Genomic DNA, 72,089 nt, shown 5'->3' on the forward strand with positions numbered 1-72,089 from the left:
AGATGATCAAATAACAAAAGAGGAGCAATTTCCTTTGTAACTAATAAAATAAGATTAATAGAATTATATCACCACTTAAAAACTCCTAATAAATTCGTTGATATAAGCATTACTCATCAGTGACTGCTAACATTACAAATAGAAAAAGACAAGAACACATTTGTGTATTGCCTAATGGAAAAGTGTACAGCCACCTATGAAGTAATCTTGCCCTACATCAGACTTGAATCTGATAAAACATCTAGATCACACTACTGATTCCCACAAAAGTAAGGGGGGGGAGGGAACCTGTTATATGTATCAAATGTCAAATTTTACATTGTGGCAAAAAACACAGTACGGTTGGTTACATCCAAAAGAGGCAAATAAAATAGAGACCTTAAATGTGTATCAATCAGGCACAGTATAACTCAACAAACTGGAAAAATAGTATTTGTGACTATGGATAAACAAAAAGCAGCTAGGTTAGTGGTTGCTCAGGACTATAGAGCTGAGGTAGAGAAAGTAATAGCTAATAGGTCTGGATTTCCTTTCAGGTGATGAGAAAGTCTAAAAATTGACTATGGTGGTAGCTGTACAACTTTGTAAAGTATTAAGAATCTCTGAATAGTACATCTTAAATGTGTGGATTATGTGGTATGTAAGTTATATTTTAATAAAATTGGTACACATAGATTATGTATGTTATATATACAGTATCTAGAGTATGTATTATTATTACCTGGTGTGGTCTGAAGATGGTAAACAATAGCTGGGCTTTCAGTTTTGAATATGCGAGTTTAGTAAGTATATAGCACACAATTGCAAGTAGCAGATAGAAACCAAAACATCATCCAATCAGGCACTCAACACATCCAGCAGAAACAGACTGGGAAAGCCCCATCAAGTCTGCCAGCTAGAGGTCCTAACTGAGAAAGTAAAGTGTCCCTTCAGGTGGAGTTCCCCGGTAAAAGAACAGAGAGCAGCAGAAAGGTAACATCGTCAACTTGGACTTTAACACCATCTGGCTGAAACCACCTGGCCGAGCTGAAGCAGTCAGCTGAACTTCCCTTTTCCTATTCCCACCACAGGCATTTTAATGCCATGGGGTAGACAATAGTAACCTCTGTTAGAAATGGTTTACCTTAGAGCTGTTTTCAAAGTCATGGTGCTTTCACTCTTGGGTTGTTATGCTGTTTTCTTCTCCTGGTGTTACAGAGGTATGTATGTGTGCTAGGGTGGCAATCCATCCACAGACAAAGGGCCTTGGAGGATACTATGAGAAAAGCATGCCTGCATCTTAAAAGGGGGATGGCGAGGCAACCCCATTTCCAGAGCCAGCTTCTCAATGAGCCCAAATACCATATGACAATTTACACATATTATGTACAATATAGTTTATGTCTCAAATAATTTTATATTATTCAAAGTGTAACATAATAGAGCTATCAAAATATTAAATCATCAAACTTTCAAATATGTAAAAGAATAGATCTGAAGATGTAAAAAAAAAAAAAACAAAGAATGGAATACTATTCAGAGGAAATAATGTTATTCAAGAAAGACCATCACATTTTATAGGTGAAAAAATAAGTCTGCAACTGCCATGTTTCTTGAAAGAGACATGGAAGGGTCCAGATGGTAGCTGAACGAAAGCCATGGTAAGAGCTTGGGATTTTACCTGAGAACAACAGAAATTGTTGGCTGTTGAATGACATGGTTGCTAAGCATTACAATTCTAGCTTCCACTTGGACAGTGACGAGAAGGGGGAACCAGGTAAGAATTATTACAACTAGGTACCATCTGTTATATTTTAGGATGGTGGCAGTGGGAATGAGCATTTTTTTACAGGAATAGTTCAATTGGGTTGGTTTGCAGTAGGGTAGGAAAGCAGCAAAGTTGACCCACCTAACTAAGGGGAACATTAGAGACTGGCACATTTCATGGTAAGGAAAAGAGATTGGTTTTTGTTTATACAGTTGGAAGGAGCTAATGAAGAAGTAAGGCTAAATTGTAATGGGCTCTCATTGAAATAATTCCAGTCAGACTAGAACCCTTTCTGATAAGGATAAAGCATTCTTCCTCTGAAATATGGTCTGGTCTAAATAACTGTTTCCATTCAGCAGTTAAGGGTCTACCATGAGAAAGTACCATTTTTGTCAGAAATGAGTTTCCCAAACAGCTCATGGATAAAATAATCCCTTCCGGAATTTGAATTCCTCAGAATCATCTACACTGGGTTAATAATTAAGAGTTCCTCATACTGTCTAGTTTGTTTGTTTCACCTGTGTACAGGATTCTGATTTCACAAAATCCTCCCAGCAGAATTATTCAACCCGGTGTCAAAGAAAGGTCTACGTATTCTAGCAACCCAAGGGCAAGTCTCTACTAGCTCGGGAAGAAAAAGGTGGGAGGCTAAGAGGCCACAGAAACTGATCCTGCCCAAAACCAAAATACAGAAGAGGGTTCCAGCAATAGCTAAGCTTTGCATTTTCTCTCACACCCTCTCCAAGCATCTAGAACTTTGCCTTTAAGCCACCTGTTGCTTAATAAATTCTTCAGACTTAGGATGGGAATGGGCTAGAAGGATAACATTTTTAGAGACAAAATGAGAAATAGAGCTTAAGAGAAAAAAGGAGAGGAGACAAGAGAATGAAAGCTCCTCCCGCCCCCGAGTTCTGCCTGTCCTATGAACATTAACCGCCATTTCTGTCCCTTGAGTCACAATTAGAAATGTCCAATTGAATGCTCTTTTGACTGTCCTATTAAGTAGACTAAGAAACAGGCTTTATTTGTCTACTTTATTCCTTATTCCCACTAGATTCCTCTTCAATTGTTTCCATGACATATATTTTCAGGCACCTGCCTAGTTAGAAAGATTCTTCAAATCTCAGTGTAAAGCCAGGCCTAATTTGTTTTCTGATTTTGCTCATCACTGGAATGGAATGATAAAAATATGATAGAATAATATTAAGAAACCTGTAGATTAGGTTGTCAAAGATTAAATACCTTCTAATACTTGAAAAATTGTTGGACTTTGATTCTGGTGCCTTTATTTTGAAAGATTTTATTGCTTAGGGTACTCTGGCGCTTGGTAGAGGATGGTTTAAGTCAGAGGCGGCCAAATGTCTAATGCAGCTGGGAGGTCAACCTACCTTGCACAAAGAAGTGTTTCAGTTTAAAAGCTAGAGGTGCAGATACACAGCATGCATATGCAAATGCCCAGCACCCAAACTGCAGCAGATTTGACTGGCATCCTGCCCTCCTCCTCTTTTGGGGCACAATACCATTTTCCTCCAGGAGTACCCCTTCTGCCCCCAATAGCCAGGTCTGACTCCCTGAAGTCGGAGAAAGCCACACCTTAGGGTGTTTAAATATCCTAAAGGCTGATTTTGCAGCGACCGAAACTCGGATAGTAACTCTCTACCCTCTAGACAGCAACAGTCAATTTTCGGTGATCCGCACTTTCCCTTCTCCAAGGGCAGCGAAGAGACTGTGTACTAGAACGGGGTTCATAGTTAGAGAAGAAGGAATAGTTCACAGTTGCTTTAGGTTTTAGAAGCCAGTCTGTGTTGGGGAAAGAAGAAAGACATGGGAGCCAATTTTTTTTCTGGTCATCGCAGAACTGCACTTCCTGCCATGGTAATCAGAAAAATGCTATGGCAATCTCAAAGTGCTACGAGGATGCTGAACGTGCCAAGACGCTCTGTAGTAACCCTTGCGAGGGACCGCTGCCCATCGGGGAGAAAGCAGGGGAGCTCTCCAGGTTCTCAGAGGCCCTCGTGGCCACGCCCTGACAGGCCTCAGTTTCCACGTGTGAAAAATGGCCACACCACCAAGATTCGTTTCCGGACAGAGAAAGGCTGGGGTGCTCCGCGGCTACAGAAACCACCAGAAAAAAAAAAGAAAGAAAGAAAGAAAGAAAGAATAGTTTCTTTCGGTTTTTAGCTCCAAGAAAAGCAAATCGTCCTAACGCTTGCTTCCTTCGGCTCAGGATCAGACAGCTACAGGAGGACAAACTGGACAGACCTCACGGCGCTTGGGCACATGAAGCACACAGACAAGTGCACAGACTGACTGGGTCAAGGCCCGCTGGGCTTCAGTGTCTGGCTTGCACCACCGGCTAAGGACAGCTCGCACTACGCTTGCGCAATAGCCGCGCACCGCCTTCAGCCCGGCCCCGCCCCTCCCTTCCCGGGGCCGGCCGTCCGCGCGGAGCATTGTGGGACACAAACAAAGTGCCCCCCAAACAGGCTGGAGTGAAACGAGCGGCTACGGCGGCGCCGGCCCGCACGCGCGCTGCGGCGGCTCCCTCCCAGCCTCCCCTCCTCTCCCCTCAGTCCCTTTCCCCTTCCCCACCCCGCCCCGCCGGGCCAGCGCGAGCCGTCGCCCGCCCTCGACCAACGGCCCCCAACGGCCGCCGGTGTGCCGCGGGGCTGGGCCCCTCGCTCCTCCCCTCAGGCCCACGGGCGCCGGGCGCTCTCCTCGCGCCTCGCACTCTCGCACCTCGCGGCCACGCGGGTGAGCGGCGCCGCCATGCGCGCCCAGTCCCAGGCTGCACACTGGCCTAGGCGCGGCGGCCCGAGATAGGGTCCCCTGAGCCTCCCGGGGGAGGAGAGGAGCCAGTCGCGCGCTCCGCCCCTTCTCCCCCGGGTTGCCGCCGCCACCGCCGCCGCCGCCGCCACCTCGCCGCCCCAGCCTGGCGGGGAAGAGGAGGAGCATTTGCAGGCCTCCGGGCCCCCTCACCGCCGCCCGCAGGTAACGGGAGGGGAGGGCCAGTGGGGAGACGGCGGGCCAGCCCGGGGACTGACACCACTTGTCACCCACCTGGACGCGGGAGGGAAAGGAAACCTGGTTTGTCACCCTGATTCGTGCCGGGAGGCACCCACAGGGTCCCCCTCCTTGGCAATTAATCCTTGGAGGGGGACTGGCCTTGGTCCCAGCGGACCTGAAGCGGTCACCCAGATCTTCCAGGGGAGCATATCTGCAAGAAAATCCGCCCAACAACAAATGCTATGCTGGTGGGGTGTTTATGACCCGCTCACCTGGTTTACGCGCGAGCCCTAGACCTGTTTATTCCTTCCTCTCCCGGGCTGGCCCACTACCTGGTATTGGAATGGGACTTTTCTTAAAAAGAAATGAGGAAGAGAATGCAAACACTTCTTCCCCTTCCCACCTACCTGAGGATCACTCTGTATCTGGTCTTTTTACTGCCGACCTAAAAAAAGCAAGGGGTTACCTGCAAGTGAAATGACAACTAAGTTATAACTGATCAGAGGAAATTGCATCTGTTTGGTTTTTGTAAACCTCTACTAGAATCTATTGAAAACCCCGATGTTCATATACTTTCACGGAACTTACAGAAATTAAGACCAAAACTACTTTTTTTAAGCATATAAGCATACTAATCTGTTGAATGTGGGATTTTTTTTGGAAAAATTCTCAGCTTCCGCTTATTAGCATTTTTTGCAGAGATAATACCAAAAGCGAGCTATACAATATAATAGATAACAGAGGCTGGTTAAGGATTCAATATTTCCTTTTGCCTTTTGGTAATTCTTGATTTAAAAAATTACTACATAGCTCTTGATTTTTTTGTTGTTGTTGTTCCTTCCTATTTGATTTCCAGTTGATTTATAGTGTTCATTTATGTCTTTGTAGTTCTCCCCGTGGAGTGTAAAAAGGAGTGTTTTCTTAATCTATTTGTATTTTATGATGATTTGTATTTATTAATTACAAAAACCAGGTTTACTTACTTTGTGCAACAGTGCTTTGCTAGCTCTGTAATCTTATTCTTAGAACCTGATGATGTAGCTACTTTTGAATTTTATAGAATTGACAGAAACTTAGTAATATTTATTGTCACTTGCCCTAGGTTACCCAAGTAGTGTCTTGACAATTGAAACCAGAGACAGTTCCTGGGTAAAGTGCCTTCTGCTGTACTTCTCAGTAGTAATATAATTTCTTTTATGGCCTGGAAGTTTTCAGTTTCACAGAAATTGTCAGAGAAAATATAGTGAACATGGTACCAGATGAGTGGTCAGCCTTTTTGTCCATATTGTTGCCAGTTTTTGTTGTTGTTGCTACTGATGGTGTTGAGACAGTCTGCCTCTTCCTCCTAAATGCTGGATGGGATTAGATTTTTTTTCCACTGTGTTGTTTGTTTTGTTTTGTTTTTCAAAACAGGATTTCTCTGTGTTGCCCTGGCTGGCTTGGAACTCATTCTGTAGACTGGCTAACCTTGAACTCAGAGAACCCACCTGCCTCTGCCTCCCAAGCACTGGGAATAAAGGCATGAGCAGTGGCCACCACCTCCACCACCAGGCTCCATGTTTGATTCTTTTTGTTTGTTTGTTTGTTTGTTTTGTTTTTTTCGAGACAGGGTTTCTCTGTGTAGCCCTGGCTGTCCTGGAGCTCACTCTGTAGACCAGGCTGGCCTCGAACTCAGAGATCCGCCTGCCTCTGCCTCCCAAGTGCTGGGATCACCACGCCCAGCTCCATGTTTGATTCTTATATTTCCTAAAAATGCCAAGTCAAATTAACAATGTCCATTAAAATTTGTGTATTCAAATTTACTCAGAAGTCCCTAAGAGTCTCCACAGCTGTAGTCAATCAATATTCTTGTGTTGCAAGTGGTGATTGAGTATACTTAGTCATACCTTTTGTTATAAAGGGTGGTACCCAGACCACTTCTCCATTTTCCAGGCACTTAGCTGACCAATTGTTCTGTAGAATATGGCTACATATTTGAACCTTGTCCTCTGAGTGTCAGTTCATTTACTGCTCTTGTAAAGTAAAAGTTTGGTTCTAGACCTGTCCAACTGCTAGTCAATGGATATAGCCCAACACAAAGTTGTAAACTGAAAATACTAGTTTGTGTGTGTGTGTTCATAACTTCATCGATTACACTATTTCTTTGAAAACTTTGTAGATGTATCTTGTCAAAAGATTGGACATCCCTGAAACAAACATTTCATTGGTTTAAGTGAAACCTTATTTGACAAGAATATTTAAATGGATGATACCCTGTAATCATATTGTATATATTAGAAGGTTTATAGTGTTGGGACACCACACAGTTGATAATGTTAAATATGCCTGCTTGGTTAAAGTAGTGACTACAAGGTCTTTTGTGAAGGTGTGGTTTGAGAGTTTGATTATATGTGGCTTTACGGTAGTAACTCTGATGAGAAGCAAGTAACTTGTTTCTGACTATACTTTGCTTAGTGATTTTTAGCTCTTAGTCAGTTACTTTATTGAAGTTCCCTGAAATATTTTTTATTAGGTATTATGATGATGATGATGTATCTGTATTAGAACTTTAGTTGTAAAGTTCTTCGTAAAGTTCTTCCTAAAAATGCAGATTAAATGCTTGACCAGTTTAACTATTGATTTTTAAAGAGATGGGGAAATTGTTATCCTATTGAACAAATTCATTTTAGGGAGATTATGATTGCCATTATGAATGTGAGATTTGAGGTGATAGTACTACCAGGGAGTTTTAATTTATTCATTTTATAACCAAGTAGGATCCTTTTTGAGGACCACATTGGTTCCCAGTTTGGAGGTGGGAATCCTTTTTTTTTTTTTTTAAGATTTTATTTCTTTATTTTACATATATGATATGTACACTGTAACTGTCTTCAGACATACATACGAAAAGAGGGCATCAGATCTCATCTATAGATGGTTGTGAGCCACCATGTGGTTGCTGGGAATTGAACTCAGGACCTCTGGCAGAACAGTCGGTGCTCTTAACCACTGAGCCTTGTCTCCAGCCCGATGGGAATCCTTTCAAACTGGCTGCGGTGTCTTTTGACACTTGGACAGATTATCCACTATCCGGAGCACTTTCTGGTCCAGGGTATCCTAGGCTGCTTTTGCTGTGGAAAGGGCTGTTTATCCGGGGAGTCTTGGTTATTCCAGTGAAAAATGGCTATATACAACGAAGATCTGAAAGTTTGACATGATCATTTCTACCAGAGTATTACTGTTTCTTGAAAGGCTAGAACTAAGAATTTATTTACTTAGAGTCTCACTATAGCCCTGGCTGCTCTGGAACTCACAGAAATCCTACTGCTGCCTTTCCAATACTGGGATTAAAGTTGTGGGCCACCACACCCAGCCACTTTGCATTTGTTTAATCATGAGCTCATAGTGTGATAGATACATCTAATTAAAATTAGCTAGACAGACTTTTTCACCTTTGATTATTTTGTCAAAAAATGAAGATCTTGCTGGACAGTGGTGGCGCACACCTTTAATCCCAGCACTTGGAGGCAGAGGCAGGTGGATCTCTGAGTTTGAGGCCAGCCTGGTCTACACAGTGAGTTCCAGGACAGCCAAGGCTACACAGAGAAACCCTGTCTCGAAAAACCAAAAAAAACAAAACAAACAAACAAAAAAAAATGAAGATCTTTCTAACAAGAGTATGTTTATTTGCATTCTACTCTATTAAATCATTTTTAAAAATTGCAGTACCAATACTACAGATTTTTATTAAAGTTGGAGATTTATTTAAGGAGTTCTTTGTAAGATTTAAAAATTTATATGTGTATAGATGTTTTGCCTGCACGTGTCTGTGTGCCACATGTGGACCTAGTGCCCTCAGAGTACAGCAAAGTGTGTTTGAATCCCTGGAACTAAAGTTACAGTTTGTTGGTGAGCTCCCATATGGGTTACTGGGTCCTCTGCATGGATGGTAAGTACTCTTTGTTGCTAAGCCATCTCTCTACCCCCAGAGTTTTAGTTTTGAATATATAAAATACATACATAGTTCAAAATAATGTTACAAAATATGCCTTTAAAGACTTTACACAAGGGCTAGAGAGATGGCTTAGCAGTTAAGAGCACTAACTGCTCTTCCAGAGGCCTTGTGTTCAATTCCCAACAACCACATGGTGACTCACAACCATCTGTAATAGGATCTGATGCCCTCTTCTGGTGTGTCTGAAGACAGTTAAAGTGTACTCATATACATAAAATAAATAAATCTTTAAAAACAAATGAAAAATCTCTACTCAAGAAATTTCACTCAAGGGCCTAAGTTGAGGCCCAATACTATCCAAAATATATATATTGGCCCAAGTGCCAGAGGGTTGCAGCAGAGTAGGCTGAAGCCACATAGTAGTACTTTTAAGTATTACAGTTACATCCAGAATCCTTTGGCTAATCTTTGAAAAATTTTCAGAGAAGTGCTTTTGAAACTTGCTTTTAGAGATGTCATAATTTAAGTAACAATTTATGAAAGAAACACTGCAACTCTTAGTTGAAAAAAATCCTGTTTTATGGGATGGATATCGGCTTCCTGGCAAACTACCTGCTGTAGCAAGCATGCGAACCTGGGTTCAGATCCCTAGCACCAGTGTGCATGGAGGGGTGGGAGCCCTGGATTTGGTGCATTGGTAAAGGGAGCAGGATTCCTGAGACTTGGTAGACAGCCAGTCTAGCCAATAGATGGTCTCCAGGAAAGTGATAATGGTAGACCGGAAACTTTGACTTTCCTTACATCCCACCCAATCATCTTTAAAGCTGAATGTAATTGGTAGAGGTTTTATGAATATTTGCTTTAATACTACACAATAAAACTGGCATTTATATGCTGTCTGTGGATATAAAGGCCTCTTGGACATGTGATTAGTGAAGAAAGTACATTTTATTTGGATTAGACAATTTAGTAAAAATCCATAATTATATGATCTGAAATACTGTGCTCAAGTAGTTTTTAGAGAGCTCAGTGACTGTCTAAAGTAGGTCTATGTAGCCAGGCAGCGACTACAGCCTGTTGTGGTATGTTGTGTGGGCTAAGAAGAGGATTGTCAGTGCTAGCGTTTGTTGTACCCTTCCTGTATACCAGCTGCAGCTGCATTAAACATTTTGTGAATCATCTTAATTAAAAGCTCATTGTAACACTTAGATTTTATTTTGCAAGTAAGAAAACTGATATTCTAGATATTCTCTTCTAGAGAATTAAATGGTATGTCTTAGATGTCAGAGCTAGTGAGTGGCATACTCAGGTTTTAAATTCAAGTGTTCTTACCTACTTTCTATATCTCACAACTGAGTATAACAAGCCATGACAGTGAGCTTATTTTCAGTCACTATATATATAAAGAACTATATGACTCACATTATACTATAGGAACACTGAAATTGTATTCCAGAAGTCACAAGTACTCATCATATCTATTATAAATCCTTAGATTTCCCCTTCTAAGAAATGTGGGAGGCCTCACCCTGTATCAGGATTTACCTGTGGTGTAAGACTTTTTTAAAAGGTACCAGAAATCAAGATGGATTGATAGATAGATTCATGAAGGAAAAAAAAATGTATATTACAGAGTGTTGATGATAGAGTCTAGCTAGGCATGGATGGCTATTTAGATAATCAGCTATAAAGGTTTTAAATTTTTTTCTCTATATTTGAAATTTTTCACAGTAATATGTGAGAGGGGATGATTAAATAGCTATTAATTAAAAACCAGTATTGCAGGGGTTGTAGCTCAGTGGAGAAGAGTACTTTCCCAGCATGTGAGATCATTGCACTGTGTAATTGAGGTAGTGACAGGCATGAACCTGTAACGTCAGCACTCTAGAGTTGGAAGCAAGAGGAATAGGTCATCCTAGACTTAAGCCCGTTTTGGCCACCCTGGGTTATTGCATGAGGTCCTGTCTCAAAACTTCGATAATGTTTGAGTCCTTCAAAACAACCACATCCACTAATCCAGTGTTACGGTAGTTAACAGAGTCCCTCACACAGTCATTGTGCAGAGAATAAGAGATGTAAAGTATTAACCGTAAATGAGAGGTATGTATTTTTACCTCTCAAAGCTTGGGATCTTCTATGAAGAGGGTGCAGAAAAATTGTAAGAGCCAGCCAAAGATGGTGGCTTACTTCAAGGAAATAGTACTTTCCGGACACAACAGGACTGCTATTCATGTAAACTCAATGGTTGTGACAGCATGACCAAGATCTGCACAAGATTAAACCAGGCAAAATCCCACTACTACCTGAGGAGTTGTGTGATATTTGACAGCTGTTGGGTGGATTTTTAATGTTAAGACTCTTGGTAGGTTGACCACACTACAGGGCAGGTCTCATTTCTGAGAGTAAGTTGGGCAACATAAACTGGACTCATGGAAAAAGGAGGAGAAAAAGAAAACTGAAAGTTGGGTGGGTAGGGAGATGAGGGTGGATATGGGAGAAGTTAGGGTGAATGCAATCAAAATATATGAAATTCTTGAAGAATTAAAAGTATTGACAACTGATTAAAAACCAATAAATTGTATTGTCTTTGTGTACAATAATCCTCTGAAACTTGTAATTCATCTTTCTAGGATTTTTTAAGTTTTTTAAAAAATTATATTGGGGAAGGGCATATGAGCATGTGAATGAATATATTTACAACTGGTTGTGAGCCACCTGCCATGGTGGTAGGAATTAAACTCAGGTTCTCAAGCAGCAGGGCTTAAGAGGGCTCCTAACCATTGACTCTCTCTCTAGCCCCTCCTAGACTTGTAAAGGGAGTTTTCCTCATTTTTTAGGAGACTCTTAATTAAGCTCCTAAAGATAATTGTCTTGGAGAAGTTGTTTGCTGTTGTTCTTTATATTAGAAATACTTCATTTTACATCATGAGCTGAAAATCTTTAGTCTTAGTCATGGGTAGGTTGTTGGTATTAATTGGATTTCATTGTGTAGTATATATAGACTATTTTGGAATTCACTATGTAGCCACAAACTCCTGGCAGTCTTTCTACCTCAGTTTTCCCAGTGTTGAGATTGCAGGTGTTATACCACTGCTTGCTTAGTTTAGTCAATAGTGACTGCACGTATGTTTGCCTTTAAAAATACAAAGAGAGGCCTCTTCCAGCAGCTGATGGAAACAGATGCAGAGACCCATAGCTACCTGCAGGAGGTTGGGGTAGGGAGGTGCCTCGTGGAAGAGTTGGGAATAGAATTGAGCAAGCTGGAGGGGTCAAGAGCACCTCAGGAGACCTACAAAGTCAACTAACCTGAGCCCATGGGGGCTCACAGAATCTGAGCCACCCACCAAAGAGTGTATAGGAGCTGGACCTAGGCCCCCTATACATTTGAAGCAGATGTGTGCTTAGTCTTAATGTGGGTCTCCTAACAATTGGAGCAGGGAATATCTCTTACTCTGTTGTCTGCCATTAATCCCCTTCTACTCCTGAACTGACAACTAGTCACCCCACAGTGGAGAAGGATGTACTTAGTTCTGCTCTAACTTGATGTCCTAGGGAAGAAGGTAGTAGGGGGAGGGACTTGTGAGGATGGGTCTGGGAGGAGAGGAGGTTGGCAGTCTGTGACCAGGATGTGGAGTGAGTAAATAAATACAAATAGAAAGAAACATTGAGTTTGAATTATATTCTTACTTGAATGCTACATTAACTTCTTCATTTAACATTAGTGCCTTAAATGTTCTTGGCCAGAAGATTTACTTATTTTGGAGTAAATCCTGGTGCCTAAGAGGCTAAAAGTGGGTGTTGAATCCCTTAGAACTAACTGGAAGTATATAGGTGGTGTGAGCTATGTGAGTGCTAAGAACTGAACTTGGGCCCTCAGAAAGAGCAACAAGTGCTCCTGAAGCTTTTAAAAATTTTTTTCTTGATACATTTCATTTTCTTTACTAATAAAATTAAGATTCTAAATAATGTCTATCTCATGGTTATGTGAAATGAAATCCTATAATGTGAAAAATACTTTAAACATTGCTAGACACTTGTTATTAGTGATTATTGTTACTGTTTTCAATAAAACCATCATTTCCTAAGTTTATGAAATGTAGCTTAAATGTAACTCAGAAAGTCTTAGGTCATTCTTGCTACCAATTTTGATCTCTGATTTCAATTGAGTTGTCAGTGGCTCCTTGCCATCCTCCTGGTTTGGGTTGGTTGGTTGGTTGGTTGATTGGAAGGTTCCTCGGTCGGTTGGAGACCGTCTCTCACTGTAGTCCATACTGACATATGCAGCACTCCTATTTCAACCTCCCAAGTGTTGGGATTGCAGGCACTTGCATGTCTGCCTGTTTTTCTTGCTAGGATGTCTTACCATGTGTGTGCATGGTACCCATGGAGATCAGAAATGGATATTAGATGTCCTGTGGACAGTTGTGAACTGCCATGTGGATGCTGTGAGTTGGACCTGGATCTTCTGCAAGAGCAAGAACTCTTAACTGCTGAGCTATCCCTTTGTCCTAATTTTAAAGACAGGTTCTCTCACTAGCTCACTAGTTTATCTAGACCACCTGGCCAATGAACTTCAGGTAGTCAGTCACCTGTTTCCACCACACAACCTACTGTGGGATTACAGATGCATGCTACCAACCTTGCTTTATCTGGGTTCTGGGATCCAGACTTAGGTCCTCATCCTGCACTTTACCAACTGGGCCATCTCTGGGTCTCCTGAGTATTATTTTTGCCATTGTAGTTTTATTTCTAACTCTAGTGCTTCTTTTTATGCTTTTATTAGTTCTCTAGTGACTGTCCACCGGCTGCATTAAAAACAAAACCAAAAAACTTTGCTTTATATCAGCATTTGATTGTACTGGCTGGTTTTGTGTGTCAACTTGACACAAGCTGGAGTTATCACAGAGAAGGGAGCTTCAGTTGAGGAAATGCCTCCATGAGATCCAGCTGGAAGGCATTTTCTCAATTAGTGATCAAGGGGGCAGGGCCCATGGTGGGTGGTACCATCCCTGGGCTGGTAGTCCTGGGTTCTATAAGAAAGCAAGCTGAGCAAGCCAGTAACTAACATCCCTCCATGGCCTCTGCATCAACTCTTGCTTCCCAACCTGCTTGAGTTCCAGTCCTGACTTCCTTTAGTGAGGAACACCAACGTGGAAGTGTAAGCTGAATAAACCCTATCCTCCCCAACTTGCTTCTTGGTCATGATGTTTGTGCAGGAATAGAAACCCTGACTAAGACAGTTCTATTAACCACTCTTTGATATATACAATCTGCTTGGCCTCTGGAATGTCACTGTACCCTGGTTATTCATTATAACTTTTCCCAGGTCTTGCTTCTGTTATGTCTACCCTCGTTACTAACATATCTTTGATCTGTTTACCTGAAGGAAATGAAAAAGAAAAATACCAGTTTTGAGCCAGACATGATGGCACTTAGGAAGCAGAAGCAATCAGATCTCTATGAGTTTGAGGCCAGCCTGGTCTACTTAGTGAGCTCCAGGCCAGTCAAGGGCTACATAGTGAGACCTTGTTCCAGAAAGTCAGAAAATAAGATAATTTCTTTTCCTTTTTTTTTTTTTAAATGAAACCCCAGCTGGTATTCTTATATTGGTCCACCATACCAATCTTAAATTGGAGTACTTCATTGTCTTATCAATTATACCCTACTAAAGCACTTAGAAAATGGTTTTAAAGGAATCTATGCTGGGAACATATATATGGTTGATCATAATTATCAGTGAAGAGGACAGAACTGGTAAACTACATTGATATTATGTTGCATCCATAATCAGATACAACAGACTCAGGAGTTCTGTGGAGAGAAACCAATAGCCTAGTAATAAAATTAGGGTGGAATTTAATTGAGAGACAAAGTTCTCAGCTTGATTTGTTTCACAATGATGTTAAAAGGTTTTTAAGATGTGGATAATTTGAAAACACATCATGTGGTGGTTTGAAAGAGAATGGTCCCCTTGTGTTTGGATGCTTAGTCCCAGTAAGTAGAACTGTGTGGGAAGGATTAGGAAGTGTGACCTTGTTGGAGGAGGTATGTCACTGGAGATAGACTTTGAGGTTACAAAAGTCCATACCAGGCCTAGTCCCTATCCCCACCCCCAGCACCCACTCTCCACCCCCTCCCAGTTCCCTGCAACTTTCAAATCAGGTGCTAGCACTCAGCTACTGCTCCAGCAGTTTGCCTGCCTGCCTGCCAGCCGTTATGCCCCTCCATAACTCTGTAGACCAGGCTGGCCTCAAACTCAGAAATCCACCTACCTCTGCCTCCCAAGTGCTGGGATTAAAGGTATGCGCCACCACCGCCCGGCCTAAATATATCCTTTTATAAGTTGTCTTGATCATAGTATTTCTTTATAGCAGTAGAACAGTGACTAAAACACATTATAAATGGAAAGTGACACAGAAATAGAAGGCATTAACTAATGTGGGGTAGAAAGAGCAAAAGAATAGAATTTAACCTAGTGAGAGCATTCAAGTACAACTTCCAAAAAGGATGCCAGAAGTTGAGAACTAGAAATGTATATGTTGGGGCTAGAGAGATGCCTCAGTGGTTAAGAGCATGGACTGCTCTTCCAAAGGTCCTGAGTTCAAATCCCAGCAACCGTATGGTGGCTTACAACCATCTGTAATGAGATCTGACGTCCTCTGGTGCTATCTGAAGATAGCTACAGTATACTTACATATAATAAATAAATAAATCTTGGACTGGATCAAGCAAGGCCGGAGCGAGTGGAGGTCCTGAATTCCCAGCAACCACATGATGGCCCATAACCATCTGTACAGCTACAGTGTACTGATATACATAAAATAAATAAATAAATCTTTATTAAAAAAAAAGAAAGAAAGAAATGTATGTGTTGTATTTAAAGAATGAGGACCCAGAGTTGGTTTTACTGGAGTAGAATTCATACTAGAGTATAAGGGAGAAGTGGAAGCCTAAAAGGATCTAAAAGGAGATTGGAACTGATAGCTTGTATATATAGTGGAAAAACTTAGCATCAAATATAAATTGCTATTACTATCCTTGTGATGTTTCTTTTGCTTTTTTCTCTTTTTTTGCATTGTGTATATGTGCGTTCCGTGCACGTGAGTGCTATGGGTATGCATGTGGAGGTCTGAGGACAACTTGACAGAAGTTGAGTCTCTACCATATGCATAGGTCCTGGAAGTCTGTCTCAAGTCATCAGGCTTGCTTACCAGTGCCTTTATCCACTGAGCCATCTTGCCAGCTGTCATTCTTCTGAATCTCTATTTCCTTGCTGGTATAACTTTCCTGTGTTAAGAATCTTGTATCTTGGGGGCTGGTGAGATGGCTCAGTAGTTAAGAGCTCTGACTGCTCTTCTGAAGGTCCTGAATTCAAATCCCAGCAACCACATGGTGGCTCACAACCATCTGTGATGAGGTCTGCCGCCCTCTCTGGGGTGCCTGAAGATAGCTACAGTGTACTTACATATAATAAATAAATAAACCTTTAAAAAAAAATCTTGTATCTTGCCCAGCAGTGGTGGCGCACACCTTTAATAATCCCAGCACTTAGGAGGCAGAGGCAGGTGGATTTCTAAGTTCGAGGCCAGCCTGGTCTACAGAGTGAGTTCCAAGACTGCCAGGGCTATACAGAAAAACCCTGTCTTGAAAAATAAAAACAAACAAACAAAAAAAAGAGAATTGGGTTTCCTAGCTTAATTTTTTAAAGAACCATTACTAACAATATATAGTATTGTTAGTAGGTGTGGTAGTTATTAGAATTCTACTTTGGGTTGTGGTTATCATCATTATTTTGCAATGCAGGGGATTCAGCTTAGGGTCAGGCACATGTTAGCAAAACACTGTGTGTACCCACTGAGCTACATACCAGCTCTTGCTTTGTAGATCAACTCTCTGACTCCTGAGTACTAGAATTAATGCATATGCCACAATGCCTAGCCTGAAGAAAAACAGTTAGTTTTATTGCTTTACATGTATGGGTGTTCTGCCTGCATGTATGCTTGTGGACCAAGTGTATGCCTGATGCTCATAGAGGCGAGAAAAGGATGTTAGATCTCCTGAACTGCAGTTAAACATGGTTGTGAACTACCATATGGGTGCTGGGAATCAAACCCAGGTCCTCTTCAAGAGCAACAAATGCTTTTAACTTCCAAGCCATGTCTGTACACCCCAGCGTTATTTTTTTTTAAAGATTTAATTTCTTTATTATATGTAAGTACATTGTACCTGTCTTCAGACACTCCAGAAGAGGGTGTCTGATCTTGTTAAGGATGATTGTGAGCCACCATGTGGTTGCTGGGATTTGAACTCAAGACCTTCAGAAGAGCAGTCAGTGCTCTTAACCACTGAGCCATCTCTCCAGCTCCCTAGCATTAATTTTTTTAAAAGAGGAAGCATATGATAATTGTTCATATTAGTATAAGCATCTATGATAGTAATGAAAGAAATTATAATGATATCACATTGTATAAATTAGTTCTAACATTAAACTGTTTAGAGTTTTTATTCGTGTACTTCTCTTTGTCATATTATCTGTGGAGTAAATAACAAAGGAAGATTTTTTACTGTCAAAGTTCAGTCTTTTAAAATGGGGTTGAATGTATATTAATTATATAAAAATGAGAATTTTGTACTGTTGGATGGGAGCATTTATTACTCAAGCCTGACAATGAGTGCCATCTCTAGAACCCATGTAAATGTAGCCAGAGAGACTGACTTCACAGAGTTCTCCTAATGTCTGTAAGCATGACTTCCCACACATAACATGCACACAGATGATAATTCGTTGTTTTACAGGAAAAAAAATTGTGCCAGATGTTGTAGTGCATGCCGTTAATTCTAGCATACAGAGAGAGACAGGGAGAATGAGAGAATGAGAATTTGAATTAAGTGAGTTAAATGTATTTCCTATATACACTTTGTAAAGTTCTTTGGGTATAACTATGGGTCTGTGTTATTACTTACTTTTGTTCCCTGAAGTTTTAAAAATAGGTAAAAGTGGTCATACTTAGGCTGAGTATGGTAGAGCACACTAATTTCATCACCCAGAGGGCAGAGGCAGGAAGATCATTGAGTTTGAAGCCAGCTTGGTCTGCAAAATGAGTTCCAGGATAGCCAGGGCTGTACAGAGAAATCAATCCTGTTTTGTGGGGAGGGGGAGGAGTACTGCTTATGTAATGGTGTGAACATACTTAAATCATTATTGAACTATACACTTAAAACTCATTGTTAGGGGGCTGGCAAGATGGCTCAGCGGGTAAGAGCACTGACTGCTCTTCCAAAGGTCCTGAGTTCGGATCCCAGCAACCACATGGTGGCTCACAACCACCTGTGATGAGATCTGATGCCCTCTTCTGCTGCGTCTGAAGACAGCTTATGTATACTTATGTATAATCGTAAATAAATCTTTGGGCCTGAGCAAGCAGGGACTGAGGGGACAGAGTTGATGCGGGGTTGAGCAGAGTTGACCAGCGAGAGCAGAGGCCCTGAAAATTCAATTCCCAACAACCACATGTAGGCTCACAACCATCTGTACAGCTACAGTGTACTCACATACATAAAATTTATAAATAAATCTTTTTTTAAAACCTCATTGTCAGAATATTTGTTATACTATCAGCATAATTTTTTAAAAAGTAACAGTACCTGTGGAAATCAATCAGTCATATATCATAGCTAAAATAATAAAAATACAAGTGAGACTGGTAACTTGGAAAAGAAAAAAATGTGAACCATTTAAAGTAGCCACTGTTCTGAAAATGTAGTGAAATGTTAGAATTTGATCTTTGGGTGAATTTAAGTCAATATATTAGAAGGCTATAGGAATGCATGGTTTTCTTCAAAACACCTTTCTTAGCCAGGCAGTGGTGGCACACGCCTTTAATCCTAGCACTTGGGAGGCAGAGGCAGGCGGATTTCTGAGTTTGAGGCCAGCCTGGTCTACAGAGTGAGTTGCAGGATAGCCAGGGCTTCGCAGAGAAACTCTGTCTTGAAAAAAACAAAACAACAAAAAGCAAAACAAAAACACCTTTCCTAAAGTCTGAATTTTAGCAGAGCTCATTAATGGGTAAAACAACACTGTAAATGACTCAATCTTAGAGAGCAGGGTAAGTTTGATTAGCTGGAGTATGGAACAGTTAGGAGAGCATTATGTAAGTGACTACTTGAAAAACCTTGATTTAGACCTGGAGACATGGTTCAGTGGTTAAGAGCACTGACTGTTATTCCAGAGGTCCTAAGTTCAATTCCCAGCAACCCTATGGTGGCTCACAACCATCTATAATGGGATTGGATGCCCTCTTCTGGTGTGTCTGAAGAGAGCGACAGTGTACTCATATACATAAAATAAATCTTAAGAAAGGGGGGGGAAGAAAGGGAGAAAACCTTGAATTATAAACTCAGAGCAAAAAGTAGAAGAGTGTCTTCTAGGAGCCAGGTGAAGGGAGGACCAAATTCTTGCTTAATGGGTGCCAGGTGAAGGGAGGACCAAATTCTTGCTTAATGGGTGCTGAGTTCCAATTTGAAATGGTAAAAAAAATTTGGAGTTTTGGATAGTGATTATTGTCTCCCAGTGTAAATGTATTTAATGTAATGTGCCCTAATGTAGACCTATCTTTATGGTCTACATTCAAGTGCTCTTGAAAGATAAGCTCTCTCCAGTCCCAAGGGAGGTTTTTCTTTTTTAATTACTTCTTCAATGATACTGCTTTTTACTAATCTGTTGATCAAATTTGTCTGACTCGTCTTGGTTGCATGAGCCATCCATTTCTTTTAGATTTTCCAAGTGTTTGGAATTTAAGTTCTTAAGTTTTGATGATTGAAAAAAAAATTTAATTGGAATCCATTGTGATGCCTCCCTTTTTACTTCTTAAATGTAATTAGAGTCTTCTCTTTCTTTTGGTGGTTAGCTTGGCTATGAGTTTTTGATCTTGTTACTCTTTTTGGAACATTATTTATTTATTCATTCATTTAATTGTTTATTTATTTATTATTATTGTACTGCGATAGGACCTCTATTCATAGCTCCGGCTGTCCTGGAACTCACTATGTAAACCAGACTAGCCTCAAACTCACACAGATCTGGCTGCCTCTGCCTCCAAAGTGCTGGGATAAAGAACCATTTCTTTGTTTAATTGGTTTATATTTTCTTCCTCGTTTCAATTTCATCAATTACTGCCCTGATCTTGATTTGGGTTTCTTTTATTTACTTGTTTATTTATTTATTTTGAGGCGCTTGGAACACTTATTTATTTGAAGTCACTCTGTTTTTAAAAATATTTTCTCCTGGGGCAGGGCGGGGCTCATGTTGTGTGTGTAGAGGCCCAAGGTCAGTTTGTAGAGTTGTTTCTCCTCTTTCACTTTTATGTGGGTTTTTGAGGTGAGACTCAGTTATCATACTTAGCAGCAAGTGCTTTACTTACACACCTATCCATCTCTTTACCCATGAACCATTTCAGTAGACACCTGGGTTTTGATTTACTTCTAAGCATTTGGAATATACCTTCCCCTCAAAGTGTAAGCCAAAATAAATCCTCTCAACTTGCTTGTTAGGCATTTTGTACAGCAAGAAAAAAATAACTAACACTGAACATTGGTGCCAAGAAGTTCTGGTTTATCATCACACTGTTGATGTGATAAACCTGATCATGTGGTTCCTAAGTTTTTGGAACTGGTTTGCAGCAGGAATGTGGAAGAGTTTGGAATTTGGGACTAGAAAATTGCTAGAATGCAGAAGATAATGGGCCATTCTGGTTAGAGTTAAGAAGCTACAATGCTAAGAGAAATATTAAGTGTAGATAGACATCCAGCTCAAAGTTTCCGGGAGGAACAAGGTCTCTATTGGGAAGTGAGCTAGGTGCCATTCAGATTATATTAGTGCATGAGAGGGGCAGGGTGAGGATCAGGGCTTCACTGTGACTGTGGCCTGAAATTCTTAGTGAGGTTGAATTTTAAAGTAATAGGTTTCAGATGTTTGGTAGTTAATTTCAGTGCAAAGGTAATATTCGGAGTATGTGGCATGGTTACTTGCTCACTGCTCTTACTCAAGTCTATATATTTTATTGTTACTTGGGATTTCTTCTGTATATCTTCTCCCAAGGTAGAATTTTAACTGCAGGGACAACCACAGCTCTTATTCTCATTATACAGTTGCCATACTAGCCAGGAAACAACAGTAGTCCCCCACTCACCCACCCACCCCCCTTTTTTTAAACAGTTGGAGGCTAAAGGAACAAGGGTAAAAATAGTATGATGATAGGACTTTAGTTACTAAGATTAATAGAAGGAGAAAGGGATGAATATGAGGATGAGGATATGGATAAGTAGTAGATCAACTTTGAAAAATCAAAGTGGATGAAAAGCTTGGAGAGGAAGCTTAAGATCCTGTTCTGATCTACAGATTTTACAGATTGTTAAAATTATGGGAGTTTTTGGTTCAGAAGTATAAAGAAAGATAGGTTAAGAATCAGAAAGTATGAGTTGTGCATAGGAATAGAGATGCCCAACTAGAGACTGTATAGAACCAAATAATTTTAAACTAAAGCAAGACTATTATGAGATATGCAAGAGTGAAGTTTAAAATGTCTTTTAAAAAGACAAATATAAGAATACTAAACCAAGAGATAAAGTATAGTGGTAGATTAATATTTTTTGCATCAGTGTTCTTCATTGGGGGATAAGTTTTGAGTTATGGAGGTGTTCAGTTTGCAATTCCAGTTCAAACTCATAAAACTAGAATTAGGGTGTGTACTGTACCAGAGAATTTAGACCAGTTAAGCTTTCAAGTAAGTTTCTGGTACAACTGTACTGTGTTGAGTGTGTGATTGTTTCCTCCTTGGTGTTTTCTGGATGATGATGTTAGGGCCAGGCATGAGCAGGAGCTCTTGATGCCTTTAAGGACCACCAGTCTTGTCAGAGTAACTCCCAGTCCAAGTTTCCACAACCCAGGGCAGCAGCTATGTAGAGCCCAGGGTTCCAAGCCAGCTCTTGGTTCAACTGTAGTTCTGCCCTTCAGTGTTCTGTAATGCTAGCCTGGGGGTGGGGGTGTTAAGTCCTCGTCTGGGGGTTCTCAGAGACTTTTCTTAATCTTCCACCTTGGCTCCAGCTTCTTGGGTACCCAGCTTCATACCATTAGTAGATGTTCAGCCCTTGCTCATGCAGCTGACCTCACAGGCTTGCTTGTTATGTGTGGAGGAGAAGCACTACCCCAGCAGTTTCATTGGAGCTTCTTGGTTCAGTTGATCCCCAGCCACTTCTGCCTGTATTCCACGGAGATCACACCTGACCTAACAAATTAATTTACAGGTACTCTTTCTTACAGGAATAAAGATTATTGTGTTTTATCTTGACTGTTTCTTTTGTTGAGTCTCATTGGTGGAACTTCCAATCCACCACCTTACCCATAAATTCTGTGCTTGAATTCATTTTAGTTTAGATTATTGCTCTGAATATTGGTAGGGATTTATCATTGAGAATTTGATCCTTTATATGACTAACAGTGATAATGTCAATGAATTTTGTTTGAATGTGAAAGATGGTGTTAATAGTTACCCAGTCAAAAACATTTGTTATGCTGAGATGCCTTTTTTTTTATTTTACACTTTTAAAAAGATACTTGTTTTGTGTGCATAAGTGTTTTGCTTACACGTATCTATGTGTATATACCACATGCCTTCCTGGTGCCCAAGAAAGCCAGAAGGTGGTATTGGATCCCTTGGAACCAGAGTTACAGATGTTTGTAAGCTACAGTGTGGGTTCTGGGAACTGAACCTGGGTCCTCTCTAAGACCGACAAGTGTTCTTGATTGCTGAGCCATTTCTCCAGCCCAGGATGTCTTGAAGGCAAGGTTGTGAGAACATAAATCCAACAATCTGGAACTAGAGGGATTTTGTGCAGTTCATGCTTTTATGCCTTTTTGGTTAGTTTTGTAGTACAGAGTGGAGTAACTTGTGATAACAAAGGGCAGGTAATTTCTGCAGTGAATAAAAGAAGTTCAGGGCAGATGATAGAGATAGTCAAAGTCATAGTCTAAGTAAAAGAAATAGGGCTGGAGAGATGGCTCAGTGGCTAAGAGCACTGGCTACTCTTCCAAAGTTCCTGAGTTCAAATCCCAGCAACCACATGGTGGCTCACAACCATCCATAATGAGATCTGACACCCTCTTCTGGAGTGTCAGAAGACAGCTACAGTGTACTTACATAAAATAAAAAAAATGAAATGTCTACCACATAGCTGGAGCTACAGAGCTCTGATACACTGACCTAGGAGAAAAACAAGAAAAGCAAAAAAAAAAAAAAAAAAAAGATGATTGTTTAAAATGTAAACATTATAGTCATAGCTTTTATTTTTTATTATTTTGTTATTCATGTGTGTGCACTAAATGCATGGAGGAGGCCAGAAGAAGACATCTGATCCTTTGGGACTGGAGTTACTGAAAATGTGAGCTGTCATGTGGGTCCTGGGGACCAAACCCAGGTTTTATGGAAGTACAGCCAGCGCTTGTAACAGCTGAGAAATCGCTCCAACCCACTCAGAAGGTTTTAAATACAGGGTTAAATTTCTTGGAAGTATACTTAATCTTAGAAATGCCTCCAAAGATACTTGTTCCAGGCTAGAGTTAGGGCATTCTGAATAGTCTGATCCATGAGCAGACTACTGAAGTACTTAGAGTAATGCCCAAGTGGAAGGTCTCTTAAGACCTTTCCTGCTCTTTCAGACATGGGCATTTTACCTCTTTGAAGCCTGGAGCAGGTCATCTGTAGATTTGTTGGTATAGTGTGAAAGGTTAGCTTGTAGTGAGAGATCTGAGACAGGAATCCTGAAAGCCTATTTGCAGTGAGACTAATCCTTCCTTGATTGGAAAGGCTGGTTGTCCTTGTAGGTCCTTTAAGAGGATACAATCTCCAGGTTTGATTATAAGATCTTGGGTGAGATCTAAGGAGGTGCCAGAAAAATTTGACCAGCTTAGAACTTTGATCAGGCTTCTAAGAATCAAGCTACAAAGACCAGGCAAGTGGTTTCCTAAGAGATAGTTTGGTATGGATACCAGTTGTGATTTATTTATGTTTGTTTGTCCAGGGAGTGACACTGTTAGGAGTGTCACTTGTTGAAGTAGGTGTGTCACTGTGGGTGAAGGCTTAAGACCCTCATCCTAGCTGCCTGGAAATCAGTCTTCCACTAGCAGCCTTCAGATGAAGATACAGAACACCCAGCTCCTCTTGCACTATGCTAACTTGGACTCTTCCATGCTCCTGGCTTGATAATAATGGATTGAACCTCTGAATCTGTAAGCCAGCCCCAATTAATGTTGTCCTTATAACAGTTATCTTGGTCATGGTGTCTGTTCACAGCAGTAAAACCCTAACTAAGACACCAGTGTTGAGAAAAAGCCTGTGGTAGAATAACTTGAAAGGGCTTAAGCACAAAGGTGCTTGTTATCTTTGTTTTCTTTCTTGTTGCTATGACAAATTACTATTATAAAAGCAACTTAAGGGACAAAGGGTTTATTCTGGCTTACAGTTCAAGAGTATAGCCAGTCATAACAGGGAAGGTTAGGTGGCAGGAGCTTGAAGCAGCTAGAAACATACCATCTACAATCAAGAATCAATACAAAGAATGTGTGCTGTTGCCTAGTTTCCTTTTTTTCATTTACTTGTACAGTCCCAACAACTAGGGAATGCCATCGTCCACAGTGAGCAGGACTTCTCACCTTTATGCAACCAAAATAACTCCTCATAAGCATACCCAAGGTCCCATTGCATAAATGATTCTATATTCTGTCACGTTAACAGCACTAACCATCATGCCTTGAGAAAGTCTCTAAATCTTAAAAAGAAAGAAAGAAAGAGAGGGAAAAGTAAGGCATTGAGTTAGGGCCCCTCTTGTTGACCTGCAGAGATGACTTTATAAGGTATTTTAAAATAGAATAGAGCTTTCCAATTTTTCCTGAAGATGAGGGTTATACACATGAGGGTTATAAAGGTGATATCCAAAGCCTTGTGAGACCTGTTGGATTATTTTAGAAACATACTGTAAACCATCATGACTTTGGAGAGAAGTTTTGAGTAGCGGGCAGCTCTGTGAATTATCTCTTGTAGGAATTCATGCTTTACTTCTGAAGTATTTTTTGTTTCATGGGGAAAGGCTTCTAGGCAGCACCAAAAGGTGTCAATAACATTGAATAAACACTTGTACTGTTTATATTGAGATATGAGTGTCAATTTGCCAAATCTATTCAGATAAGTATCCACTAAATAAGGAGGAGGTTGACCTGAGATATTCTTGAGGACTGACAGGCCTTCCAATAGAGAAGTTTTTACCGAAGGTTTATAATTTAATTCATTGTTAGAGAAGTAGATAAAAGGAATATGGAGATTGTGAAGAGGCATACACCCTACTTAGAAGAATTATGTAGTCTGATAAGATGGTTCCTTTGTTGACTGGAAGAAAGGATATCTCACAGTGTTTCTCTGTGTAGCCCTGGCTATCCTGGAACTCACTCTGTAGACCAGGCTGGCCTCGAACTCAGAAATCCGCCTGCCTCTGCCTCCCAAGTGCTGGGATTAAAGACACACGCCACCACTGCCCAGCCAGAATCATTCTTTATTAACTTCTTCTGCTATTGGTTCCTCCTAATCCTTTTAGCCATACTCAAGAATGACTGAGCAAATGAATAGTCAGGCTCTCAGTGGTTAGTGGTAAAAGGGCAGCTTTCTTTGCTTGCTTGCTTGCTTGCTTGCTTGCTTGCTTGCTTGCGTGTTTGTGTGTTTGTTTGTTTTTAATCCATGCTGTTATTTTGCAGTGTTTCTAAAGCTTGATTCTTAGTGTTCTGTGCAGTAGATAACTGCAGCCTGGCTTGGGGTTTGGGCAGCCTCAGTTAAAAGCCCTCTTCTATGGCTGGAGAGATGGCTCAGTAGTTAAGGGCAGCAACCACATGGTGGCTCACAACTGAATGTAATGTGATCTGATGTCTTTTTTGGTGTGTTTGAAGACAGCAACAGTGTACTCACATATATAAATGGCTAAGATAAAAAAAAAAACCTCAGGTGACAGCAGATGCTGTGATGTGGAGAAAGAGGAATACTCCTCCATTGTTGGAGAGGTGCAAGCTGGTACAACCACTCTGGAAATCAGTCTGGTGGTTCCTCAGAAAATTGGGCATAGTACTACCTGAGGACCCAGCTATACCACTCCTGGGCGTTACTCAAAAGATGCTCCAATAAATAATAAGGACACATGCTCCACTACATTTACGGCAGCCTTATTTATAATAGCCAGAAGCTGGAAAGAACCCAGGTGTTCCTTAACAGAGGAATGGATACAGAAAATGTGGTACATTTACACAATGGAATATTACTCAGCTATTAAAAACAATGACTTCATGAAATTCACAGGCAAATGGATGGAACTAGAAAATGTCATCCTGAGTGAGGTAACCTAGTCACAAAAGAACATACATGGTATGTATTCACTGATAAGTGGATATTAGGCAAAAAGCTCAGAGTACCCATAATACAACTCACAGACCATATGAAGGTCAAGAAGAAGGTAGGCCAAAGTGTGGATGCTTCAGTCCTTCTTAGAAGGGGGAACAAAATACTTAAGGGAGGTAAAAGATGGAGGGACTTGGGAGGAAGGGAGAAGAGGGGGAGGATTAGGTATGGGAGGAGATGAGATGATACACAGAGGGTCAGGAAATTGAACAGAGGTGTGTAGCAATGGGGGATTGGGAATCAGGGGTAGCCACCAGAAAGTTTCAGATACCAGGAAAGCAAGAGGCTCCCAGGACCCAAAGGGGATGAGATTAGCTGAAATGTCCAACAAAGGGGAAGGAAAACCTGAAGAGACCATAGTTAGACAAGGCTCCTGGTTGAGGGATGGGGCCACCCACTTATCTCCAAATTTTTAACCCAGAATTGCTCCTGAGTGGAGCAGAGACTGAAGGAAAGGACGTCCTGGGAATCCATCCCATATGCAGACACCAAGCCCAGACACTGTTGCATATGCCAAGAAGTGCTTACTGACAGGAGCCTGATATAGCTGTCTCCTGAGAGGCCCTGCCAGAACCTGACAAATACAGATGTGGATGCTCACAGCCAACCATTGGACTGAGCATGAGGACCCCCAATGCAGGAGCTAGGGAAAGGACTGAAGGGGTTTGCAACCCCACAGGAAGAACAACAATATCAACCAACCAGATCCCAGAGCTCCCAGGGACTAAACCACCAACCAAATAGTACACATGGAGGGACCCATGGCTTCAGCTGCATATGTAGCAGAGGATAACCTGTCTGTCATCAGCAGGAGGAGAAGCCCTTGGTCCTGTAAAGGCTTGATGCCCCAGTGTAGGGGAATGCCAGGGCGGTGAGTGGGGGGGAGCACCCTCATAGAAGCAGAGGTTAGGGGTGGGATAGGGGGTTTCCAGAGGGGAAACTGGGAAAGAGGTTAACAGTTGAAATGTAAATAAATAAAATATTCAATAAGAAATAAATAAATCTTTTGAAAAAGAAATAAAATATTCAATAAGAAATAAATAAATCTTTTGAAAAAGAAGACATACAATCCAAGCATTTTATTTACAAGCTGTAAGCCTAGATTGGACAGATTTTGGAGCTATTCTAACTTACAATCCAGACACACATTCCTTGTTACTTGCTGTTTCTCTTGGCCACTTGTTCATGTTCCATCTCCTCTCATGGAGGCTTCCTCATCCCTCCTTGTCCTTTCTTCTTCCTCTCCTCTCTGTCTGAGACCTTCTGACAGGTAACTGAAAACCGCCTGCCTCTATGTATTGGCCAATCACCAGCTTTAGCCTTTATTGACCAATTAACTTGGGGAGCAACGTTCACACAATAAAAGTTGGTATACATGAGAATCTGCTTGTCTTGGAGCAATCATTTCTTGGAGTATAGAATTTAGCATTTGAATACAAAAAGTATCAGACCAATCCCCTACACCATATTCTTTTTTTTAAGATTTATTTATTTATATTTATGTATATGAGTACACTGTAGCTGTACTGATGGTTATGAGCTATCTTGTGGTTGCTGGGAATTTGAGTTCAGGACCTCTGCTTGCTCTGGCTCCACTTGCTCTGGCCTAAAGATTTATTTATTATTACATCTTAGGTACATTGTAGCTGTCTTCAGACACACCAGAAGAGGGCGTCAGATCTCATTATAGATTGTTGTGAGCCACCATGTGGTTGCTGGGATTTGAACTCAGGGCCTTCAGAAGAACAGTCGATACTCTTAACTGCTGAACCATCTCTCCAGCTGCCCCCAATACCATATTCTTAAGATAGAAAAAGAGATAATTCAGTGGCAAAGTGCTTGTTAAGTATCATGAGGATCTAAGTTCCACTTACCGATACCCACATAAAATGTTGGTCATGATGTCATGTGCCTGTGATCTCAGAGCTATGACACAGAGACTTGAGGATCCCAAGGAGCTAATTGTAGTTTCTGCACCTTTTAGAATTGGGAAGGACTACTATTCCAACTACTGAATTTCTCTGTTGCTAGTTACTATCTGAAACATGTATTTGATTAGTCTCAGTACTCTATGTTATAGGTTCTGTTATTCCTGTTGTAGTGATGCAGAAATTAAAGTACAAAGGTTAAAGTTCATATCACTACATGAGGTACTCAAGATGCCAGTCCGGTATTGTGGCTCCACCCTATACTTTTAATCATACCACCCTTGCTGTTATGTACTGTTGGAAAATGAGTGCTATCTCTTCATCTTGGCAGGCTTTCAAATCAGACTCCTGTCCTTTAGAGCTCTTCCAAGTATAATAGGCCCAGGAGAAAGAAAGCATCCCTCTGCTGTTTAAGTTGGGCCATCAAGAGTGATTACTTTGATTGGGATCATGTGGTTGAGGGCAATCACTATTTTTTCCTTTTAAGAAAGAAGAAAAGAGTTGAATGGAGTTTGGAATTGAAAATGTACTGATTATTGGCAAAACTCCTTTTCTAATTTCTAGCTCTTTGATTGTGGAAAATGGAGGTAACATCAGATTAGAAAAGTTTTCCACTCCCTCTTTACAAAAATAGCCTTGTATTTCCATGGAAGGCTGATACAGTACCGGGGCATCCACCCAAATCATGTTTGAAGTGGCCTCATTATAGCATTCTGATACACGTTTTCTTTTCTTTTCTTTTTTATTTATTTTTTAAACTTTTATGGCATTATGATGAGAAAAGTTACATGATTTCAATTTATCTGAATTTGTTAACATTTAAAAACATATTTTAAATAGAATAGAATTAAATCACATTCTTGTTTCCCTTTTGTACCCCCACTCCTCCCAGAGACCCCCCTTCAATACCTACAATATCTTTTTTGTCATATTCCTTAAAATTTATAAAATATTATAACAATAAAAATAAGTATTATAAAAGTTGTTTGATATAAAACAACAATCAATTTCACAATCTTATGTAGATCTGATTCAAACTATGATGCTTACTTTATTTTTTAATGTCTGTGTGTCATGCAGATTGTCCCTGAGTCATGAGTGTCATTTGCTCTGAAGTCATTCTTCTGTTCTCTACTCACATGACTGAAATCAAAGCAGTCACTCTTGATGGCCCAGCTTTAAAACAAGTGTCCAGTTTACTGACATACAACAGTGACCTATTTGTGTGAGAGAAAAATTTATTAAATCCATTCAATTATTTTGTGCCTAGATGAGTCCTATTATCTCTTTGTGATTACTTTGGGTTTTTATTTGTTTTTAAGTTTGGGCTTGGGAGTGTTGTTGTTTGGAGTTTTTGAAACAGAATCTTGCTGTGTACCCCTGGTTTGGCTGGAACTCATCATGTATATAAGGCTGGCCTTAAACTTGTGGTAATTTTCCTAATGCTACTTGCTTCCAAAATGCTAGCAAGGATCACAGGCATGCACTACTATGTCTGTCTATGATTCCTTGGATTTAAGAAAGATGCTAGACATTCTGGACAATCACATTGCTTTATAAATTTTTCTAAATGAAAATCTAGGGGGCTGGTGAGATGGCTCAGCGATTAAGAGCACCGACTGCTCTTCCAAAGGTCCTGAGTTCAAATCCCAGCAACCACATGGTGGCTCACAACCATCCATAATGAGATCTGACACCCTCTTCCAGGGTCGTCTGAAGACAGCTGCAGTGTACTTACATATAATAAATAAATAAATCTTTTTAAAAAAAAGAAAAGGGTTTCTTTGGTTGTTGTCTTTAATGATCTTAATTGACTTTCTTCTCCTTTAATCCATATAACAGAATAAGTGTTCCTAGAGCAGGTTCAAATTTGGTCAAAGTCATTATTTCTGTGGTATCATTTCTCTTACCTTCTTGGCACAGGGTCCATTTCATGTTATTCTTTATCATGATGTCAAACAGGGAGCAGTTTTGTCTCCTGTCATTAGATTATTCAGACTTTTTGAAAATCTTGAAATCTTGCCTTTTTCTCTTCTCGTTTCCCCCTATACATTTATCTGAATAAAATACTTGATAGAATTATTATATAATGTTTGCCTAACAATATTTACTGCATGTTCACATTTAGAAGCAGGAATAACTATATACCTACTGACCAAGGTGTCTATGACAGTCAAAAGATTATCATGTGTTAAATATTTATAGTAGTTTCTGGCACATAAAAGCACTCTGTAGTTGTCATTAAACTGATGTTTTAAAATGTTTCTCATTATTATAGTAATTTGTAGACCACTGGTTGATGGTTTAGAGAAAGTATTTTTGTCATTAGTGCCTTCATTTTATTTATACGACACAGGATCTTACCCTGTAGCCCAAGCTGGCCTCAGACTTACTGTATAGCACAGGAAGTCTTTGAACTTGCCTCAACCTTCATGGTACTAGGATTGTAAGAATTTGACATCACAACAGAGCAGAAAATGTATTTTTAATACATTCCATACCTGAAGTTTTTCTCTCTCAGTGCCTACTGTCATTTGATGTTTGTTTTCTTTATTTTTTAGGATAATTCTGATCCATTGCATCCTTGAAGAGCATCAATAGAAGAGGGGGGAAAAGATGGGTGTGAAAACATTTACTCACAGCTCCTCTTCCCACAGCCAGGAAATGCTGGGAAAACTAAATATGCTACGAAATGATGGACATTTTTGTGATATCACTATTCGTGTCCAGGACAAAATCTTCCGGGCTCACAAGGTGGTACTAGCAGCTTGTAGTGATTTCTTTCGAACCAAACTTGTGGGCCAAACAGAGGAGGAGAACAAAAATGTGTTGGATCTGCATCATGTTACAGTGACTGGCTTTATACCTCTTTTAGAATACGCTTACACAGCCACTCTGTCAATTAACACGGAAAACATTATTGATGTTCTAGCGGCAGCCAGCTATATGCAAATGTTTAGTGTTGCTAGTACATGCTCAGAGTTCATGAAATCAAGTATTTTGTGGAATACACCTAATAGCCAACAAGAAAAGGGTCTAGATGCTGGACAAGAAAATAGTTCCAACTGCAATTTTACTTCTCGAGATGGAAGCATTTCTCCAGTGTCTTCAGAGTGCAGTGCTGTAGAAAGGACCATTCCTGTCTGCCGAGAGTCCCGGAGGAAACGCAAAAGCTACATTGTTATGTCCCCTGAGAGTCCTGTCAAATGTAGCACACAAACAAGTTCCCCCCAGGTATTGAATTCTTCAGCTTCCTATGCAGAAAATAGAAATCAGCCAGTTGACTCTTCTTTAGCTTTTCCATGGACTTTTCCTTTCGGAATAGATCGAAGGATTCAGCCTGAGAAAGCAAAGCAGGCAGAAAATCCCCGGACTTTAGAATTGCCCGGCCCATCCGAGGCAGGTAGAAGAGTGGCTGACTATGTGACTTGTGAGAGCACAAAAACTACCTTGCCTCTAGGTACAGAAGAAGACATCCGGGTCAAAGTAGAAAGATTAAGTGATGAAGAGGTCCATGAGGAAGTGTCCCAGCCTGTTAGTGCGTCTCAGAGCTCACTGAGTGATCAGCAGACTGTGCCTGGGAGTGAACCAGTTCAAGAGGACCTTCTGATTAGTCCACAGTCTTCATCTATAGGTATAAATGCTTTCTATATTTTTTATGGCTTTTATGGTCAATTCAAACATTTAAGCTTTTATTTTATGCGCTCAGTCCTGTAGAAATCATTTTTTAAATGGAGTTAAAACATAATTGAATTTGTTTTGTTTGCTTCAGTGAATAACCAGGGCTAGCCTGGAACTCGCAGAGATCCAACCTACCTCTGCTTGCAGAGTACTGGGATTAAAGTCACGGGCCACCGCACCTAAATGATGATTGGGTTTTTAAAAATAGTATTAGCACTATAAGTTTTATGTATGTGTTTAACAAGTTACACATTGAGGAAAAACAAAATTCAATAGGATATAAGGGACAAAAGTAAAAATAAAAATTGTGAATTACCATTTGTTTGTTTAAAGAAAAAGGGAAGGTCGTGGGCTGGAGAGATGGCTTAGCAGTTAAGAGCACTGACTGTTCTTCCTAAGGCCATAGGTTCAAATCCCAGCAACCACATGGTGGCTCACAACCATCTGTAATGAGATCTGTTACCTTCTTTTGGTGTGTCTGAAGATAGCTACAGTGTACTTATATAATAAATAAATTTATAGAAAAAAAAAAGAAAGGAAGGAAGAAACAGGGTTTTGCATTGTAGTCTAGGTTGGCCTTGAACTGGTGATCCTCTTGCCTTAGACTCCTGGGTGCTGGGATAACAAGAATATGCCACCACATCTAGTTATGAATACTTTCAATACAAAAGAAGACAAACTTTGAAAATCTCCTCGCCAGGAGAGTAGTAGCACACTACTGTTCTCAGCTATGTAGTCAGGGTCTGAGCTGGATTAGACCCTGTGTGGGGTGGGGGATCTCCTTGTTGTTTTGTTCTTTTTTAAATGGGTAAGGGCATTTGCTAACATCTAAGAAACTCTCTCATTAAAAAGAGACTTTTTTTACACAAATCTTGAGGCCAATCTTCCAGGCTTTTTCTTCCTCTCTCTCAAAATTAACATATAAATGTAAAAGAACAAAAATATTTATTGGAAACTTAAACAGTGTGCCAAACATGATTCTTTTAATAATTATTTATTTTATGTATATGAGTACATTGTTGTTGTCTTCAGACACAGCAGAAGAGAGCATCTGATCCCATTACAGATGGTTGTAAGCCACCATGTAGTTGCTGGGAGTTGAACTCAGGACCCCTGGAAGAGCAGTCTATGCTCTTAACCACTGAACCATCTCTCCAGCCTGAAACAGTTTTGTTTTTTGTTTTTTTAAGATTTATTTTATTTTATTTTATATGTATTAGTACACTGTAACTGTACAGATGGCTGTGAGATATCATATGTGTGGCTGCTGGGAATTGAACTCAGGACCTCTGCCGGCCCCACTCACTCCGGTGTAATACACTGTAGCTGTCTTCAGAGGCACACAGAAGAGGGCATCAGATCTCATTACAGGTGGTTGTGAGCCACCATGTGGTTGCTGGGAGTTGAACTCAGGACCCCTGGAAGAGCAGTCTATGCTCTTAACCACTGAACCATCTCTCCAGCCTGAAACAGTTTTTTTTTTTTTAAGATTTATTTTATTTTATTTTATATGTATTAGTACACTGTAACTGTACAGATGGCTGTGAGATATCATATGTGTGGCTGCTGGGAATTGAACTCAGGACCTCTGCCGGCCCCACTCACTCCGGTGTAATACACTGTAGCTGTCTTCAGAGGCACACAGAAGAGGGCGTCAGATCTCATTACAGGTGGTTGTGAGCCACCATGTGGTTGCTGGGATCCGAACTTAGGACCTTCAGAAGAGCAGTCAGTGCTCTTCCATCTCGCTGAGCCATCTCGCCAGCCCCTAAAACAGTTTTATGTACTTGAGTTTGATTCAATTTTTTTTTTTTAGTAATTTGAATAAATATAACTAATAAGTATTTAATATGCTTAGATCACAGCTATTTTGAGTCTTTAGTCTTACAACTATCTTGGTACCTTCTAAATAATATTTGAAAATTAGAAATCCAAATATTTAACTAAATACCTTAAACTACACTGAAATTTTCAGTCATTACTTCCAAGTATATTTACTTAGTTCATATTTTGCCTTATAATCTTACTAAACATGGTTATATAAAGAACTTATGAATAAAAGTAGACAGAACTTCCCCGTTTGTTTGTTTGTTTGTTTGTTTGTTTGTTTGTTTGTTTGTTTCGAGACAGGGTTTCTTTGTATAGCCCTGGCTGTCCTGGAACTCACTCTGCAGACCAGGCTGAACTCAGAAATCCACCTGCCTCTGCCTCCCAAGTGCTGGAATTAAAGGCATGTGCCACCACTGCCTAGACAGAACTTTTAAATTAGTTTTTACCTGTATAATTGTGGATTCTATAGCATGAATATAGGAATATCTGACCTGAATATCTCATATACTCCAAGTGGATTTTTTCTGCCTTCATATCAAATATACTAATTACTCTAAACCTCTTATATCTACAGAATGCTACATTAAAATAAATCAAGTAAATTCCTCAGATATTGTGGGTAGTCAGTAAATCTTCTGTTCTTGATACTTTGTTCTCTATATTTCAGAAGAGCATTTCTGCTTTCATTTTACTTCAATTCATTAAGGAAGATACCAAAGTGATACCTTGTCATTCTACTGCCTGATAAATTTGATACCTAATATAGTCATTCTCAAATTCTGAAGTAGTAAAAATTTGACTACCCATGAATTTTATTCAAGTGAAATTTTACCTTTATTTGAAGGTTGCCATTTTTGCCCATTTACTTAGTAAAAGATTGTAAAATCTTAATACCTTATACATGGTGTAAATAAAAGCAATAATTATAATCTAAAAGGAAAAAAATACTGTTATGTTATCTTATTATCCAGAAAGATAAGGCTGGGGCTAGAGAGGTAGTTCACTATTAAGAATACTTTCTACTCTTCTGAAAGAATGGATTCAGTCCCAGCACCCTCCAGGTAGAGCACCACTTCCTACTAACTGTAGCTCCAAGTATCCAGGGCCCTCTTCTGGCCTTTGTAGTTACTGCATTCATGTACACACAGGTAAAATAGTTTTTTGGGTTTGTTGTTGTTTACATTTATTTATGGCACATATGCAGGTTAGAGGACCATTTATGGAAGTCAGTTCTCTCCTTCTACAGTGTGGCTTCTGGGACTGGAACTCAGGTTGTCCTCCATGGTGGTGAGTTCCTATACCCACTGAGCCATCTTGTCATCCCAAGTTTTTTTGTTGTTGTTTTTTGATTTTGTTTTTTAAAACACAGGATATTAATTTGTAGATATTTTAAGAAAAAAAAAGAATTTTAGATGCGATGGCTTCATTATTTATCTTAAAATTTCAATTATCTATACTCACCAAGGACAAATAATGAAAGGCTTTAGATAAGCTGCAGTTCACTGAGCTAGTAAAGGAATTCCATACTCTATAATTCTATCATTAAAATTAAAGTGACAGAGGAATGAATACTTGTCCTGCCTTGCCCTGTGTTCAAGGGCAAATTTACTCAGTCATCTTTTCCAGAGGACCAAAAAAACTACTTTGTAAAATATTTCCAAAGCTCCTCTTGGTTATTGAAAGCACAAGTTATATCAGTTTGTAAGAGCTAATTATAAGATTCTAAGTTAAATTCCCAATTGTAACTGGCTATCTATTACCTTAAAAGTCTTCAAAAATTCTGCTTAACAGTTTCACCAAATAACAATTTGTATCTGATTAAATAGCCAAAATACTCCTAAAGACCTTATTTTCAGGAAACAAAACCCAACAGCAAAGGGCTGTCACTGAAATGCTTGAGCTTGGCTCATAAATTACCTTCCAGGCAAGGACAGTTTGCATCTCTAAAAGGATCTTCTATCTTCAGTATTCTCAAAGAGCTAATGCATGGCTACTAGAGAATCTCTTAGTCTACTATTTCTGTCAGAGTCCTATTACCACAAACCAGCTGTAGTAAGCAGTTCACTTCATTGCTCCTTTGCAACAAGGGAGATCACACCACAATGCTTTCAGGGGTTTGTTTTTTGGTAAGATGGTACTTGTAGGAGTTAGCAGAGGACTTAAGCCTGAGGTAGGTAATTTTCAGGAGAGTTCCAGGAAGCAGAGTTTGTTTAGTACCTTGGATACCAGAAGGCAGGCATAATTTTGCTACTGGACCCAATAAATATCTTTTAGAAGTATAGACTAAAATGAGTCTACAGTGTCTATAACTTCCTGGCAAAGAAAGGAGGAAGTGAATATTTTTGTGACTGTAGTCACCTTGTTCTGTCTGCCAGGTACACTTTTCTGCCCCGTTCATGTATTTAATAAGAGTCACATTGTAACTCTGATGTTGATGCCTTGTGAGATTATGTCTAATGGAATACTATGGGCTAGCTAAGGGTACTAGGCCTATTCCTAAGAGGGTCTAATCTGGTCCTGAGAGTTAAAGTTAAGGCTGCTTGATTTTCTTTCCCTCTCCTTTTTCTCTTGCTCATTTTGACACCAGACAGTGAATGTAGGGCTTTGAGGATGCAAAAGTTTTCTACCACTAGATCTTAAGCCATCTTGACCTCAACACACTGTACTAAAGACAGTGAGTTTATCAAATAATGATAGTGTCACAAGATACAGCAGCTTCATTGGCAGCAATTTACCAAATGGCCTCACCTAACACTGGCAACTGATAAGGTGAATGAATACATGTTCTTTAATTCTAGTTTTAATCATTAATATTACCACTCATATTACTCAGCCCACATAAATGTATGTGTATGTATATATATATATATGTGTGTGTGTGTGTGATTTACAGAACAGTTATAACAGGGTACAACAGAGTTTAAGAGATCTCAGAAGTAGATAGAAATGGAAGTAGAGTCTGTACTGGTAAAATAAGAACCCAAAACAGCCATAGGGAAGAACCTACTACCGCAGTCTAGAGACTTGAAAGCAGAAACACAGAGTTGAGTCCACTGCAAGGTGAAAAGGCAAAGCTAGAATAGAAAGGTTTAAGTGGGGCCAAGTGGATGGGCAATCAAATGGGCTATCAACTGTGGGAAGAACCAAGGCAGGCTGAAGCCCTGGGCAGTCAGAGGGAGAAAATGCCTGCCCTTTCCTTGATACACAGATCAGTTGTTAGGTGCTTTGTAAGGCTATACCATTGTAGTGCTAGGTGTATACCACGTTATGGGCTATAAGTAAAGGGGCTTTATACCCTTTTTTTTTTGGTCTGCTGTGTCTGATGAGTTCTTGATGCAACAGAAGCTATAGTGTATACCATTCTTTATGTCAAGAGGGTGGGTTGATTTTGATAAACCAGATCTTATCAAATCAAGCTAATTGTGGCTTGATTCTACAAATCAATTTTGCTATCTCTAGAGGAAGAAGAGTCTGTCCAAAATTCTCAGCTGTCATCACTGGCTTCTAAGAGGGAAATGAAACCCAGGGCCTTTTGTAGATTTGACTCTACCACTGAATGCTATATATCTCCAACCCAAAAATTGCATTAAAATTAAATTTTAATAATATAAGAAAACTGCCAATAAATAACTTGTACAGCTTGCTATTAAGTCATCTAATTCAAATTCTAGTTCATATAATTACTTGTTTGTGATTGGTGGCAAAACTATCATATCAGGAAAAATGTTATAAAATTTATTTTTTGCTCATAGTTATATAAGTAATATTTTCATACATATACTAAAACTTCTACAATATGGATGGGGCTTTGGGTACTGCCGCGGGCCGGCCGATCTGGGCCTCCCTCAACCCGCGGGAGAAACGGGGGTCCTAGTCAGGTCGACAAGGCGTAGGCGAAGAAATGACGGCAGAGATGACACATGAAGTATAAGATCTAAATGTATTTCTTAGAAATGGCATCAGACTTTTACAGTCATTGCAAAAGAGAGATGGTAAATCTGGCAGCTCAATAGTTGAGGTACATCTGAGGCTATCTGAAATATACTGGGTCTGAAACAGCAGCTATCTCCTCTAGACTGGTACTGCATCCCCCGGGCCCAAGTGCTCTGGGCCCGGGGGAATGCGAATTGCATGAATCTGAGTCCTAGCCCATCTAAGTTCTAGTGCTAGTCCTGTATGTGAGTCCAAGTCCTTCTTCTCCCAGTCCTAGTGCTAGACTGAAGTCACATAGGCAAGCGACCCCCACACCAAGGTCAGCAGGGTCTGGTAGCTAGGTGTGAACTAGGAGGAAGAGGGGTGGAGCCCTCCCTGTTGAGGTATTCTTATGCTAGTTCTCTGGTTCTTGCTGGAGGCAGGCAGAGGGGAATCCCAACCTAACACTTTTAGCTAATGTCTTAGAGTGAGGGAAACCCTTCAATTACTCTCTAGTACTTAAAACATTAAACTAGGATAGTTGGAAACATTGTGTTGGCCAGGAGACAATGCCCAATCTTAACCACTTACAAATCATTTCTTGGGTTACCTTTATGCCTAATTATGAGGCCGTGTTGACGATTGGAAAGACTAATACCAGCGACTAGTCTGAAATCCAGGAGGCACAGATCTCCTTTTGAAGTCTTATTGCCTCTTATCCTTTATCAGGATTTTATCCCCGATATTTTGGATGTGACTGGAGTGTGCGTGGCAGGGTACACTTGATAGCCATGGATAAGAGTAAACAACTTATTTTTTGCATGCTTACTATCTGTTGAATTATGGATTTAATGACCAAGATACAAGTCACATTTTATTGTGTTGAAGTGGTCTTTTTGGTTGTTGTTTGTGGTTTTTACTCTATATATGTATTGTATGTATCATGTATCCAGGTGTCTGTAGAGGCCTGAAGAGCATCACATTTAGAGCTCTAACTACAGGTTATTGTGATCCAGCATAGATGTTGGGACCTGAACTCAGGTCCTCTGGAAGAGCAGGAAGCAATCTTAACTGCTGAGCCATCTCTCTAGCACCTTGACCAGCTTTTTAAATAAGCTATTGACATTCTAGAAACCAAGACACAGTAATTCTTATTTCTACCTCACTAAGATGTCACCCCCTCCTAGGAGTATAACCAGTCTAATGATAAGAAGCAAGGCCACTAGATCAATCATCCAGGCCTGCCCTTATCATACCTGGTTTTGTCTTTGTTTTGCAAATTTCTGCCTAAAATACTAATACTATCATCACTAGTGATCGGGGGCTTTTCCAATTCTTACCAAGACAAATGAAACGGTTACTATTTAGTTCCCCTCCCTTCTTCCCTTCCTTTCTTTCTTTGGGTTCTTTTTATTTGGTTGGTCTTGGGTTTTGTTGTTGATGTTTTGGGGTGGGGGAATCTGGTTTTTGAGACAGGGTCTCTGTGTAGCCCTGGCTATCCTGGAATCACGCTGTAAACCAGGCTGGCCTCGAACTTACTCATACAGGTCTGCCGGCCATTAAAGCCATGACTATGAAGCTTACCACCAACCAGGAGGACTTATTAGTTCCTAAGAGGCCTGTTACCAAGAAATCCCAACTGTTTATGTGATAGCTAAGAATATAACCAGTTAGAAGTGCTGATGTCCAGAACTCAAAAGCCTTAGATTCTGCCTCGGGTGCCCGCTTGAACATCACAGGTCTGTTTCTTAGTTACTGTTCATCAAGTGATCCCTGGCTTTGCCTTTCTGTGTTGTAGTATCTATAGTCTAGGGTTTTGTCACAGTGACCTGTGACCCAAATGGTTTCTCATTTTTAACTCTCAACGACAATCTTCCAAGTAGCCTACTGTTGATCATGAAAGAATACTTGGACATAAGAACCTGCTGTACAATAACCATGAAAGCCTGGTGTCTGCCATGACAGAACCTCCATTGCTGCATTCATACCACACTCCCATTGTTTAAAGAAATTGTACATTGGGCTGCAGTTATTCTAAAAAGGTTTAGAATCCTAAATGGGAAACAGGGAAAATTGAAGCAGCTCCACTTTAAGGTTTTACCATTATTTGAGTTTTGATCCTGTTTGTTCTTTCTGGAAGAGGTTGTTTTTAAAGGTTTCTCTAAAAGCTTTTCTAGTTCTCTACAAGTTCCTCCTGGGTCCTTTCTGCTCCTCCATTTTTCCTTTCTCAGGAGAGATTAAGTGAGGTCTTCTATTGCAAGTCAAAACTTGCTGTTGAGAGTTAAAATGAGCAGATTTTCAGCTGTGCATAATAGCAACAAACCTGTACTCCCAGCACTTAAGAGGTGGAAGCAGGAGGCTCAGAAGTTAAAGGCCAACCTTTACTACATAAGGAACTCAAGGCCAGCAGGAGCCAGATGAGATCCCTGTCTCAAACAAATCCACACTTGAAAGGGCCTCATAAGTATTAAGAAAAGCACAACTAGTAATAGACTCTAGGTGGTGTGCGAGTTTTGAGGACTTTCCAGACACAGGGAAGGGTATAGAAAACTGATTCTGTACAAGCAAGTGCAAGTTCTTCAGTCTTAAAGAGGTTTCTCTTTTTTTTTTTTCTTTGAGACAGGGTTTCTCCTTTGTAGCCCTGGCCGTCCTGGAACTCACTCTGCAGACCAGGTTGGCCCCGAACTCAGAATTCCACCTGCCTCTGCCTTCCAAGTGCTAGGATTAAAGGCGTGCGCCACTGCCACCTGGCTGAGGATTCTCATCTTAAAAGACTAACTAGATCACTAGAACTAAACCTGCTGCTTGTCCTTGAAGCTACAGGAGACTATCTAACAGTCCTTTGGCAGTGGGCAGACAAAAAGGAAGGAGGAAACTGGGGAGATAGTTTAGTGAGTAAAGCATTTGCCAGAGTTCAGATCCCCCAGCATCCACATAAAACCAGCCAAGCATAGAGACATATATGTAATTGCTTAGAAGACAGGACACTCTCCCACACACACTTCCAGAGCAATCTGGCTAACTACACTAGTTGAATTGGTGAGTTCTGGTTTCCAGTGAGAGACCTTGCTGAGTTCAATATTTAGAATGCATTCAAGGAGGAGTGAGGTGCCTACCTCTGGCCTACACATGCACTTACATGTATATCCAAGAGAAAGGTGGGGGGGAGAAACTGCCTGATTGCACATACAATCATCTTGGTTATATAACATGTGGACAAGCCAAGCAATTACAAATCACATTGAAGAACCTAGCAGAAGCAAGTATAAACCTTTGGAAGAGATCATATTTACTTCAGCCCCAGTAAATTGGTCTCTTATAAATGATTTTAAAAGACAAAAAACAAGTCCACAAACAATCAGAGTTAAGAAGGGAACAAGGCAACAGAGACACACTGACAAGGAAAAGATGACAGAAACCTGGAGTAGAAGGGACCAGAAAGCCATTGAACAGTTTCTAACAAATATGCTTATTCAGCACAGTTAACAGGTTTGAACAATGACTGGAAAGTAGTAAATTATACACAAAGTAACAACAGGTTTAGAAGAAAAATTCTAGCTAAGAACAAAATTAAAATCTCTGCGAATATTTGGCAGCAGATTGAATTTAGCAAAAAAGAATTGAGAGTCTAAAAACAAATCATTTTAATATTTTGTTGAAGAGACAGGAAAAATAGAGACTATATTAGAGAAAGCAGGCTGTGGGAAAACATACAAATATATAAGGGAGAGAACATCTGAACACTGTGGGATGTTGTCCTAAGAAAAGTAACTGCCAATCTAGATTGCTACATACAGTGAGTTCAGTAGGAAAAATGAAGGATGAGAATGTAGCTCAGTTGGTAGAGTGCTTGCCTAGCTTACAGATTTAATCACTAGTGCTGCAGAAAACTAGGCATAGTGGCCTGCTCTGTAATCCCAGTACTCAAGAGGTACAGGCAGGAACATAAGTTCAAGGGCAGCCCAGGATATTGAGGGTTCAGGCATCAAAAAAATAAAAAGTTGTGATGCTCCTGCCTTGGGCTTCTGAGGGCTTGGGTTATAGGTCTGTGCCACCTCCTGCTCCATGAGACCCTGACTCAAAAAATAAAGTCAAGATGTTTTCAGGTGGGCATTTTTTTTTTTAAAGTTAACTAAATCATTAACTAGAAAATCTCAAGGATGGCCTCCATCGGGCAAAACTAAGCATAAATAAGTCTCATATTTAAGAACAAACAGGCAAAGCCTGAAGAAATATAAATAAGCATTATTTATACAACAGAGCAGTAATATCTAATATCTGCAAGCCTAATCAAACAGAATACCAGAAAATTTGCTATAGTATCAAAGCCAGTAGGAAAGGGAGCTCAGGCTGTCAGCCATCCTTGTATTATGTGGAAAGTTGTGAAGGTTTTGGATAGACTTTTTGGTAAGTTATATTCTGCCCCAGGAGCTGGGAGAAGGAGTTGCTAGTGACAGAACCCAGGGCTTTCTGCATGTTAGGCATTTGATTTACCACTAAGTTACATCCCCAGTATGTGAAATGACTAAGGTAACCAACCAGTAAAAACATAGGGAAGTCTATAATTTCCATTCCAATAGAGCAGGATATGAATTCTACATATGTGCAGTAAGTTACTTCTGTAAGTGCATTCTCAGCAGCAGAGTTCATAGAAAATCCCATACTTCCCTTATAAGGGAATAGGTTATAAATATTCTACAACAGTGAAAATAAGCTAATTATAACAATGCAAATATTCCTACAGTATATGAAGAAGCTGCAAGAATACATATAGTAATATGAATATGTATGAATGCGTAACTCAAGTTTATAACTAGACAACACTAAACTGAAGTTTAGAACAACCATGTGAGCATTGGGGATTGAACCCAGGACTTCTGGAAGAGCAGCCAGTGCTCTTAACTGCTGAGCCATCTCTCAGACCGGACCCTTGTCCTTTAAATTGTCTGTAAAAATTGTGACAATAAACTAACTTTTAAAAGATAAAAATTAACAATGCTTTCTTACATAGGTATCAGTATTATTTAATTTTATTTGGATTTCAGCTTGCATTTAAATTGTTCTGCTTATTTTCCAAGGTTCCTATTGGAAGAAATATACCTGAAATTTTTAAATATTGAAGCTACATTATTAAATCATCTTACTGGCCCTATATGATTTACTTTTAAATCACATGAACATTTAATCAAAAATAAAATATAGCCAGGTGGTTTGTAGCCAGGTGGTGGTGGCACACACTTTTAATCCTAGTACTTGGGAGGCAGAGGCAAGCGGATCTCTGTGAGTTCAAGATCAGCCTGATCTACAGCCTGAGTTCCAGAACAGCCAAGGCTACACAGAGAAACCCTGTCTCAAAAAAGTGTGTGTGTGTGTGTTTGTGTGTAAAAATAACATTACTACACTTTAATAAGATGTGCACACTAGGTTAAATTAGAGGATTGTGACTTGCAGTTAACATCTTGGATTATTCACACCGAACATTAACAACTGTCCCTTTTAACAATTCTTTTTGCAGGCTCAGTAGATGAAGGAGTCACTGAAGGATTGCCTACACTTCAGAGCACTTCTAACACCAATGCTCATGCAGATGACGAGGACAGGTTAGTGCCAATGTAGAATGTCCTTTCTTCATGAAGACTGTGCTTATGGCTCTCAATTCAAACTTGTGTAAGAAATTGATTGAAACTTGAGTACAATTTTGCACATTTCCAAAGCTCTAGTCCCCTAACTATATACAGAAAGATTGCTCTCAGCTTTGCCTACTTCTAAGATGCCATCTGGGATTTCCAAAGTCTTATCTTCATTCAGCCTCTGAAAACTATACATTATCCTTTTTCCTTCATCATTTCTCACTTGATTGCCCTGAATCTAATCTTTAAGTCCTTTCAGTTCTGTGTTCAGAATCCCTAGTTCGCTTTTCCTCTGTACTACTGCTACACTGCATCTTTCCCAACTACTCTAGTAGTTTGGAAATTAGCGGTCCCTGATTTCATTCTTCTGCTTCTTAAGTCCATTCTCCATGTTACTGCCAGATCATTTTATTTTTAACTAAGATGTCATGGTTTTTACTTGAAATCTAAATTTCTGCTAGGCAGTGCTACCACATACCTTTAGTGCCAGGACAGCAGAACTATACAGAGAAACCCTGTCTCAAAAAGCAAACAAAATCTAAATTCCTTACTTCTTATAGGGTTCTAGATGATCCAAGTTTACCAACTCTCATCAGTTCCTACAGCACTCCAGATTTGTTCCTCCCTTCAGGCCTTTCTAGCTCATTAGATGTTTTCTCTCCTCATCTCCATTCTTTTGATTCTTAAATTTTTTTTATAATTTAATGTGTATGGGTGTTTTGCCTGCATATATGTTTGTGTACTTTGTACCACATCTCTGCCTGATGCCTGCAGAAGCTGTTAGGGGGCATCTGGAACTGGAGTTTCAGATGATTGTGAGGTACTGTGTGGGTGCTGGGACTCAAACCCAAGTCCTGGGAGAGCATCCAGTGCTCTTAACAACTGAGCCATTTCTCCAGCCCCCTCTGACTCTGACTTTCAGATCATTGACTTGGTGTCAATTGTTGAGGAGGCCGTCATTGACTACCAGCTTAAACCAGCACTCAATCACTGTGGGGTCTTTCTAATTTAATTCTCTGCCTTCTCTCTGGTCCCCAATTATTTATTGTTTTTCTCTCACTACTGAATATAGATTCCACTGGAGAATTGCTCCTCAGAGTGCAGAGTAGTCTTTTTTGTGTGTGTGTCTTTTCGAGACAGGGTTTCTCTGTCTAACCCTGACTGTCCTGGAACTCACTCTTTAGACCAGGCTGGCCTCAAACTCAGAAATCCACCTGCCTCTGTCCCCTAAGTGCTGTGATTAAAGGCATGCCCACCACCGCCCGGCCCGAATAGTCTTAATACCTATACTTGCTGAAAACATGAAGGATTCAAAAATGTATTATTATTGAGTAGATAGCCCTGGGAGATTATGAGCCAAAATCACTTGAATAAATTAGTAAAAGCATAAATAAGCATAAGTGCTCTTATTCCTCAATTTAAACTTTTTAATTAGCAATCAAGTTGTCTGTTGTTTATTAAATACTTTGCTAAGTCATGGGAGTATAGACATGAAATAAAAAGCCTTTTCTCTTGAGAGCTCCATGAGTTTTCAGGGAAGTAAAGAGGCTGAAGGTAGATAGGGTAATCTGCAGGGGGCTTGCTTCCATTACCTACTTAAACATAGACCAATTCAGGCTTGCAAGAAGAAGAGGGGATAAATCAGCTACATTTTATAAAATGAATGGATACAACCTAAGCAAAGAAGGTAGGGCTCATAAAGGAAGTTCAGTGGGTGAAAACACAGCATATAAGCACACTAGATAATTTGGTATAAAATATATTTTGAGACGTGGAGAGTGTGATCAGAAATTAGACTGGGAAGAGAAAGTTCATATATGAGTAATTTTGGGCACTTGTTTGTAGGGGTTGAGAATTTATTCTAAAGAAGACAGTTGTTGCAAGATTCTAAAGGGGAAAATAAGGGTCTAAATTAAAACAGTAGAAGAAAGGAGGGAATTCATGATATGTTTTGTGTTTTATGTCCACACTTAAAGATGCTGGACATTATGGACAATCACATTGCTTTATAAATTTTTCTAAATGAAAATCTGGGGGGCTGGTGAGATGGCTCAGCGATTAAGAGCACCAACTGCTCTTCCAAAGGTCCTGAGTTCAAATCCCAGCAACCACATGGTGGTTCACAACCGTCTATAATGAGATCTCATGCCCTCTTCTGGTGCGTCTGAAGACAGCTACATTGTACTTACATATAATAATAAATAAATCTTTAAAAAAAAAATCTGTTTTTAAAGTCTTTGTTGTGGGGGCTGGAGAGATGGCTCAGCGGTTAAAAGCACTGACTGCTCTTCCAGAGATTGTTTGGTTGGTTGGTTGGTTAGTTGGTTGGTTAGTTGGTTGGTTTGTTGGTTGGTTGGTTGGTTGGTTGGTTGGTTTGGTTTTTTTCGAGATCTTCCAGAGATCTTGAGTTCAATTCTCAGCAACCACAGGTGGCTCACAACCATCTGTAATGGGATCCAATTCTGGTGTTTCTGAAGACAGCTACAATGTACATAAAATAAATAAACAAATATTTTTTTTAAATGTCTTTGTTGCTTCCTTTGTTCGTTTAAGAATTGGGCTACAGAAATGTATATTCAACTTAAACATCAGAGCTTCATTGCCTTCTTTGGTTTATTTTTTTAGATTGGAAAATGTTCAGTATCCCTATCAACTCTACATTGCTCCTTCTACCAGCAGTACAGAACGACCAAGTCCAAATGGTCCAGACAGACCTTTTCAGTGTCCAACCTGTGGGGTTCGCTTCACCCGTATTCAGAATCTAAAACAGCACATGCTTATCCACTCAGGTAATGTTACCTTCAATGTTGTATATGGGGATGTGCCAAAACATCTTACTTTGCAGTCCTGATTAAAATAGAAAGTAAAGACTTTGTGTCAGGCTTAAGACCAAGACACGAAGATCTACAATTTGAGGCCAGCCTGGACTGTATAATAGAAAGACTCCATTCCATCTAAGAAAGGGGAAAAGGGTTTAGGGAGTAGAAAAGGAAGGAGGCTGGGTGGGATGAGGGAGGTGCATTACAGAACAGAACAGAAATGTGCAGTCCTGAGAAGTCAGATGAGACCAGATTGGCTACCTATGGTCTCTCTATGAAATGTTGGAAAACTAGAATATTTTGTCACAGGTATCCAGTATTCTGATTAAAACTTAGAGGCTGTATGATAAATGTATAAGTTAACAAGTACTGGATATATTAGGTATACGTTCATAAGTGCAAATAGAATTAAAAATTATACATAGGTGATTATTTGAACTCTGTAAGTTTGAAATTTTCATCATTAAAAACTTGCTTAAAGGATTTCATATTTTGTTTTAATTCTATCAGTATCTGCTTTTGATTAGTCAGCTTTGTAGTGTTTCTTGTTTTTTTTTTTAGATAGGAAAAAAATATGTTAGATGGATGTGTAGAAAATTTCAGTGATATTTGTGTGTAGTGGTGATACACAGGTAAACAGTAAAATCCTGACCTGAAGGCAGTCAGCCCCATCTCCATCTCCAGCTCTCCGTAGTCTCAGAATCTCTGTCCCAGTACTACTTCCCCATGACCTTGTTAGGTGCACAGGTTGTGTTGTGTTCTGCAGTTTTAGCCACCTTCCCCCCAATTGTGATGGTAACTATAATGAAATAATTAATGTTCTAATTTCCTCTCCATTGCTGTGATAAAACTTAGGTGAGAATGGGTTTATTTCATCATATAGGTCACAGTCCATTATGTAGGGAAATCTGAGCACAGACTGACAAAAAAACCATGGAGGAATGCTGCTTGCTGGCTCACTCACAGCTAGTTTTTCTCATATAGCCCAGAACCACCGCAGTGAGCTGGGCTTTCCTACACCACTTAGCAATCCAGATTGCTAATCCCCAACAATGCAGGCTGATCTGATCTCTAGCAGGTCCTCAGTTGAGACTCCATTCTAGGCTGTTGTCATGTTGACAGTTAAAGCTAACTAGGATAATTAATTTTTGAAGTCTGGAAAATACATCATTTAGAAGAGCATTCAGAAAATAATTCAGTATATCTTACCTCATTGCCTCTTCCCTATCTTGCCCTTTTTTAAAGCAGTAGAGACTTAAAAGATTCTGAACCACCTCTGAAATAATGTTGAGTCTGTTTTATTGGCATTATTTTCTCTTAATTATTATTATAAAATTGTTATTCAGAAATGTGTGATTTTATGACCTGTCAGTATACCTTATTTTTCAGATGGTATTTTGCTGTTTTGTTTTATAGGAATTAAACCATTTCAGTGTGACTGCTGTGGAAAAAAGTTTACCAGGGCTTACTCGCTAAAGATGCATCGCCTAAAGCATGAAGGTAAACGCTGTTTCCGGTGCCAGATATGTAGTGCCACTTTCACTTCCTTCGGGGAGTATAAACACCATATGAGGGTTTCCCGGCACATTATCCGCAAGCCTCGGATTTACGAGTGCAAAACATGTGGCGCCATGTTCACCAACTCTGGAAATTTAATCGTGCACCTGAGGAGTCTGAACCATGAAGCATCAGAGCTAGCAAACTACTTCCAGAGCAGGTGAGGTGCACAGCAGAAACCCGTCAGGAGAAACTGCTTTCTACACTCTTCCTGCTATGCTATTACCAGGTTGCCAGCTAGTTAGCCACATTCATTTTAAATTGCCACTATGCATACTCTGATCTCCTGATCTGATGAAATTTTGGTAGGTTTCCTAAGTTTAAAGTCATACTATATTTTTGGTATTTAAAATATTTCCTACAAAATAAATAGTAAAAATTGTCATCTTGGGTTTTTGTTTTTATGGAGTTAAATAAATTTCTATATACTCTATATTATCTATATAACATACTAGATTTAACTAGATCTTATTACCAGATATACCATGTCATGTATATCTTAGTAGAATATAGGTCAAGACTATAAATGTTAGCAGAGTTCTTTTTAAAATTTATATATCTAGGCTTGGTGATGCGTGCTTTTAATCCCAGAGGCAGGCAGATCTCTGAGTTCCAGGCCAGGCTGGTCTATACGACAGCCAGTGCTACACAGAGAAACCATATCTGGAAAAATCAAATAAGTAAATAAATAATAAAGTCTTATGTAAAAGAGTGTCCATTTATCAGAAAACATTGTTTGACACCTGTTACCATGGATGTGATTGGATCCAGCAAGTCTCCTGTTTCCTTAGTTTAGTGCTCTGGCTTTTTAGCATTACTGAGTCACTATAATAATATATTTGTGATTTATAGGTTATCCAAGTAAATGCAATCCTATTTCTAGCTCTGCTGCTGATTGAGCATGTCAGTTAACATTTGAAATTTAGCTGAAGATAAAACACAAGCTTTTAACAGGCTAGTCTCTAAGTCTTCCTGTGGACATAAAACTCTTACTATGTGTAGTTTTTAGTACTGCAGTAGAGTTTCACCTCTGTAGGAATCCTTAGTTTCTCAAAACATAAAATCCTTCTAAACCCTTACAGTTTTAAACTAACCTTTTTTTAAAAAAAGAACAACAAAAAAATCTTTTGAGTTCTAAACTATTCATCTGTAGATTTTATTTTTTGCTCCAGACCAGATATTCATTTTACTTAATCTGTTATGATTCTGCATGTATGGTTATGTCACTAAAACTAGATTATAATTATTAGACATAGTTGTTAAGGAATTAAATAGTCCAGTTTCACCACTCCTATATGTCTTTCCCCATATAGGGCCCTGTATCTTATACATGTATCTAACCCATGAAGACTTTTTAGGAAATATATACAAGGCATTAGAAATTACTTTGCAGACAAATATTTTAATTTGTCTATTAATACTGAATATTCAAACTGTTAAGTGGCCACTCCAAATATAGTAAGAGATTCTTTCCAAATTCTTACTAAAATGTATTACTATTTCCATACATAGTAAGGTGAAACTTAATTTCTACATCTTTCAACTTCACATAGTAGAATGTATGTAAGGTCATGTATGCATAAAGACTGAGCTTCTTAGCTAACCTCTATGTAGGTTGAAATACAGAGATAGGTCTATATAAACCTCTTACTCATCTTATTCACATGATGCTTGCTTTAGTGAAATGCCACTTACATTATATACAGACTCCTATATATGTAGATCCAGAAAGGCCTTTGAAGTGTCCAGAGAATCACTGGGAGTAATCAGTCTTCTTTATTGCCCATAGGAAGATGGGATGCACTTTGGTTCTACTGAATGGCTTCAGTTGATATTTGGGAAAGCTTATTTATTAACTTTATTGAATAATTAGTGAAATAAAAAGTCCCAGACTTATTTTATACATGATATCTCTTTATTATAGTTTGAAAATTAATTTTGTATTTTATCCTTTGCTTCTCATTTAGTGATTTCTTAGTACCGGACTACTTAAACCAGGAGCAAGAAGAGACCCTTGTTCAGTATGATCTCGGAGAACATACTTTTGAAAGCAACTCTTCTGTTCAAATGCCTGTGATTTCACAGGTCTCCTCAACCCAGAATTGTGAAAGCACTTTTCCCCTGGGGTCTCTTGGTGGGCTTGCAGAAAAGGAGGAGGAACTGCAAGAACAGCCAAAGACCAGTGCTCAAGCTGAGACTCCCAGAGATGACCCCCCTAAGGCAGAGCTGTCTTCTATAACTATTGAGTAATTCTGTGATTGGCCTGGGTTTTGGTTTTTTGGAAAGTGCCTGTGCTTGGTCTCATGTTTAAATTTAATTTAATTTTTTAAAGAAGGGTTCCCTTTGTAAGCCCTGAAACTGGAGGGTTCTTTGTCTTGTTTTGTTTTTTCTTAGCTGAAAGATTGCTTCTGTATGTATACAATAAGGTAACATTGAAACAGAACATAAAATTTGAGACTTAACGAAAAGCAGCTGACTTAGAACATGGTAGTTCTTCCTCCCATTGTTAAAAGTGGGCAGTAGCAGATACAAAAGAAATCAGGTTGTTGTTGACCTTCCTGAGATAAGAGGGCTAATGAGAAGTTACAAAACAATTTGACAATGCCTAAGTAAATGTATACTCCTAAATGCAGGAGTTATAAAATGCAGGTTATAAACCCTGTAGTTTTGGAAGTATTTACGGTAGGTTTTTTTTCTTTTTTTCAGATGAAGGTAAATAACTTCTGAGATCCAGTATATTCTTTTTTTAAGCCATTTTGAATTTTCATGATGAAAAATTAGTATCAGGCAGGCATTTCCTATACCTTTATAGTACCACTCCAAAGGGTAAGAGGTTTGATTGAGAAGAGTCAGGCTGCACATGGAATGGCAGGGTGCAGAACGAGGTACGTATATACCCAGCTTTTCAGGAGCTCTCCTCAGACCGTTTCTCTTCTTGGTTATTGAATGCTGACACCTGGCTAACTAGGACATTTGCTCAGAGAAATGTCCTCGTGTCCCACCAACAGCACTTTCGCTTGCATATACTATTGTGCTGCCATATAGAAGAAAAATATTGAAGATATTCTATATTTTATATATAGGTTTATGTATTGTTGAGGATGCCGATGCTCTGCTGTTTTGGACAAAATAAAACAAGTTTGTTTTGAGGCTACATTCTTAACCCAGTTAAGATTGTTTACAAGATTACATATGACAACGATATAATGTCCTTATTCCAAAATATTTTGAGGTATTGCCAGGTTTGTTAAAAGCGGCTATTATAGTTTTCACGGGATGTAAGCAATAATGTAAAAGAAAAGAAGAGGTTGTAAAAAGATCATCTAAGACAAATTGGAGAAGGGATTGTTAAGACAAGAGTCTAAGAACTTTGCTACTCAGATGATAACATTTATATGATACTCTAGATTGGGATATACTTTTTTATCTGCTGCCATTAAAGCCCCTTTGATCTGAAATAATCATGAATCCACAAATAATGAACCTTTGTGTAATTTTTTTATATAGAAAATAGCCCCAGTGTTTATCATTATGATAGCCCCTGATGGGGTTAGAAGATAAAAACGTGTGTTTTTTTGTTTGACTTCAGATATTATCTTTTATTTTGTGACAGGATCATAGGTAGTCCAGGTTGGTCCAGAACTCATCATCCTCTTGCCTCAGTTCCCCCACAACCTTTGCTAACATATATATGTTAAAGACACATACCACCATACCCAACTCAGACTGTAGTCTTAGTCAAACACATGATCTGACTTTTATCCCAATGCCAGACCTTACTTTTTATATTATACTAATTTGTTTCTTTAAAATTTATTAAATTCTGCAATTTAATTTCTATCTCTGTCCTTTTTCCTTTTTAATACCGAGAATTGAAGCCAGGACTTTATATATTCTGAGCACGTGCTTTATCACTAGGTACAAACCCACCCCTTTGACTGATGAGCTTATTTGCTCCCAAGCATAAGTGTGTGACTTTCAGAAAAATCAACTAGAAAAGTCAGTAATTTTTATTTTATGATTATATATGATCTTTGAAAACTGTGCCTACTAATAAATCCTAAAACTCATTAGAATCCTATTTTAGTATGGTAAATGTTCTTGGTTCTAAATTGGGTTGTTTTATCTTTTTTGTTGTTGTTGTTAAGAACTAGAAAAAACGAAAAGGAAGAAAGAAATAAGAATTAATCAGAGATGAATTAATTTGAAGAATTCTTTTGAGATTTTTGTAGTTGAAAGTGTTTCAGTCTACTCTATCCTCAGAGTTCTGAGTCAGGCCAGCCCTGCAGCCTCCCTGTGAAGGACATGCCTCACTATGGATTTCCATTACTAGTGACCAAGCTTGTAGCCTACGTTAATGAGAGATTTGAATATACTATGAGTACACAAATGGTTAGTTGCCTACTGCCCAGATCTTTTTGATAAAGTTATCTGACCAGTGTTTAATATAAAATGATACAAAGGCCTTTTTCTGTCCCAAATGAGACTACAGTTTTGAGGACATTTTGTTTATGGTTCTGTTATAGGAAATACAACTGCAAGAGATAATTGTATATATAGTAATATTTAAAGTTTATTTAAAGTTGATTTAAGAGAGGAATGCCTAGATGTACACTTTTCACCAGAACATACGGAGAACATTGTGATGATCTGATCATAGAAATCACCAGGGTAACTAAACAGAGAAGCATTCTTGTTTAGAATATTTAAAGGTAGCTATCTTTTGTAAGGCCTACGAGGGTAACTTTGTGATATTTAAAGGGCTTAAATTTTAGAATGCTAGATAAATTACTTTTTAAAAAACCAAGCATTTTATATAAGAAAAGCTTTGTTTTCAGTTTTTTTCCAACTACCAACTATATAGGATGTGCTTTAGAAGTAAAGTTTTCCCGTGTCATTAGTCGTAGCTCCTCTTGTCCATCATTGTATTTCCAAACTCTAGCCTTCAGAGTGTCACAAAGTCACTAACTCACAGACAGAAATTTGACAGTAACCTTTATATTGTGCATTTAAAATTTCCAAGAAATGGATGTAGATAAATGTTACTATCCACAAATATGTGAGCTTCTCTTAATTGGCCACTTTAAACAATCCTAATTTTTATTTTGAGTTTAATTTCAAGTTTAAGAACAGTTCATTATATTACTAGGTTTTATTTTGAGTTTTTGAGAGGTGGTGTTTGTTTTTTTTAAGTTCAGTTTTGTTAAAACAATGTACTAAAATGTTTAAATGGCTGCATTTCAGTCTTATGTTTGAACATTTTAAGTCTCCGATGCATAGGATCCGTGTTAAGATGCATTCCCTTTGTTATTAAAAACAAACAAACAAAAAGTACTTGTGTTTTGTTAAAATGTTTTACTAAATAGAATAAAGTAGTCAGGGCCCCTAATTCGCTAAGTCATTGGTAACCCAGTCTCCTCCTAACTGCTGAGCCAGGCTCTCCTGTTTTAAAACTGATTCCCGTTCCTTTGGAAGTTATATTAAGTCTTTCACTCTTACTTTATTCTTAGTCTAATTAATAGAAGCCACTTATGCAGATAGAGTCCATTTTCAGATTATGCTTTAGTCTGTTGGCATTGGATTTCCTATAAGGTGCATGACCATACAGTGTTATACAGGTGGCGATTCTCTACCAGGATCACAGAGATTGATTTCTTATGGCAAATGAACAGTCCTCAATTTTAACTGAAGAGATTTTGCTTTGTAGATCTAATGAACAAGCAAATTGGAAACTTGCATTGTACTGCATCACTCATCTACCCAAAGGGCCTTCAAACTCTGAAGTGCACATCTATGTGAAGGAACGATTTTTGAGTTCTTAACTAGGGGTAAGGGAAGGAACTAGGAAATAGGAAAGCTCACATATGAAGCAAACAGCCCAAAGGTAGTGGAAAGTGTTGACATTAGATGCCTTTTTATATTTTGATAGTTACAAAGAGAACATGTAGAAACCAGAAGGCAATGGAACAAAAGTGAGGGAGTGGAGAGATGTTATTGTCAAAAACATAGCTATGAGGAATATTTATAACTAAATACATGTTTTAAATGAGATCATCAAAATTAAGATTTCTTATTTTACTTATACTAGTATTTATCCCTCTTTCATTTTTGACAGAATATGGTGACATGGGATAATTTTTAGGTGAAAAATGGTCAGCAAAACAAATTTACCAAACTAGCAGTGGTTCAGATAAGCAATGAAGTGGAATGGAGCCAGTCCCCAGGCTGGTTAAGAAGTAGGCTGTAGATGTTTCACTCTGGATTATACATAAATCGAGATTTTTGCTGCAACTTAGGAACATGAACTACATTTAACAGGGAATAGTACCAGCTACTGCCAGGAGTTAGATTTTTTTTATTATTATTATTAATGTATATTGAAATGGTGAGTGAGATGCTTTCCCCATATCATAATTCTATTTTTATAATAGAAACGATAGTTCATGGCTTTGGAAGTAGTTACTATAGCGTCCAGACAGTGCTGCTAGAACCTTGTTTTGGTAGTGTCTGAACAGTGATGTTGCTCTAACGGCTTCTTCAGCTGTAGTAGTGCTCCCTCTGAGTGAGACCCAGGCCGGTTCCAGCAGACACCAGGCTTCCTCTACATAACAGTTTACAAAAAACTTAGGAGTTCAGACCATGATTGAAAGACATTAGAATTAATGTTTTTATTAATTAAAAATGAAAGAAAAGTTAAGTTTTTTAAGTGCCTAATTTATAAAATTAAATTCTTTTTTTTTCTAAGTTATTAAGCTTTACTAAGCCTAAAAGCCCCGGGCTCCATTGTGATGATTTACTAGTAAAATCACCAATAATCATTTGAGGAGCTATAGTGTCATGACTTTTACTGAATTCCTTGTTTTCTCAAATGCCAGTCTGACTATACCTAGAGGTTGAAAAATCATCCTGTGAATGAGTGTTCATTACCAAAGTGTGTCACCAGCGGAGGGTCCAGCCTCTGTCTGCACCAGGAGAGGTGGGAGTGTTGACTTCAAGATGGGGAAGTGTTCTCTTCAGTGGGGTTTGCCAGACAGACCCTTTTCTGTGATTAGTGTGTGAGTGCTCTTTCTGTGGGTTTGTCAGGTTAGGTAGCCGGTCCCCTGTTGACAGCTGATGTGGACGGTCTTTAATACTGAGAATGCATTGCGGTTTTGAAAGGTACACTACTTTTCTGCCCCCTAGAGTGAGTAGCATTGGGTATTTAGAAGTGAGGTCATAAACTTACTATTTTGTTTATACAAAGTGATGGCTTCTGATGCTTATATATGAAGGTATTGCTTAAAGAAACAGCAGTCTCTGATAGGGTAGAATCTGGTTTTGACTCAAGTTCCAATGATGTATTTAGTTTATTGATACTGGTGTCTCCTGTTGCATCAGCTAGATATTGCCTGCCTCTTTGTTAAGGCACCCTTGTGGCACCTTACGTTCAACTTGAAGGATAGTATGAGGCCTCTTTGTGCCTCTATTGTCTTTTCAAAAGCCATTTTATAAAAATCTTAAGTATTTTAATATTTAAATATATATATATATTTGTGAAAGATACTTTTAGAACAAACTTTTTTTTTAACTTTACAATTCCTGTATTCCCATTTTTAAGAGTAAACTAAAGATTTTCCAGGCTTAGGGAGTATCTTTTTTCAGAACCCTGATAAGAAAGTCAGATTGAGGTAATAAACCAGAGAGTTCAGTGATAGGGAAAGAGATGTCTGGTGAGGGGAAACAGATTTAAAGGTGAAAACAATTACTTTGATGTAACAAATTAACTTTTTAAAATAAAGTTGTGGTTTTGCTCCTGTGATTTCGTATTTGCTGCTATAGTAGCTCACTATTTTATAGGGCTAATATATAAATCTGGCCCCATTTACAACTGGTCCTTTCTAATACAAGCAGCCTAGAAAGAGACTGCACCACAGTCTGCCAGCTGGTGGCCAGGTGTTCCATGTAGCTGATGCATGCTTTAATATTTGCCTGCAGCTGGCAGCACGGAGGTCAGGGAAGCTTCCTACCCTGCCAGGTAGAGCATTGTGACTCTTGGGGGACTGGCATCTGGGAGACAGGCCAAAGAGGGAACCGCGGAGGAGAAAATGTGAAAGCAGTTCCATGGAGGGGTGTCGCGTGTTCTCCACCGCTCTCCTACAACAGTACTATTCCAGCTGTGCCAGTCCCCACTTCACCAGCCCGTACCAATTGTCATCTCATTCAAGTATAGCTTTACTTGGTGACAGTGGCCATAGCTAAATTACTTGGCATGTTTGACTTTCTACAATAACAAAAATGGTCTTAAATTTTTGTTTTGATTTCCTAAAAAAAAAAATGTACACAGTGTCATAACTTCACGTTTTATAAACTAGTATCTGGCTATTAGTATTTTACAGAAACCATGGTTCTTGGTGACTACATATATATATATATATTTTTGTGACTTTTTTGTAAACTAAGTGCCGTTTCAACGTTACAATCATTTTTAGAGTTATTGTAATCAATGTGAATATCATGGTTTTTCAAATCTGTTCTGAGCCTAGTGTTTGCTTTGTGAACATATGTGTATTGTATATATTCTGTATAGTTATACTGTACTGAAATATTAGCTTGTTTGATATGAGAAAAAGTATGTATTGAGTACCTTTTTGCTAGCCTGATTGCTTAATCTTTTTAAAGAAGGTTTAAATTTTTTTTTTTAATCTTTAAACTGGCCTTTATTAATGGTCACAAATAAAGTTGCAGTTAGAAGGGATGGACAGGGAAAATTTAGTCTTGAGTGTCTTTGAATAGAAACGTGAGACTAAGATTTGGTTTTGGTTTTTTTCTCATTAAAATATCTTACTGATGTTTTATGAAATAAGTCTCCTGCTGTTGTCATTGACTGGTGGCTAGCAGGAGGGATTGGTTCCTCAGTGTGTGTAGACTGGAGACTGTTAGAACAGACAGCATCCATCAGTGCTCCTACGTACAGATCCCATCATACCAGGCCCAGACCAGGGAGGAAAATGTAAGGAGGGCAGTTGGGAAAGCCATCAAGTCTTGAAAGCTAGGAAGCCAGGTTCCTGGGTGAAGCTACTCATTGGATGGGGGTTGCCTCTGATACTTGTTTTCTGAAATTGTTTCATAGTTAATATTGATTAGGTAGAGGCAAGTTGCTACTGTTTCAGTGGTGACTGACAAATGTGAAACAGGAAAGCAGCTCATTGCAGAAGTGGGTCACAGGGGTCTCAAGGAAAATGACAGTAGTGAGCTCAGTCAACCAGGATGCTGTTAGTCAGTTAGGTTCAGAGATGAAGACAGAGGTTTTAATAAGTTTACCAAACACTTAAAGTCAGCAATCTGGTTTCTCTTGAACCTGAACCATGGATGCAGGTCAGAGATAAAATTCAAAATGATTTTGGCTTGCAGTTTTTGCATAAAAATTATGAATGGGAAGAATCTGAGGCCGATACTAAAATTGTTAACTAAAGATGTGTCTTCTAAATTGGTGGAATTAAAATTAATAATTTGGGCCTTTGAACTAGAAAGTTTGTTCTAAGAAATGAACAGAGAAAGTTATCAAATTATATAAATATACAAAACCTTAAAGGAGGGGAGGTATATATAAATATCATCATATTTACATGACCTTTTTTGATGTCAGTCAACTTCACAGATGTAAAGCAAAAATAGGCGTGTTTAATCTAGAAAGCAGTTTCTCTGGCAGAATGTTCTGTGAGTGGGATTAGAACCCTCCTGAACAAGAAGAGTTTCCTACCAAAAGGTATCTATTTGTCCTTCATAAACAAGGACCAGATCATTGCAAAGGCCATGAGCAGAGAGTTGGCAGTACTGACATACAGTATCCCTCATTTCCAGTTCCTGCCTATAGTTTTTTCTCACAAATATGTGTGTGTGTGTGTGTATTTACATACATACAAATATATAAACATATATATAGTATGTGTGTATATGTGTGTGTGTATGTATATATATTTTTGTTTTGTTTTTTCGAGACAGGGTTTCTCTTTATAGCTCTGGCTGTTCTGGAACTCACTCTGTAGACTAGACTGGCCTCGAACTCAGAAATCTGCCTGCCTCTGCCTCCCAAGTGCTGAGATTAAAGGCGTGCACCACCATGGCCCAGCACAACTATGTTTTTATCTGCTTTTTTTTACCCATAAAAGTTTATTAGCTGTGTACAGCAGGCTCCAGGACCACACTTTGTTCCAGCAATGGGAAGCAAACAATAGGTGGCAGAGAGTCTTGATGTTTAACTGAGAACAAAAAGTGGTCACCATCCCTTCGTAGAAGGAATTGCTTACTTTTTTTGCCTGACCTCTTAATTCCACCTGTAGTCAGACAGCCCTTCCTACCATCTTTGTCTTTAGCCCCTGGAGTTTCTTCTGCCTCTGAAAGTCTTGACTCCTTTTCCATTTTCTTGGGCTATTTCAGGGACTTTTTCATGCTACCTTTCTATTGTGACCTGGTGGCTTTGGCTTTTTCCCAAGTCCCTGATCCTAAGCCCTTTTACTGTTTCTGATGAAGTTATTTACTGAATGAGTATCATTTACCAGAGAACTTGAGAACGTAAGCAGGACCTACCCCACTTCAATACACAGCTAGTATGTGGCCAGCTTCAAGTGAATCAATCACCTTTGATTCTTACCATCTGGAGATCTTCCATTGGAAAAGTTGCTATAGAACACAACCACATAAGATTTCCCAGACTCTGTCTAGTTTGAAGGCAAGGACAAACATGTTCTCTTCAAAGATCCAAACATATATACGTAATAGGAGCCTTCAGTAGAACTTTTTTTAAGAGACAGGGAGTGTGCCTGCTGACTCTCATCTTGCTGTGTAGCATAAACTGGCCTTTAATCCTCAGAACAACTGCTCTTAGCCTCCTCAGAGGTATCTTAAGCTTTTCCACAGCTTCCTCAAACATCACAGTCCACACCTCCCTTGTCAAGGGAGCCTCCTGCACTCGAGTGGTACTCTCCCCTCACGTCAACCTCATGCTCTGTATCTGTTCCTTGTCATTGACAGCTGTCTTTCCTGGATGGCTTGCAGGCCCTTGGATAACCAACAGAACACATGAACCCTCTTGGATAACCCAACAGAACACATGAACCCTCTTGGTCTTTTGGAGGCTATAGCTTCTAAAGTAAAGAATTTCTAAAAGGGGGGGAAAAACCCAAGACTGGAAAAACTCGGGGGGCTTTGGAGGGGAGATGCTGAAAATTGGAGTAGCCACCTGGCTGAAGGGACAACAAGGAAAGGTGGGGAGGAGCCAGCACTTTAGTGGGCTCTTGAGAAAAGAACGGTTTAGCTGGGCATTGGTGGCACAATTCTTTAATCCCAGCATGTGCTGCGCCAGTCACCCTGACCAGCAGGGAAGAAAGACTAGCACACCAGTTCCTTCCAGCAACAGTTTACTCAGGAGCTGTTACATGAGAATCAAGGGTGTGACCCGCCCCAAGGTCTGTGAGTGCTGCTTAAATACGCTTCGTAGGACTGCCCATGAGCCCATACCATGTCTTGCGCTATCATTGGCTACAGAGTCATGACAAAAGATCAGGCCACTGGCAGGTGTAACCCTCTTGCCAAATAAGGACTTGTTTACTCCAAAGCAGAAGAATGGCAGGGACTATCTTTAAGGCGCGGCAGCAGCGCTCCACACCAGCACTTGGGAGGCAGAGGCAGGTGGATTTCTGAGTTCAAGGCCAGCCTGGTCTACAGAGGAGTTCCAGGACTGGCTGCTACACAGAGAAACCCTGTCTCAAAAAACCAAAAAAAAAAAAAAAAAAAAAAAAAAAAAATAGAGAAAAGAAGGGTTTGTACGGAAGAAAGAAGGTGCTTCAGAGATCCATTCCGAGCCTTAGTGTAGAGTGCTGGAAGAACGAAAGGTAATTTGCTGGACTTCGTGGCATTTCTGAATGAGAGAAATTGAGAGTTGTATTAATAAGCTTGGTTAAGGCCAAGCCAGAGAAGTTCAGAGCTGCAACACTTGCCCTTCATCCCAGCACCCAGGAGGAGGGTGGGGGCAGTTTAAGGCTGGCCTGGTTTTTTGTTGTTGTTGTTTTGGTTTGGTTTTGGTTTTGGTTACTTTTTTGAGACAGGGTTTATCTGTGTAGCTCTGGCTGTCCTGGACCTCACTCTGTAGACCAGGCTGGCCTCAAACTCAGAAATGCACCTGCCTCTGCCTCCCAAGTGCTGGGATTAAAGGTGTTCACCACCACAGCCCGGCATTGGCCTGGGTTTTCTGAGGCACTGCCTCAAAACAAAATTGATAGAAAAATCAGTCACATTAACTGAGCAAAAGACCAGAATCAGAGACCTGTAGAAAGATTTACAAACAAGATTTGAGGGAGCACATAGCAGATTTGAGTCCATCAGAGTTAAAGTTACAGTCCAAGAAAAGGTAAGGAACAGGTCTGCCAGAGAAGCAGCAGGTAGCGGATTGGCTGAAAAGTGGGCTTTGAGCTTAACTGTGAATCTTGATTCCCAACAGTGAGCGACACCTGCCATGTCCATTCTATACCTGTAGCCTGTCCCACTGCCCAGGCAACCTGGCTTTGTCTTTTAAAGGAAACTGTCCAAATGAAAGCAGACTAAGAATGAGCTCTGACTGGGAGTCTGCAAGAGGACTGGTGCAGCTTAGAGGTGCAGTGCACACACACGCACATCCCAGAGCACAGTCACTGCAGGTCAAAGGAAGGAACTCGTATTCAGCTGAGGAGAGCGGCCCTCCTCCTCAGGATGGTTATACAATATCTAGCTTATTAATGTACTTGCTTTCTAGCAGAATTCGTCCACAGAATTGGGTTTATGGGATTGCTTATCCCAAACATTCTCAGTGGCTTGCAAGTCATTTTCTATTCATAAGCATTAGACAACCCAAAAAGCGGGTGTTGGGCTTGCCAGCACAGGTCTTGCACTGGTAGAGTTGTCTGGAGAAGGGTGGGGAGCAAGGTCAACAATTTAAAAAAAAAAAAAAAAGGAAATGGAATATTTAGGTTAGTAAGTGATGAAGGAAAATGCATTTGTAGGCTGAGTGCAGCTAGGTGGCCAAAAGTGACCGTTAACCAAAGTCACTAAGGAGGTAAGAGTGTCACAGGCGTAGGGGATGGTGCCAACAAACATTCACTCACTACCCAGCTTAATCTGTGACCAGGCAGGTATATGATCCAGAACAAAAGCTGAGAGTGAGCATTGCTGGGAGGTTTAGGTGTGAGACAGAAGAACAGACAGTTTGTCTCCAGGCTCAGTGGCTGTCTTCCTGCACAGATTCAGAGGCCGTTTCTTCCCAAAACAAGCCACCAAGTGAGTTAATGCAGGCAGGCACTTACAGCATTAGAGATTGAGGTTTTTGAAAAACTGGGCCTTGTTCTCTGTATCCAGCATTCTTATTTTAACAGCACTTAAATGTCATTTAAACTACCCTGCAAGCTAGTTGTTTGCTCAGTTATAGAGTAGCACGCCGGTGGTACAGGACTGCTGGCTAAGAGAGCAGCTATTCCTGCTAGTCTCTGAATGCACACACGTGTATTCCTACAATGCCCATGCTGTTCCTCCAGTACACGCGAAGCAGCTTTGTAAAGCAGTGACCTAAGTGCCCTGGGAACACTAGGAAGGATTGAGGTTTACGCCAGAGGGTGTATGTAAACACTGCTCCTCTAGTGCCCAGCCCATGCTAGCATTAGTCCACAGCATCCCACTTATGTGTGATTCGTGTGAGAATTCTAACCTATGTGGGAAAACTCACTCAGTAGGGGGTCTCTACAGAGATTCACTTTGGACTACACTGCACATTGTAAGGATCCCCTAACCTGCACATCCATGTGTACATGTCACATCTCTCTGTGACAAGTAAGAGAGCTGAGGAAGGAGTTTCACTCTCAGGTCTGACTGCTCTTCAGACTGCCACTGCCACTGGACAAAAAGCCTCTCCAAGCCTGGTAGGATCAGCCCAGTGAGTTCCTAGGAATTAGCAAGAGACTAGTCTCTACCTGCCCAAAAGATTAGCATAGTGGGCGTTTTACCTAGGATGGGCAGGACCTTCAGCCGAGTGTGTGTGAGTCAGCTTGGAGCAGTCTACCTTCTGCATTGAGCATTTGAGATTCGAGCCTCTATCCTCCTGATGCAGCCCTCCCGGACTCTGGCCTGAGCGTGCTTGGAGCCTGGGGAGGAGGGGGGGCGGTGCGCGCTGCACCAGTCCAGAGGAGATGGCTGCAATTTTAGACAGTGTGCAGCAGATAGCATTGAGCATTCAAGATTCGAGCCTCTACCCTCCTGGCTGGTGCACCCACAGCCCCCTGGACTCCGGCCAGGCCCATGCAGCCTGAGCGTGCTCGGAGCCCAGGGGAGCTGCACCAGTCCAGAGGAGATGGCTGATACTTTAGACCCAGTGTGTTTTAGATGGCCTCAGAGGTACCTCAACTACTGAGCTGCCAAATTTTTCATCTCTCTTTTGCAATGATTGTAAAAGCCTCATGTCATTTTTAAGAAATACATTCAGATAGCACACTTCTTCGTGTCGTGTCTGTCACCAGCCGAATCCCTTGCACACCTGGCCAGAACTCATCGTCCCAGGGAACTAGGGCTCTCCACTGAAACCCAGGTCATGGCACTGTTGGTGTTCCACTTCTCTTCCTATTTGCATCAAGGAGGATGAGCAGAGCAAATACCAAGCTGCTCCTCTGCCCAACTACCTACCATGGGCAGAGGGAGCCAGAGTTCTGGGACATAGGCAGAAGCCCAGTGTCCCAAGAGGCCACCTCTGAGTGTGCTGAAGGGGTCAATACAGAGGTCTGGTCCTCTTGCACAGCAGTTACCTGCTGCAGTTATTTACTGCGGAGAAAGAAAAATCAAGGCTGTCTAGGTTATGTGGATCTATTGGGCCAGGATATGAGGCACCAAACATGCTTATTTTGTGTACTTGAAGCTGGGTGCTGGTGGTAGTGAAGCACTTGTGCTCCTGAATTTTTTTTAATTTTTTATATGTATCAGTCTTTTGCCTGTTAGGGATATGTGTGCACCACTTGCATGCCTGGTGCTTGCAGAAACCAGAAGAGGGCATCAAATCTTATGGACCTGGAATTACAGGTGATTGTAAGTTGCCATGTGGGTGCTGAGAGTAGATCCTTCATCCTCTTGAAGAACAGCCCGTGCTCTCACCTATGAGCCATCTCTTCAGCCCTTACTTAGCATACTAACTACACAGAATAATGACTTTAACTGTAGCATTTTCTTGTTTCCTTTCTTTTCTTTCTTTCTTTTTTTTTAAAATTTATTTATTATGTATACAGCATTCTGCCTGCATGTATCCCTGCAGGCCAGAAGAGGGCACCAGATCTCATCGGTTGTGAGCCACATTGTGGTTACTGGGAACCAAACTCAGGACCTCTGGAAGAACAGCCAGTGTTCTTAACCTCTGAGCCATCTCTCTAGCCCAACTGTAGCATTTCCATACATGATTATACCATGCCTTGTTTATGGTCATAATTTCACATCCTCTTTTTTATCAGCTCTGTACATCCCTCTCCCCAGCCCCTTACTAGTCTCTATTTTCAGGTCTTATTTTTGTTTCCACATGCAACAATATCTGAAGTATGTCCTGGCTCCAGGTATGATTGTCGGGCGCCATGCTGAGGATAGCATCCAGAGCCTACAGCATCCTCGACAACAGTCCACCGCTGCGATGCTTATCTTCTTCGGGATAAATTATCTTACTTCATGATGCCCATTCCTTTCCTTGCAAATTACAGAATCTCATTCCTTATGACTGAATAATATGCTAGTTGCGTTGTGTGTGCACCTGTGTATTACATTTTGTTTAATCCATCTGTTGATAGGTGCTCAAGCTGATTCTATTACTTGACTACTTGTGGGCAGTACTGCCATAGACATGAGAGTACAGGTGTTGATCATCTACATTTGGGCCGATAGATTCCTCTGGATGTACTCAGAAGTAGTACCACTGAATCATAGGGTAGTTCATTCGAGTTTTTTGAGAAACTTCTGCACTAACTTCACTGGTCATGTGCCAGGATCTCTTTTTTCTCCTACATCATTGCCAGAATGTACTGGGTTTTTTGGTCACCTTATGACTGGAGTGAAATGGAATCCCAATGTACTTTTGATTTGTATTTCCCTGCTGGCTAAAGATAATGGAGCATTTTCCCCATATAATTTATACACATACACACACACACACATGCCACTTGTACTACTTTGAGAAGTATCTAGATCATTTGGGCATTTTAAAATCTGGTCCACCTAGCCACTCTTGCTGCTGCCACTGTCGCTGCTGCTGTTTGTCAAATGTTTTGAGTACCTTGGTAAGATGAATAGCTGGTAGAGTTGCACTCAGGGTGCTGGGTCCAACATGAGAGTCGTGCTCCTCCCTGTGCCCCACTTCCCATGTTATTTTGGAGTTCGCAACTGTACTTCAGTGCTTGGGAAAAACAGGCCTGGTACCTGGTAGGAAATCGGGAAGTGTCTTTGAGTTGACTAAATGAGGAGATGGGGATACAAAGCTTTTGGAACTTGGGCCACAATCACAGAAGTCAACAAAAAGCCAACTAGCATGGCACACGCCACAAATGCCAATGACTTGGAGAGTCACTTAAGCCCAGGAGTTCCAAGAGCAATCTGGGCCACATACGCAGACCCTGTCTTTGAAAGGGGTAAGGGGAGTACATTGTGGCCCTCAGTATACTCCCTCCTCCTCAGCCATCTGAACCCTCAGCGAGGAAGACACACCAGTTGGAATCTCTTCACAGAGCAGTCCTCCCAGCTCTTGAATGTTCTTTGAATGCTCCAGTACTAGGAGTGATGTCAAGAGATGCTTGGCTTACGTGTGCATCTTCAGCTTCCCTAGTAAGTGAGCAGAGAAGCTAGAAACGTGGGCCTAAAGGTGTTCGGTTTATTTAACCTTAGAGAAGAAATGCTTTAGGGAGCAAAGGTTTCTAGCTATGGTAAATAGAGTGACATCCAAGCGGTGCCCACCCTGACCTAAGGAACACTTCCGGGCCCATTGATTGGCTCAGCAGGTAAAGGCATTTCCCACGAAGGCTGACTAGAGTTCTATCCCTGAGACCCTCAGTGTGAAAGGAGAGAGGAGACTCCTGCAAGTTGTCTGGCTGCTTGTGTGCTGTGGCGCACATACCACCTGAATCAAAATGTATTTTTAAAAGATTGCTTGATGGAAGCAGAGGCAGAGACCCTCAGCCAAACGTCAGGTGGAGAGAGCCCAAATTGAAGAATCCCATCGGGTTCTTTGGAGCTCAGGGAACCTCAAAGAAGAAGGGGGAAAAAAAGGATTGTAGGAGCCAGAGATGTCAAGAACACCAGGAGAACTCAACTCACAGAATAATCAACTAAGCAGGCTCCCAGGGGCTCCCAGACGGAAGTGGCAAATCACTGATCGAGCGTGGGTCTGTGCTTGCCCCTCTGTATGTGATACGTGTCAGTGTGGTGTTCCTGTGGGACTCCTTTGGGAATGGGGGATGAGAACCTCTGACCCCTTTGCCCACTTCTCAGGGCCCTTTTCCTCCTCCTCAGCTGCCTCACCCAGCCTTAGTATGAGGAGAGTTTGTGCCTAGTGTTAATTGTACCTTGTTAATGCTGTGTTCAGTTGATGCCCCTTAGAGGACTGCTCTAAGATGTATTAAAACAACCAAAATAAGAAAGAAAATTTTAAAAATGCTTAATTCCCCAAAGCTGTGACCATGTACCCACTTTCCTGGCCTCCCACAGACTAACTTCAACGAAAGGCATCAGCCAAGGAAGCTTGTATTTTTGTTGTAAGACAGGGCCTCACTGTGTAAACCAGGCTGGCTTCAAATACATAGAGATCCACCTTCCTTTGCATGCCAAGTGCTGAAATTAAAGATCTCTATTGCTACAGCCAGCGAAAGCCTGCGTCTCCAACCCTTAACAGACTCTGTCATGGCAGGGAAACTCCTTCCACGTGAAGTGTTGGAGGTTCAGTTCAAGAGCTCAGGAATCACGGGGTCTTAAAAGGAGCCTCCCAGGTTCCCTGTTGCATCGAGAACAACAGTGTGTGCCACCTCCCTTGGCATGTGTACACACGAGGACATATCATCATAGGGAAGCTGATACAGCCAGTCATGGAAGGCTACCTTCACAGTGACACAAAAATCCCATGTCGCCCTTTATGTGGGCACGGGTGGTCAATTGTATGGTTGCCACGATTACTTGGGCGGAGGCTGCCCAAAGCTTCCTTCTGAATCATGCTTCTCTCTCATCGCACCGCACTGACTGCACTTAAATACAGTGTGTGAGCGCCCCCTAGTGTTCTCATCTGGAATGAACTGCAAGGTAGGAACTCAAGTGAACTTTCTGTATTTGTCTTTACAAAACATTAAAATCCAATTAAAATTTTTCTGTTTTTTTAAAAGATTTATTTATTTATTTTATGTATATATGAGTACACTGTCACTGTCTTCAGAGACACCAGAAGGGGGCATCAGATCCAATTACAGATGGTTGTGAGCCACCATGTGGTTTCTGGGAACTGAACTCATGACCTTCCGAAGGGCAGCCAGTGCTCTTAACCGCTGAGCCATCTCTCCAGCCCAAAATTTTTCTGTTTAAGCACCTAATGAACTTGTCCAAACTGTCCGAATGTCACTTGACTTTTTTTTCAAAATCCCTTAATAACAAAATGGAGTGGCTTGGTTTTGTTACCACATTTCCATGGAATTCTTGTTTCTCGGGTATAGAATGAAACCCATCTACTTGGTTGTCATCTTGACCTTTGGAATCGAGAAATCTGACAAAGCGGACTTCCTAGGTGCAGTGGCATCCATCTCCTGCCCTCTTCAGAGTTTCAAACCATCCTTTTCCCCGGCCTGGCTCAAGGCAGAGGTACCTGCATCAGGACTCTGTTCCCTTTGCAGAAGCATCTCCTGAGGCCAGTTTCCCACAGAAGTTTAGGGCTCAGGGGAGGCTAGTGAGGAGTAGGGGCTAGTCCTGAACTTCAGGATGGAACATGGTGTTCTGCTGCCCATAGCCAAGACCTCAAGGAACCATTTCTCCATCCACACTGCCCCAGGCAGAGGAGTAAGAAGAAGCAGATGGTTTGGCCCCTGCAAAGGGGAAATGCCCAGGAGCTACTGGAGGTAGCCAAAGGAACAGGAATAGGAAAGACTTGGAAACAGAGCCAATGCAGCCCAGCTAGTGAACGTTTCTTTTAGCCTTTCCACATGTCCCTCCACCAGTGCATTTATTACCTGGCAAAAGAGTTCTGGCAATTTAGAGCCCCAGGTGGACATGGCCAGGCCTCCAGAGAGGGCCAGAACTCCACTGTTGCCCAGGCAACTGTAGAACATACTCCCCGAGAAGTCATGAGCAGGGCATTTACAGGGCATCTCTGGGCCTGATGCTGCTCTGCGGCAGGAATGGTCGATCCGCATCCTGGACATGTGCAGAACGAAGCAGGAGATATGTACAAGGTGTTGAGCAGATGAGCTCAGGTCCTGTTCATCTCTAATACCCAGCAGAGGACCCAGAGGGACACTAATCCCACTGGACAAAGGTAAGGGGACAAACAGAATGAAAGTACAGTGAGTCCTCCATCCAAGAAGCCCGCGACCTCTTACAGCTGGAAGTGATTCAGAGTCTTCCCAGGAGGCTGCCTTGGAGAGCTCCAGGTTAAGGTTCTTTCCTGCTGAAGTGTTCTTCCATGTCTAAAGGTTCCTTCAGAAAATTTGTGATACTGAGAAGCTGAAGGGTTCGTATAAAAGTCCCTGCACACAGCCAGTGAGATGGCTTGGTCCATGAGGTCCATTTGCCACTTCACCAAGTCTGACAAATTAAGTTGTCCCCTAACTCTGAATCCGCCTGGCATCCTGCATCAAGTGCCCTCAGTCCCAATCACAGCGGGCACCATGCTGAGTAATTGAACAAAAAGTCTTTCATCCTGCCATGGCTATATGAATAACTCGGTATTTTGTTTTGCCACAGTTAAATCTTTCAAGCATTTCCTTTTCTCTATGTCCATGTCCTGTAGACTGTGTAGGCTTTGACCCTCCAGGATGGGGCTAAGGTGTGCTCTTCTTTATGAACTGGCCTTTGAATGTCCTCCTGTTTGAGGGGACCTCCGCCTTTCCCTAGAGGAGTTCCTCTCATTGCCTCTGCCCCTGCACACCATGTTCTTGGAGTTCTGGCTAGGCGGGACCTGAAGAATTCCCTTGTTGAGTTAAGCGAGACCATATGGAGCGACAGAAAGCTGGCGCAGAGATAGGCTGTTATGGATCATGGGTGTGGTGGAAGAAGCTACGATAACCTTGACGGCGAAGACGGTGTGTGGGGGAAGCCTGTGAGCTAAGAGGAAGGGAAAGTTGAGCCCACACCCCAGGAAAGCTGGGCCCTCCTGCTGGAAGATGCTGAGACAATGGAACAGACTGACAATGGAGCCTCTCCACCTACGCCTGGAAACTTGGGCTTTTTAGGAAATGAAGGGAGGTGAGTGGAAAGGGCAGCATACAGCTGCAGGCACAGGATGACAGAACTGGAATGGAGAGGTGGCGAACAGGATGAGGCTCATTGAAACCCTGAGCTGGGAGTCTCCATTAACTATTCTCCCTGCAGGCCTACAAATCTAGCAGCCATTAGTGTGACGGCCACATCTAGTTGGAGCAGGACATTGGACAGTTGTTCTGTGTGCAGCGGAGCTGCTTGCTTCCTATGTCCCTCTTCCCACTGTCTGCCATGAGCTTGAAGGAGTCATCTCAGAGCAGAGCTGGGCCATAGCTGTCACTGGGACTTGTGGCGAGGGGTTACAAGCACCTGTCACCTCTGCACCTGCCAGAGTCATGCATGTCCCTCTATGGAAGAGCAGTTTGTCCTATCCTTTTTTTTTTTTTTTTTTTTTAAGATTTATTAACTTCATTTATATGAGTATGAGTACACTGCAGATTTCTTCAGGCACACACTAGAATGCATCAGATTCCATTACAGATGGTTGTGAGCCATCATGTGGTTGCTGGGAATTGAACTCAGGACCTCTAGAAGAGCAGTTGGTGCTCTTAACCACTGAGCCCATCACCATCCTTTATGCATTAAGATCTAAAACCAGGAGAGAAATAACCTGTTCTTACTGTGGGGCTTGGTCTCATCATTCCCAGTGGTATTCAGTAGCTCCCCAGAGTCTCTGGCTCATTGTCACCCCACTTCAAGTAACCTGGCCTGAGATTCCTCCCCCCATCCACCATCCTTAATCTGAAAATTGAGGTAGCTCCGAAGTCACCTTATTCTACCCAGGCTGGCAAAGCCAAAGGCAGGCATGCTCATGACCAGCCTAGAGCAAGGCCCAACCTCGAAATGAACCTCCTGGCTTAGAAAGCTCAGGGGAAGTCATGCCTGGAAAAATAGTTCCCACATGCTAGTTCACGCCTCTCAGCTAGCCTGAGGCCGTGTCTCTGACATACAGGAAAAAGAAGGCCCTCAAATTAAATCACTTACAGACCTTTGTATGAGGAGTATAAGCCACCTTCATTCACTCTGAGTGCTAGTCTCCTTTCTTTGTGGAACGGTGGTAGTATGTATACACACCAAGAACATGCTCCAGGGGACATTCGTGAGCACAGTAGATAGTGCGGGGCTTCTGAGTGCTGGCCCTGGGGCTCTGTCACCTGTGTTCAGATCTTATGTCTGCTTTCCTCTAAGTGCAGGCTTTCAGAAGGTCACCTAAAATCCTGGTCCCCTGGCGTTCTCTGTAAAATGTGGTCAGAGGACTATTGTGAGGATTTAGCAAAATTCCGTCCGTAGACCACTTAGGCCAGCATGGTGGTGAACACTTGTAATCCCAGCACGTGTGAGGCTGAGACAAGAGGATTTGGAAGTCTAGGCCAGGTACACAGCAAGGCTCCAACCCAAAGAACAAAAAGGAAAGGAAAAAAATTAGGAAGTGCCATTTTTTTTATTAAATTCTGAATTCTCCTATCATTTTACAACTTCAAGAAACTCTACTGCCTGAGGGCCACTGGCTGGAGGAACCAGTTTCCCTTACACAGCTTCCAGGTGGGCAACGCACAAACCCCAAGCCTGGAAATGTGAAGGTTGTAGCATTGAGTCACATGGCACAGACTTAGAATCCATAGGCACCCTGCATATTGCCTCAGAGGAGGTGCCCTGTGCCACATCCTGGTCTTCTAACACACCCTAACCCCAACATACCTCATACCACCCACCCCATAGTGTGTGTGTGTGTGTGTGTGTACGTGTACAGACATGCGCATGTGTGGTAAGCACCAAGCTAACTGCGACCGGCACCTTTTATGTCTCACGGGATACTGCTTTATCCCTGTTTCTCACCTAGAGACAACATTCATCTGACTGAAGTCACATCTGTGCTCCCAAGCCTACCTGGTAATGAGCTGTCCAGATTCTAATGCCAAGGGCCAGCAGGTCCTGGCTGCAGACAGAGCACTGGAAGACTGACTAGAGAAAGACTGTGCTGGGGCCCCTTGGATGCTATTCCTGACACAGGCATCCATTCTACTGCACTGAAGGGTAATTAGAAACTAGAGAGGCTCTCACTTCTGTGACAGCACAATATCGCCACCATGTGGACAAAAACCTGAACAACCATTTACCAGGCGTTTCTGCACAGTGGCTCTGAGTCTGGAGTCCTAAACCTAGACCTGGGATTTGAAGCCTTCCCTCTTCTGCTAGGTTTTTGTTCTCTAGCCTACTTTCCCGGTGTCTCCTGCAGAACCTTGATGGAAGCAGGAGCAAACGGGATCCGAGTTTGTCCAATAAGCTTCTAAGGTTTTGATCGGTGACTAAAATAATTGAGATTCAAGGCAGCTTGGGAGGAACCAGAAAATGAATTGCTTTGAGATTCCCAGCATAAGACGGCCAGCCAGGAACAGACTCCATTGGGTGTGCTAAGCTGATGAGGCCAGTCGTAACACTGGACTGTCTCCAGGAAGCCCAGCTGCACAGTTTTCTGTGAACAGGGAGGAACCAGCTTTGTACTGCCACTGCCTCCGCCTCCTCCTCTCTTATAGATCAGCTACAACTAAGTAACCCTACAGCGCCAGATCTTAAGGTGACTTTCTTTTGTGTAATGTACAGAAGCTAGGTGGTTAGATATTAGATACCACGTCTCACTTGTTATGACCACTCCTGACAGCCTGCCTCCCACCCCCGTCAACCTTGACCCCACACCAGGCTGCCCAGGGAACGGCACAGGGTGCAAGGCTAGCTACAGAATCCATGGAGCAAAACAAGATATGAAGGCCCCTGTTCAAAGGCAAGAGTGGAATGTAGAATGAAGTACAGGGCCCTTCTAGGCCAGTGCTTTTGCAGGCACGAGGGGACACAGCCCTGCCTAGCGGCCTTGTGTAGAGTAAAAGGCTCTCTAGCTTTCAGGACCTTCACTCCGGTCCTGGCATGGCAGTAAGTGGTCTCACAATGCATTATTCACCCCCACCCTGAACACTGGGCTTGGCTACAGCTACTGCAGCCTACACTAATTAAACTGAATCTTCTGTCACATACTCAGTGCTGAGTATTGTGAATTGAAAATGCAAATGTGTGCAAAACAGTTTGGGCACTGAGCCACCCCCTTCCCACCCCCTGCCCAGTAAAGCTAAGATGTGCCAGTAGCCGATACCATTGCAGACCCGCATAGCCAACTGTACCCCAGTGCCGTGGCACCTCTCATCCCGGGCTCTTTGGTGGTAGTAGTAACTCGTCCCTGTCAGTGATGAGTCTGCGTTTCTGCTGGCTCTGGGTCTTTAGCCTGTTTTAGTCTGTCAACAGAAAAGCCAGACCTGGCTTCATAATCTTTATATAATTTTATTTGTTGTTTTCGTACATTTCTCTGTGTATCTACCATAGCACAGGTAGATAGTACAAAGGACAAGCCGAGGGAGGCCTTCTCCTTTTTAAGGTGTCCTCTTTCCTTCCACTCTGTGGATCCTAGGGACAGAATTCAGGTTGTGAGGCTTGGCAGCACGCACTTTCACCCACTGAACCAACCATCTTGCCAGCCCTCCATAATGGCTTTTGGAGGCATCAACATTTGGTTGGTTTCCTAGGGATTAAGTGTGACTGTCATTCCAAGGGGGTTTCCAGGATTCACCCAGCACGGTGGGATCAAGAGCACCAGACCTCACTCAAGGTACCACATGGGACCCTCAATGGCCATTAGTCCATAGCGAGTCATAGTAACATGAACCCCTGCTAACGATGCTTCTCCAGCTCCGACCCATGTTGGTAATCCTCTGAAGGCCTCCAGAGTGGCCTCAAAAAGGAGGTCTCGGGGGCTCTATGTAAAGAGTGAAGAGCTGAGCCTGTGAATCCTACAGGATGTCAAAGCTCCTGCCCAAAGCTCCACTGAAGAGGAGGAGAGTGGCCTGAAGGGTACCTAGTTCCCAGCTGTAATATAGTGCTGTGACTCCATTAACCTAGGACAGTGGGGCTAGAGGCAGCAAGGTCAGGCAGCCCTGCCTCCGTGTTTGCTCCTGGAGAGGGAGGTCTTACCGTGGACAGCAGCTGTGGTAAACACTGAGGTGCTATGTGAGTGGCCCAGGCTGCTCCAGCCTCCCTGACA

At 41.0% G+C, this 72,089-nt stretch overlaps 1 protein-coding gene across 3 annotated transcripts; it reads left to right on the forward strand.

Annotated features, from left to right (window-relative positions):
• Nucleotides 1-4,188: 4,188 nt before the first annotated feature.
• Nucleotides 4,189-55,322, forward strand: Zbtb44 (zinc finger and BTB domain containing 44). Of its 3 annotated transcripts, none has more exons than XM_031343293.1 (6): nt 4,189-4,738; nt 30,666-31,738; nt 43,043-43,127; nt 45,783-45,946; nt 47,393-47,693; nt 49,501-55,322. In XM_031343293.1, the coding sequence occupies exons 2-6, from the start codon at nt 30,721-30,723 to the stop codon at nt 49,781-49,783; spliced, it is 1,851 nt and encodes a 616-aa protein (XP_031199153.1). In that variant the 5' UTR covers nt 4,189-4,738; nt 30,666-30,720; the 3' UTR covers nt 49,784-55,322. The 3 variants fall into 3 exon arrangements, with proteins under 3 accessions (XP_031199153.1, XP_031199155.1, XP_031199154.1); XM_031343295.1 differs by having other exon boundaries at nt 47,393-47,476; XM_031343294.1 differs by lacking the exon at nt 4,189-4,738 and adding an exon at nt 23,469-23,970.
• Nucleotides 55,323-72,089: the final 16,767 nt, after the last annotated feature.

The sequence above is a fragment of the Mastomys coucha genome, unplaced genomic scaffold (genome assembly GCF_008632895.1).
Source record: "Mastomys coucha isolate ucsf_1 unplaced genomic scaffold, UCSF_Mcou_1 pScaffold23, whole genome shotgun sequence".
Classification (NCBI taxonomy): domain Eukaryota; kingdom Metazoa; phylum Chordata; class Mammalia; order Rodentia; family Muridae; genus Mastomys; species Mastomys coucha.

Excerpts from the sequence above, each read along its gene's own strand:
- Zbtb44 (XM_031343293.1), top strand. The coding sequence starts at position 30,721 with ATGGGTGTGAAAACATTTACTCACAGCTCCTCTTCCCACAGCCAGGAA. Across the intron at positions 45,947-47,392 it reads GCACATGCTTATCCACTCAG|GAATTAAACCATTTCAGTGT; the intron begins GTAATGTTACCT and ends TTTGTTTTATAG. Across the intron at positions 47,694-49,500 it reads GCAAACTACTTCCAGAGCAG|TGATTTCTTAGTACCGGACT; the intron begins GTGAGGTGCACA and ends CTTCTCATTTAG.